Source organism: Lactuca sativa, chromosome 4, assembly GCF_002870075.4.
Source record: "Lactuca sativa cultivar Salinas chromosome 4, Lsat_Salinas_v11, whole genome shotgun sequence".
NCBI lineage: Eukaryota > Viridiplantae > Streptophyta > Magnoliopsida > Asterales > Asteraceae > Lactuca > Lactuca sativa.
In genome coordinates, this window is record NC_056626.2 from 250,727,252 (window position 1) to 250,799,340 (window position 72,089).

General features: G+C 37.6%; 1 protein-coding gene and 1 long non-coding RNA gene across 3 annotated transcripts; both read left to right on the top strand.

Annotated features, from left to right (window-relative positions):
- The first annotated feature begins 30,848 nt into the window (after window positions 1–30,848).
- On the top strand, window positions 30,849–38,643 carry LOC128133610 (uncharacterized). Its single transcript, XM_052771114.1, has 3 exons — window positions 30,849–30,961; window positions 36,651–37,642; window positions 38,156–38,643. Exons 1-3 carry the CDS (start codon window positions 30,849–30,851, stop codon window positions 38,641–38,643), a joined length of 1,593 nt encoding a protein of 530 aa, XP_052627074.1.
- A 764-nt stretch (window positions 38,644–39,407) lies between these two features.
- On the top strand, window positions 39,408–42,996 carry LOC128133315 (uncharacterized). Of its 2 annotated transcripts, XR_008231796.1 has the most exons (8): window positions 39,409–39,588; window positions 39,691–39,751; window positions 39,998–40,388; window positions 40,484–40,700; window positions 40,795–40,887; window positions 42,187–42,292; window positions 42,364–42,621; window positions 42,724–42,996. It is a non-coding gene; the product is annotated as an uncharacterized LOC128133315 (long non-coding RNA). The 2 variants fall into 2 exon arrangements; XR_008231795.1 differs by having other exon boundaries at window positions 39,408–39,588; window positions 40,484–40,887.
- Window positions 42,997–72,089: the final 29,093 nt, after the last annotated feature.

Genomic DNA, 72,089 nt, shown 5'->3' on the forward strand with positions numbered 1-72,089 from the left:
TGTTTGGAGGTTTGGAGTCGTATAGTCGATCAAAACTCGGATATCAAGTTTGCAACCCATCAAATTTTTACATCTTATTAGAAGCTTATGGTTAGTTTTTTTCTCATTATATAACTAATGCTACGAATGTAAGAAAAAAAAGCACCTTGTATTTAAATAAAAATGTGGTTTTTAAACGAAAAAAATATGTTTATACAGTTTAAAATATAATTAAGAAAATATATTTATACGGTTTCAAATGGAAAATAGACAAAGTTGAACAAAATTTGATAAATGATGTTCGATTGGAACAAAAAAAAAGATAGTGTCAAAATTGAAATAAAAAATTAAACTTAGTGTCAAAATCGAAAAAAGTGAAAACTTAGTGTTTTTTGTGGAAAAAAAATCAATTTTGACACGTCAGCATATAATGTCAGCATGCCACGTCATCAAAACTGACACATCATCATGCCCCGTCAGCATGTAACCTGGTTAACCGGTCAAGTAGTCAGAATTGTAACAAATTGGAAAACACAGTGTCAAAATTGACAAAAAAAAACACGGTGTCAAAATCGAATTTCTGTGTAAAAAGAATGTTTTTTGTGTCAAAATTGAAATAAAAAATGGGATCTTTGATTTGGATAAAATTTGTCTAGAACTTTGAAATTTTCGTGAAGAACATGTGAAGAATAGATGGTTTATCAAGTTTTTGATCCAAAATTTGGTGTTTCATTCATCAATTTGGTGTTTGACTTCGAAAACTCAAACTGTGAAAAAGTCAAAGTTGGAATTCAAGAGATGAATTGGTGAATTGTATGAAGAAATCAATAGATATATGTTGATTTTAGGCTTTGGACGTCGAAATCAAGTCTAATTTGGATTTAATTTTGAAGTTGGATGGAAATGTATTCTTGATGAAGAATTCTATTGGAGTCGATGGTTCGTTACTAAAACAAAAGCTTGATGGTTGACAATTCATAGCGAACATATGACAAACTTTGATTCTTGATTTCAAAAGATGTTTGGAGTCTGGATTTGTTATTGGGCAATCAATATCAAGGGTCGAAAAATTTGATGTCGATGATTATTGATTGGGATGGATTATTGATCGAAGGTCGATAGATGGGTTTAATGAGAATGAAATTTGGATTCGACTGGGATATTTTGGTGCTAAAGAATAAAGGTTTGGATTTTGGTGTGTTGATTTCGAAGGCTTCAAAGTTGGAATAAATGTTGATGCGTATTGACTGAACAATGAAGGTTTTGAGATCGGATGGGTTTAGCTATTACTTGAGTACCTGATTTTGAAGGTCGAGAGTACTTGACTTGGAAGATTTGGGTTACCCTCGACACTCAACACTCGACGGGTTGAGTGGAGTCGAGAATTGATGTTCGGTGGTAGAAGGTTTGAAATGAGGTGTGACCGAGTATTGGAGTGAAAGTCGATAGTCGAAGATTTTTGTTTGATCGCGAAGGTCGAAGATTTTGAGTCGATGGTCGACTGGTAATGAATTTAATAAGAAAAGGCATAGTTTTGAAGTTGGTCCTTAAACTTTCAAAGATTTGACAGTTCACACCCATATTTGAAACTTACAATTTATACCCATATTCGACATTGGGGTAGAATTTCGACATTTTGAAGAATTGTGTAGAAGTTTCGAAATTGGTCCCTAAAGTTTTTAAGATATGGCAACATTGATCCAATTTTGAAACTGTGACAAAAATAATGAAGAATGGAGATGTTTCAGTTCGAATCCCTGAAGTTTGTGCAAAATGGTAGAATTTACCCAAAGTGGGCTAAAAGTTATAATAAATGGGATAATTTTTTAAACAGGCCCCTACAGTTAATGCGAATTTACGCTTTCTACCTAGTTTTGCAAACTGGGGAGTGTTTCACATTTTTGGTTGTTTTGGGCACACCGGTTCACTGCAGAATTTTGAAATTGACAATTTCTACCCAAATTTGTGAAATTTTGTCAAATGCGGTCCCGTGAGCGAAGCTGAAAATTGAAAAGTTTTTAGATTTTCCGGATTGAAGCAAAATGTTTATGCCATGTGTTAAGAGGGAGTTTTGGATATAAAAAATTCTGAATTGAGCGTTTTCTCATTCCCTTTTTGGTTTTATAATCATTTTCCGATTATAAAAAGGGGAGAGATTTAGTTATGGAAATTCGAAAGTTGAATTTTGAATATTATTTGAACTTGAAAACCGAAGTGACCTCGAGTATTTGAAATTTATGAAATCATTAGATTGGAGATTCGGAAGTGATTTCGGTTCATGATGGGTTTTGGTTTATTGAAGATTTTTAGGATGTGCGTAGATGCTCAAAATTTGGGTAATTTTTTGGAGATTTGGATACTCCAAATTATCCTTTGATGCTCGGTTTGTATGGTCTCACATTCTAGAACCCGGATTGAAAAGTCATTGAAGAATTGAAGATTTGAAGTTCATCTCTACATGTGTCACGCTTGAGGGTTGGTTCATGAAGTTGCTCGATTTTGGAAGTTTTGAAGTGGGTCATCCATTCCTAACTTTGAGGGGGAGAATGTTGGGTACAAATTTATCCATGTATGACTTTATAAATGGTTTAACTTTTATAGGCCCACTTACATGTGGTAAAGTATCCTTGTGACATGAGAGATAGAGAGAGAGAGATGTAAACACCTCTATATAAGGTGGGTTCATACCACTTGTAGAGGTGTGCTTGAGAGATGTAACATTAAGAGTGTTAGTGTGTGTTAATTATGTAGATTTAGAACTAGATTCCTTTTTGTAACACCTTTCATAATCGAATTCAACTCTTAAACACCCAAATCACCGTGTTCTTTGTGTGTTCTTTAATTCTGCATGCCAAATCAATGCTTATATTCACATCAAGTTCCTTCTTGTATTCTTGAGTGTCTAAAGCCTTTAAGTGCTTAAATCAATTAAGCACTAAAGGGAACAACTCTAGAGGTCTTCTAAACCACCAAACTAACTTCAAGAGAGAGAGAGAGAGAGAGAGAGAGGGAGAGGGGAGAGGAGTAGAAAACCCACAGTATTAGAGAGAAAGAAGGGAAGAAGAAGAGATTCACTCTTGCAAAAACGCAAGCCTCATGCATCTCTTATATAGCCCATGAAAAGTAAAGCGTAATAATTAAAATAATCTAAAGTAATGGTAGCCTTTAGAAGCATGGGAGACAAAAGGTGGAAGGTTGAAAAAGAAACCTCCTACACAATCATTATGCCTTTTAAAAAGTAAGATTCTTTATTTTTTATAAACTCCAAGTTTATAAAATATAAACTTTGTCTTTAGGTAAAAGACAAAAGAATCCAACTAGTCCAAAGTGTTGTGCATGACTTATTAATTCATAAAATATAAAATAATAACTACTAATACTCTCTTATAAGTATTATTTTCACTAAACAATAATTATTCCCTAACTAAAATACAAAAATCGATATTATTTATTAACAATCATATTAACAATAAATATACAAAATATGCCAACTTGATAAAGGTGTGACCCTATAGGATCATATATTATTAGAAATATCACTTCGTAATGATTCTTGGGCATATAGACCAATTAATCTCCCACTTGCACAAGATTCATTATAGACTGACATAGACAGTACTTGACGTCTAGCAACGGGCTACTGCCCCTAACAACATATGAAGGGTGCCATCTCATCAACAACCAATTCCAGGAGATCTAAGCTGAAATTGTTTCTAAAGGTGTGGTATATGTTATTCGTTTGTCTCACTCATCATGTTGAACATGAGATATGGATCACAATTAATCTCATTTATTGTTCAACTTTAACTAAGGCCTTAGATGTCATGATCTCAACGAATAAGAGGGACAAATCCCATCTTGACTACATACGCCCATCAATGTAGTTCATGTCATACCCAACGATAGCCCTTATGACTGCCTTTTACGAAACAACGGTAAACCATGTCAAAGCACAACAAATCCTACACCTTAATTCCTAAATTTGTATCTTATGTCTAAGAATACAAAGATCATATTGACTACATACACCTATTAATGTAGTTCATGTCATACCCAACGATGGCCCTTATGACTGCTTTTTACGAAACAATGTTAAACCATGTCTAAGCATAATAATCCCTACACTTCAAGTCCCAAATATGTATCTCAGGTCTAAAATTAAAAAGATAAAACCTTGATCAAAACATCACTCTTGAATACGCTTCATAAAATGGTTTTGACGCGGGTCAAGTCCAATACTCATTCTCCTAATCAAGTACCTATTAAGTTGGTAGCAGCTCTTTGCCATTCTCATCTCTGTGAGAATCCACCAATCCACTCATATTAGTCTTACCTCATAGATTCTCCCACAACTATGAGCGACTATGGACATTTAGAATAACCTAGTTATTCAAGGATTTAAACATGCTAATATAGAACACAACAATTATTCAACGAAAGAATTATATCCAATATATCATTCATTACAATATATGTTGCTTTATTGTTCCAATATCCAAATACTAAATTTCAATCAAATACATATACTTGTATCAACAATGCTCTATAGCACCAGCTTGACTTTCATGCTTTAGCAAATGAAGCGGCTTTGTTAAGTAGATTTGAGAAACTTGATTTGTCTAAACTTTGTGAATACAATCATTTTCAGTTTTATATATAACTCATGTATAAAGAAAACTATTGAGAATGAATTAGATGCTTGAATATGACTTAGATACCAATACTTGCGTAATGGGATTACTTATAGTCATAATGAACTATACATTAAGCATCTTTGTGCGTGGTTCTCCAAACCATGTGGTACTATAACTCTGATGTGTAACTATAATTAAAGTCTACATGGAAGCACTATCCATGTAACTATCTCTTCATTCATAATGAGGACATACCGGATTGTGACTGAGAGTCATCTCAATCTATTTGAAAATTTAGCACATGTGTAACAACTTTAAACATAGCTTTCTTTCAAATACTCCGTATAATAGAAATAATTCTCTACTTCTCGCAAGTACTTTGGAATATTCCTATAAGTCACAGAATGACTTGTTCTCGGATTATACTGGTATCATTCGTCATGCTCTAAGCATACGACTTATTTGGCCTTTATACATAATCATGACATATATGATTAATCCCATTGCATCAACATATAGAATACAATCATATTATCTAGTTCGAAAAAATTTACACTAGGATTTTGCTCAAAATCATGTCATATGGTATTTGACAAGATAACTCTCTCAGAGTCCTTTATCTTAAGCTCCTTTAAGATCTTTAACAGTTAATGCAATTTTACTTAATCCTTTACGTTGGCATGATCTATCTATATAGATCCTTATTCCATGAATTAATATATTGACTACATATAACATTAGGAATGTTACTGTGCTCCCACTAGCTTTGTGGAAAAACACAAGAGTCATCTTGATTTTTAATGGAATCACACTATGTAATTATCCTATAAGAAAGAAGATTCTTACTTTGAGATGTTAGATTAAATCTTCGAAGATTTTCAATCATGTATGTTCTCTCCCTTGAAAACTCACTTACTCTTTATAGTCAAACTATATCAAGGAAGATTAATCAAGCCCATACTTGATGATCATACATGAATGCATCTATATGTGTATTATTAGTTTCTGGTCAACCATTGAGCAGATTCAACAACAATTGAAATTTGCGACTTCCAAACTATGATGAATTTAGTTTATGGTTCTTAAGCTCTTAAGGTTCCGTATAGCTCCCACTTAGAAAAAGAACTTTCTAATCACTTGTCTTATGGGATCACAATTAGTGGTATTAGTATAAAATTCATCCTAAACAACCATTCAGGATATTCTACATAAATGCAATTAGTAGATACCAGAGTGGATGGGCTTCTTGTGTAACATAATCTCTATAACTCTATTCCTTTTAGATAAGGATAAATCATTTCATCCTTAGCCTAATATAAGCATCTAATCCACTTGTTTGGTTGGAAAATATATATGTTCAATATATATTAGTTGTAGTTATCATAATTCCAAAAATTTATAAAGTAAATAGTTCTTTTAAAACATCATATAATAGACTGCAAGGTGTATTTTTATCCTCTTCAAAAACTTGTACTATCGACATTCAGCTAGTGGCCAGGTGACCCAATCCCACTAGAGAATACGAAGGCTACCTCGAATATAAAAAGATAGATTCAAGTGACCAGGTGATCTTGTGCAACAAGAAACATAACAATGACAAGTGAGTGTCTTTGTCAGAATGAGGTGTGAATCAATTCCACAACTCTTAAGATGTTACAAGAAGACTTGGTTTACAAAGGTCATTTTCTTTATCACAATGAAAGGTTAATGATGATCTCATTAAGTCGTATTTCAATCTTCACTTTGAAAAATTTGATCAATCCAAAAGGTTTCATCAACGACGAATAATAGTTGTCAGTGAAATTGATTACGTATCTATCAACAAATCTATTCATGGAATCAAAAATATTACATACTTTCACACCCCGAAAACCAAAGGCGGAAACATTTCCGGGGTTGACTCCACGTTGAGTATCAAATCCAATGCACATAGTAATAAAAGTAAACAACCATTACATTACATATATTTGAAAGTTTACATTTGTTTCAAAAGTAAATTGTACAAGTGTGATACATAATATAGATCGGAACAAAATGAGACAAGTCTTCTACACACACCGTCTTCACCAAAAGAGATCACCGGGTACCTGTCTAATGCGGACCTGAGAATACAAGCAGTTTGAAAATCAGCATAAAGCTGGTGAGTTCATAAGATGTTTGTTTTATGAAAAATGTACCAGTTTCCTTTAGTTTTTTGAAAAGGTTTTTTATCCAAGAAAATCCCATATTTTCTTATGTAAAACAGTTTAGTTATCCTTCATTACTAGTTCAATTACGCGTTATATGTTACCCTAGGAAAATCCCATAAGATGTTTGGAGCTTAAATTTGATGATTTTGAACCCTTAAACTTGGTTTGAGGAGAGAGGTTAGAGAGAGAGAGAGAGTAGAGAGAGGAAGCAAAAGCTTCAAATGAAAGTTTGAACACGTTTAAATAGGTCTCAAAACTTGGACATGGTGGAATTCTACCCAATACCGACATTAAACGGGGCTTTTGGTCGCACCCGATTAAGTTTCCGTAACCCGGCGGGGACGTTTCTAAAATTTTTGAAATAAACATTTTGGGCTAATATCATGAGTTCCTAACGGGTTTGAACACTCATTAGATTATAATAAACATAATTTTAAATAATTTAACCCAAAACGAAATCAGAACGAATTGATAAACGACACATTTTTTATGGGTAGAACGGGTTTTCAGCGATGGACAATTTCGGGTTGTTACACATACATCACTTATGTATAATTCTTTTCCAAGCCTTTTGTTCTTTAACTACTAATAGATAAAGACACTTGTGAATTATCTTCCAATATAAATATGATTCACATATATCAAATGAATCAAGCTCATTTGCCTTCAAAAATTCCGTCATTTTGAAGTTGGTATATGTATATCTTATTTATATTGTCATGATGATTATAACATAGATAAGTTCCAATCAAATATCATTTGATTATATATGTGTTATGATAAGAACTATTAATTTTATGAAAGATTATAGATTTACTTCATAAATAACATTATGAGAAAATATTCTTTAACACAAAGTATATCGTTTCAGAAGATGAATTTGAACATCCATTAAACGATAAGTAAATCTAGATTTGTTCATAAATTACCACTGTTATATGTCCCTATAAGGATAGGTAAAATACATTTATTGTTTAAATAAAATACTATGTTGTTATATCTTCAACATAAAATAGCATCCGTTTGTAATCAGTTGATTATTTCTTCAAATCATCAACACATAATATCAATTATTAGTGTCACATGAAGTATTACATAATCAAGTGAATGATGGAAAAATAAATAACTCTATCATATAGATATCTGAAGTCTTGTCCAAGTCAGACTTCTTTAGTTCAATGAGATTAGAGGAGCAATTCCTATTTTAGTGTTTAATTAGTTTATTCCACAATAGAAATAACACTTATCATTTGGTCCTTTCTTGATTTCTGAGTTTATGATGTATTTCCCTTAACTGGACTATAAGTCTATATGAGTGCACAATCTCTTAGACTTCCTTTTATTCAATGCTTGAACAAACTTGAAGCTATTTCTAGTGTTCTGATTGAATATCTGCTTTACTTGATGAGACATCTAATATGTTCCATAATTACCCAAGACTTTCAGCAAGTCATGGTTAATCACTCCAGTAAGATGTGAGACACATCAACATCATCACAATAATACTTCTATCAAAGTATCATGATCAGACTAACTAGTCGTAGAGGTTACTCAGGTATGGGATCTTTCAGTATATATAATTTCTATTTATCTTAAAGGTAGAACCTCAAGATATCATACCAGTTATAGAAATTATAACCATCAAATGTTACTATCTCTTGAAACTCAACAAAAGAGAGGTTTTGTAGGGCGTAAAATTATTAACAGTTATCAACAAAATTTAACGAAGTTTCATTTAGTATTTTCAATATTTAGTTTTTAAAAATTAATACGTTATATTTTTTCTTAAAATACTAATTTTTTAAAGTCTAGGATCCAAGTAACGAAACAAGTAAATGGTTAGGTGACCTTTATCCCATTAACTTAATGAAACTCGGTAGGTAGCGATTACCAATTGCATACAATATGTAAATCGTAGATTATGGGGTCCTAAACAACTTTTGTTTAGTTTGGCACGTTTATCCCATCTATGCCTCAAAACTCTTATGATTAGGCGACCTTTATCACATAAGAAATTGATCAAATCATCCATTTAAAAAACATGTGAGTTCTGTTTCACAAATGGTTAGGTGACCTTTATCCCATAAGCAAATACAAAAACACATTGACAATTTTTGACAACTCAAATGAATAATGTGAACCTAAAATCCATATGAATTGTAAAAAAAATCCCAAGTGAATTTTAAATGGATTGCATAGATTTGAAGTTTTGTGAATAAGGGTTTATATATGTTTTATAATTATAGTTTATAAAAACATGGTCTCACGAATATTGCATGAATCCAACAATTCATGTACCCTTTTGTAAAATTCATATCACTTGTGATCAAGTTCTTTTGGTGGCAAATAAAACTTCATTTTATTTGCCATTAACCGTGACCAATTATAAACTAAAATCGGGTATTTAAAGTTTAATCGTAGATCAGTTTTAAGAACTGGTAATAGTCTTAATAAAAAATTTATTTTATACTTAAGACTTGGAGTTTTGGATGAGTTATGTAATCACTATTTTAAATCTCCTTTTAACAATAAAAAACTTATGACTTCATGAATTTGTAGAATAAACTTATTTTATTTTATAAATTCAATTTTATGCATCTTATGATAAAACTCATATATTGATAAACCAAAACCTGGGTGATGATACTTATATTTTAAATCTCGTTTAGCATTCATAAAACATAATATCAACATGTTGCATTATGTTTAAAACACCAATATCATATATTAAGTTTCGACGTAAAAAATAATCGCTAGTTTTATTATTTGCCGTTATAACGCTATAAACCAGTTTTAGTCTTTTTAATAAAAACACTTTATTTATTATAAAGACATGAAGTTTATATAACGTTTAAACAACTTTTAAACCATTTCAAATATTTTAAAATTGGGTATTTATAAGTTTTACAATAAAATTATTTTTAACAAAAAATTGAGTTTTAACCGGTAAACCGGTAACCGTTAAAACGTTTTTATAAATATCCATTTATATACATCTATATTATCTTTTAAATATTTTTTACTCAAACTCTAAGTGATATTATCTTATGAAAAAGTGTTATTTGAGATGTAAAAACCATTTTCATACATAAAACATAACATACATTTAATATAAAATAAACATCACAAGCATGCATTATAATGTGTATAAACCAAGCAATGTCTAGTAGTAATTTTTGTGAGCCATCACAAGAATTATTAAGTCTTTCCTAAAGGACTTAATGGACACTTCAAAAGGTCTTCAAGGTGGTAATATCTTCATCTTGTTACGTTTAAAGTAAACACAACTAGTCTAACTAATTTATTACATCAAATAAACAAATGAAAAAAAACATATTTATCTATTACATCTTATGAATAAATAAATATCAACCAAACACAAATGTACAAATGGCTTGTTTATACACAAAAACATATCAAACATTATAACAAACAACTCTTTGTTTTTTCTAAGACAACTTTTATATAACCAAAATGCATGAAAAATGGTTATATATAAAAATAAAAAATTTTAACCAAGAAGTTGCCAAAGAGGACAAATATGGATTTTTCTTAACAAAAAGAAACCCATGATTGTTTTCTAAAAACAAAAGATTATCAAAAATAAAAAATCATTCTAACATATAAAAGATCGCTCGGATACCACTGTTGGATTTTGATACAAAATAAAAGTTTGTTTTTCACAAAAACCGGTAACGGAAGACTTTAAAATAACAAGTTTATTTTTAGTTCATGCCAAAAGCGAACCATAATGGATCCATTTATAGAGGTTAGAATAAAATAAAAGCAACCATAAGATGCTTTAGAGATAATCTTTGAAGCCTTTGAACCCACTTGGTTTTGGGGTGTTGATGAAGATCACAAAAGATCAAAGTGTATGATCTTCTATACAAGTATCCATCAAGAGTAAGGCACTTGGAATGCTAGTTCCTTCTTGTATTCTTGAGTGTCTAAAGCCTTTAAGTGCTTAACTCAATTAAGCACTAAAGGAAACAACTCAAGAGGTCTTCTAAACCACCAAACTAACTTCAAAAGAAAGAGAGGGAGGGGAGTAGAAAACCCACAGTTTTAGAGAGAAAGAAAGGAAGAAGAAGACAAAAGGTGGAAGGTTGGAAAAGCAACCTCCTACACCATCATTATGCCTTTTAAAAAGTAAGATTCTTTGTTTTTTATAAACTCTAAGTTTATAAAAATATAAAGTTTGTCTTCAGGTAAAAGACAAAAGAATCTAACTAATGTAAAATGTTGTGCATGACTTATTAATTCATACCATATGAAATAATAACTAGTAATACTTTCTTATAATTAAGAATTTCACAAAACAATAATTATTCCCTAATTAAAATACAAGAATCAATATTATTTATTAATAATCATATTAATAATAAATATACAAAATGAGCCAACTTGATAAAGGTGTCACCCTATAGGATCATATATATTATTAGCAATATCACTCCATAATGATTCTTGGGCATATAGATCCACACCTAGAACTCTAGATCTGATCGACGCTTGTTGGCAAAGCTCTTCTGCTGACTTTGAGTTGTCTGGAGTCTACTTCGAACCTACTGAGTCAATTTGGTAGTCTTGAGTACCACTTCAGTACTTCCCATGACTAGTTGACCGACCTCACCCTAAGAAACTAGGGCCCTGCATTTCCTCCCATATAACATCTCATAATGAGGTCAATCAATGCTGGCGTGATAACTGTTGTTATATGAAAATTTCGCTAACGACAGTTATGTATCCCAAATCCTACTGAAATCCAATACAGACGCTCGAAGCATAATCTTCCAAGGTCTGAATAGTCTACTCACTCTGCCCATCAGTTTGCTGGTGGAAAGTCGTGCTGAAATGTAGGAGAGTACCCAAATCGTCGTGGAACCACTTCCAAAATCTGGAAGTAAACCCGACATCCTTGTCTAAAACCACAGAAACTTGTACCCCATGTCGTGCCACGATCTCCCTGATTTTTATCTCAACCAGCTTCTCCACATAGATACTCTCCTGAATCGGAATAAAATGTGCGCTCTTTGTTAATTGATCCAAGATGACCCAAATTGAATCTACTCCGCGCACTGTCCAAGGCAACTTTGTAATGAAATACATGGTAATGTCCTCCTATTTCCAAATGGGGATGTTTAACGGCTACATCTTGTAGTGAGGCCACTGATGCTCGGCCTTGACTTTCCTACAAGTCAAGCACCTCTCCATGTACCAAGCTACATCCTGCTTCATACATGGTCACCAATAATCAAGACAAATATTTCTATACATCTTCGTCACCCCAGGATAAATGGAGAATCTTGATTTGTACGCCTCCTTTATCAAAACCTGACGCACACCACCCTAATACGGAACCCATACTCTTCGATGGATAGTCAATAACCCACATCTATCATAATCAAAGGAATCCAGAAGACCCACTATGCGCTCACTCTTCCGGAGATGCTCCTTAATAGCCTCAACCCGAGCCTCTCGAATCTGCTCCAAAAGTGGAGTAATCACGGTCATCCTCAAACAAATATCCCTGATCAGAGCCGTGACTGCCTTGCGGTTAAGAGCATCGGCCACCACATTGACCTTCCCCCGATGGTAAAGGATCTCACAATCATAATCCTTCACCACATCCAAGCACCAGCGCTGCCTCATGTTCAGATTCGGCTGATCGATCAAATACCTCATGCTCCTGTGATTCGTGTAAATAGTACAGCGGACCCCATATAGGTAATGTCGCCAAATATTGAGGGCTAAAACCATAGACCCCAGCTCTAAATCACACGTCGGATAATTCGCCTCATGAGGCTTCAACCGCCTCGAAGCGTAAGCGATCACGCGACCCCTCTACATTAGAACTAAATCTAGAACCGTGATCAATGCATCATAATAAACCATGAAATCCTCGACACCCTCTGGCAGGGTCAAAATCGGCACCCCAAACAATCTCTATCTCAGGGTCTCAAAAGTTGCCTGTTGTTCAGGCCCCCGGTGAAAAGTGGCTGTCTTCTTTGCTAATCAAGTCAGAGGAACCGCTATCTTGGAGAAATCCTGAATGAACCTATGATAATAACCTTCCAACCCAGGGAAAATCCGAATCTCAGATGGAGACCTCGAAACCTCCCACCACATCATGGCCTCGACCTTGGCCTGATCAACCAGAATACCATTCTGGTTGACAAAGTACCCTAAAAACTGCACCTCGTGCAACCAGAACACACACACTTCGAGAACTTTGCATAAAGTCTCTCCCTCCTTAGAGCCTCCAAAACCTCCCTTAAGTGCTCCTCATTCTGCTTATGGGTCTTGGAATAGAACTGGATATTATCAATGAACATCATCATAGACTGGTCCAACATCGGCCTGCATATGCAGTTCATGAGGTCCATGAAACGTGACTGGAGCATTGGTGAACCCGAAGGGCATCAACACGAACTCGTAATGACCATAACGAGTCTGAAGTGACATCTTCTGCACATTCTCCTCTTTGACCCTCATCTGATGATAACCCGAACACAGATCAATCTTGGAAAACCAAGATTCACCCTGAAGCTGGTTAAGAAATCATCAATACTTGGTAGTGGATAACAGTTTTTCACCATTACCTTTATTCAGCTCCCGGTAGTCAATAGACATCCGATGAGACCCATCCTTCTTCTTCACAAACAGGATCGGTGCTCCCCATGGTGAACTACTTAGTCGAATGAACCCCTTGTTTACCAGCTCTTGCAGCTGTGTAGAAAACTCCTGCGTCTCTAGAGGAGCAAACTGATACAGTGCTTTGGCTATCGTAGCCGCACCTGGAACCAAGTCAATCCTAAATTCACCTGTCTCTCCGTAGGGACTTCGGGAAAATCTTCCAGAAACACATTCGGGTACTCCCGTACAACCGACACATCATCCACAGTCGCCTTACCCTTATCCTAGATACCCATAACATAGGCGAAATATCCAGAACAACCCTGATGAAGATAGTGTATGAACCTAGCTACTGAACATAGAGTCGGCCTACGCTGAGCTCTCTCTACCTGAAACATTAACTCCCCCTACTTGGGGTCCGAATATGTACCAACTAATTCTCACAATCAATCACCGCCCCATTGGGGCTCAACCAGTCCATCTCTACAATAACCTTGTTCCCGTGCAAAGGAATGGGAACCAAATCAATCAGATACTGGTTGATGAATACCCTAAGAACACAACCCTGATGAACCCTCGATACCCAGAAATATTGATCATTAACAATATCAACATCTATGGGGAAATCTAGCTACCATGGATCTCCAATAAAGTTGTTGCTCAGCGCAAGCAATACAAAAGATTAGGTAGCTCCCGAATCAAACAATATCAATGTAGAGATAGCATTCACGAGGAATGATCCTTAAATAAAACACACAAATATATGCAAGAAATTCAATATAAATAAAGAGATAAGGAGAAGATACATACCCATCACCACATCAGGTGCTGCACGAGGCTCCTCGACTGTCAGCTGAAAGGCCTTACTCCTCACCACAGGCGCATCCGCCTTGCGATGGCGGCCATCAGTAATCCGAAGAGTCATTGGAGCGAGTGCTACCAACGGTCCTGCTGCTGAAAAACTCGGAAAATTGGCCTTCTTGCAGCCCTTTGATTGCAATGGAAACAAATCAGATCAGATACTGGGGTAGTCGTGGCGGCAATAGCAGTGTAATCCCTGCACGCCCCATCGTGCGTCTTGCCGCACTTGCCACAACAGCTCTGGCCTTATCATCCTATCGATCTCGAATCAAATACATTGGGCCTCTTTCCCGAACCCCCTGAAACCTAAGCCTGATACGGATTCCTCTTCCTATCCATCTCTATATTAATCTCCCTATCTCTGTCTTTCGCAATCATATCCTCCAATGTCTTGCAACTGGATCGACTCACAAACTTATGAATATCACTCCTCAGTATCTCATGGTATCTCGTCTTCTTCATCTCCTCATCCGTCACATACAACGGAACCAACAACGCCCCCTCACAGAACATAGTAGTGATCTCAGCCACCGTCTTAGTATTCTGGCGAAGGTCCTAGAACTCACTCGCCAACTGTTGCACCTCAATCACCGTTGCAAACTTAACTCAAAATCTACTCATAAATTCATCCCATGTCATCAAATCAACCGCCTCATCACCCACGAAATGCCTAACCTCCTCCCACTAATCTTGAGCTCTGTCTTTAAGAAGATAGGAAGCAAGTATGATCTTTTCCTCGTCGGGGCAATTACTTGTGTTGAAGGATTTAGCGATGACCACTAACCATCATCTACTCGTGATTGGGTCCATCTCCCCGAAGTACTCTGGAGCCCAATATGCTCGAAACTCCCGGAAGGTCAACGTGTGAGTTCCCATCAATGCCACCATCTCAGACCAAAAAGTGCTCAAACACTCATCCAAAATCTCCATAATTACCTCCTTGACTGTACCAAAGATCACAAGAGTCTGCTCAAGTAAGTTGCGAGTAATCTCAGATGAAATGAACTCCCATGTCTGATCATCTAAACGCCTGGCTCCAGAACACGAGCCTAAACCCTCACCAACACCAGAACCACTAACCAGTCTACCTTGACAAGTCACCATATTGAAAATAGACCATACAAACCATCAGAACATGCTGATATATATATATATATATATATATATATATATATATATATATATATATATATATATATATATTTGTGTGTGTGTGTGTGTATCAAGGAGTCTCACACTCTACAAGATTCTTGGTTTCATCGCAACTCTCCTTGGCTCGAGTACGGATCCTATGCTTCCAGTACTACGGGCCCATACTACCTTCCACATCTATCCATACTTTTCTCAAGGATCACTTTGAATCCTCCATGTCACTCCTTATCCACACATACAATCCTCAACAAGACACGACTCCCAACACTAAATCTCTTCCTATGTTTTCCTAGGGAAACCACTACACTACTCCCCGCCCTCAGCTTTAGAAGTAACTTCCTTTAACATCCTCTAACTAGCTCATGAATACAATTACATATCGTTGATACCAGATAATTCTTCGAATGAAAGGTCTCACACTACAATGGTTGGACTCAAACAAGAGCTGCGCATAGAGTTAAAACCTAACCTTCTAAAATTATTTAGTCTTAACAATATGTAACTTAGTATATTCGCTTACTAGTTAGTTAAAGCTAATGGGAACTTCGAAAAGCAAAAAGCAGGTATCATTCAAGCATCGAGTAACTAGGACAAGAATAACCTAAACACACCATCCTATCACTGACTGATCAGTACTAGTATGCAAGTCCAAAAGCTCATATAGTAGGCACATAAAGGCATCTCTCCTAGCATTTTATCATGCAAAACCTGAGCATATGCTTAGCCCTAACTAGCATGCAATTCACAAATTCACAAATGAAAGCATATCATAAAACATGTATGGGTATTTTGGGAAAACTTACTTGAGATCGGACGATTTCATGCACTACACCCATTTTCTTTTAATAGAAAACCCTTTTTATAAGACATTTCTTTTTGAGAATTCTAACAAACCCTTAGTTTGAGTTCAGACACACCCGAGAGTAAGTCTGAATCCCTCAAAATAAGGCTCTGATACCAACTTGTATCGTCCCTAAAATTAAGACAAAATTTTTTTAGTTTTAAATTAATAAAATCATTATCCAAAAAAACATCATAAAAACAATAGTGAATCAAAGTGTATCAATAATGTCCAAGTACATCAAACTAATATATAAATGCGGAACGATGTGGTGTGTGCACTATAATCATCCTGAACTCTTCCCCTTCAAACACGAAGTACCTGAAACATAAACTGAAAACTGTAAGCACAAAGCTTAGTGAGTTCCCTAAAATACCACATACCATACATATCAGACATATAATGGGCCCCGCCCAGAGCAGATCTGTCAGTCATCAGGACTTTCCTGGCATCGGGCCACACTCGGTATACATATAAGCATATAAACCTATGATCACATAAACATATGGAATATTCATAAAGATAAATAGCATACAGGATAGTCATCGCGCCCTGCCCAATATACATATCAATATCAAACATTCAGGAGTCAAACAGACAACTATCATCCTAATCATAATAAACCATGGGCCGAAATTGGTGCGTTTGACCCGATAAACACATTGAGGAAACTCACCTCTAGCTGCTGAATCTCTCAACTAAATCTCGGTCTGCTGGTCTGAAAAATCCCCATGCTAACATCATCAAATAATATCCAATTAATAAATAGATCTTGACCCATTTTAAGAATCTAAGCTACTTTTCTAATATCCAGGGTAAAAGACTATTTTACCCTTTTCCTTACATGGCCCAAAACCAAGGCCCAACCCATCTACTTAAAAGGCTTAAATTCCTTAAATGGCATCACAAGCGCGAATTTCCAAATTGGTCCCAAAAATCACCGTGGACCTAATCCCAAGAAAGTCCATAGTGTATCCATGACCCAAAGTATGAAGTCCAATGTCCCAACAAGGCCAGAATAAATGCCCAAAATACAACCACCCAAGGAAGTGAAACTAAAGCTCAATATGCTGGGTACGTAAGGCATATTCAACTCATACACTTAGCGTATTCCTTTTGGGGCCAGTACGCACAACGTACCAGCTAGGTACACCCCACTTACTCCCCAGATTACCAACCCAATCCATTAAGCACTTAATCGATTAAGTCAATAAGCCAAACTCCCAAATCTGATCCTAAATGGTGACTTAATACGTAAAGTTGGAAACTTTACACCCATGCATAACTTAATGGGATCCAACACTAAAAAGGAAGCTTAATAAGAATCTTAACACTTTCATGAGCCAAAATCTCTCATAAAGATTACATTTTTATGAACAAAGGACCGCAATAGAGCTAAGATCTAACATTAATGGCTTCTGGAGTAGATAAAAAGCTCAACTTTAGCTCAAAAGACCCAAAAATGCATGAGCAACGCCCTAAACTAGATCTTGCATAATGAATTATCAAGTAGGGAACTTTATATTACAAGTAGTTTGTAAAGATGATGATGAATTCAGATCTTCAAACCCATGCTACTCCCAAGCAACCACCAAGAGTTCTTCTTCTTCTTCAATAAAAACACCACCAAATCTCACTTTCAAGCTCAAAAATCGCCAAAAGCACTTAGGGTTTTATTTTCAGGGTAGAGAGTGATGGAGGCTGATCAATAGAATTTCCAAAGGTGGTAAAAGTTGCGTAAACAGGATGCAAACCCTAAAAAGGTGGGTTTTCCCCTACACCACGTACTTCCATCGTACGTGGGTGATTCCCGCATGCAGAATCGAGCTAGTACACTAAGTGTACTCATAGAGTACGCCCCACGTACTAGCTAGGGACCAAACGATAAATATTTTGCATTAAGGGTCTAAAAGGTAAACATACCAAATTACGAATGTTACACTAAGGATCTTCGAGAATACGTGTTAGAATTACATGATCTTTATGATGCCTTATTGCATGTTGGTTTTGCTTCTCGAATGTTGCTTGCTTTGTGCTATGTGAAACCTATATTAATGTTAACTAGCTATTAAGCAAATACATTAAGTTGCATGCCACAAAGATAACATAGTTTTAGAATGCTTGATTTGGCTTTATTGCACAACTCTTGTTTGAGTCCAACCGTTGTATTGCAAGATCTTTTAGTCTAAAGATTGTTTAATTTTTGTTGCATGTGATTGTGTTCGTAAGATAAATAGTTGACCTTGGTGCAAGTTTCATCCACACCTGATAGCAATGTGGGGTGAGAATTATTCACGCCTTAGTAAAATGTTAGAACGTTCTAGTGGGGGAACTTGCGTAAGAGAGATCCTAAAAGGAGTATATAGGAAGATTAGTGGTATGTACTTGTTCGGGTACAAGTATATGTGATTAGAATGGTTGAAAATGAGAGTTCTATTGATATTTAGAGTTTTTCGGATATGTGACACATTTTTGAGAAGATCGGGTGTATCCGAGGAAGATCGAGATGTTCCTGATTTGGAAAGGAGAGTTCTATTGAAATATTGACTTTGTCAGAGATATTCTTTGAGCATCTATAAGAGATTCTTGAAGCTTCAAAGGAGAATAAGGATGTGGATTAATTCTTCTAATGTAAGATTTGGTTGCACAAAGTTCAGTTCATAAGGTGCTTCATCAGTCCAATGGTATTATGATCGATTCTGCTAAGACTGAGGCGATGATGCTAGGGAAATTTCTGAGGTCTCCATCTGAGATTCAGAGTTCCTTATGATTGGCTAATTATTATTTGAACGATCATGTTGTGTTGTGTTGTGCATTATGAAAGTCAAGGCTGGTATGTATCTGGTTGAGTTGGTCTGAGGCTTTGATGTTGTAGGCGTCAGTCGATGACGGTTCGAAACCTAAGTGGGGGAACTGAGTAATCTGCTTGGACGATCCTCGATGGATTTGATTGTATGGTTTTAACATATTAGGTTAAAGAAACATGTTGTTCATGTGTGCTAGATTTTGGTTCGGGTTTATTGTTGCACAAGAGAAGGAAAGTGGGCTACCATCAAAGTTTGTGTGGTTAGGATGTTTCTCATTGAGTTTCCCAAGGATCCATCGAACTCCTCCATGGTCATAAAGAATTTAAGGATTGGTCAGATTGTGGCTCCAAAGCAAGTTGCTGTTAGGTTTTTGTCTTCAAGGACACATGCGTTTTCCTCGCTGTAGAAAGCTAATGGGTAACGGACTTGTTATCGCCAGTAGTTCTTTCCAAAAGCACCAGAGATCTTGATAGAGGAGCATTGAGCCGCTCAAGTTGTGGATCGGATATAGAGAACACGGTTAAATCACGATATAGGCTAGTTATCTTTGGTTGAGATGAGCGATTGTTGATCTTTCAATCAACCTTAAAGTTCAGATAGAGTATTTTCCCGTGGGTTGTTTTTAGTATGTGTGGAATCATTGTTTTTAGTTTTGGATCCATTTCTGATTCATTGGTCATTTCATTCCTCATAAGGATTTGGGAGATTTTCAAGGGTCTCCGAGCAGTACTAGTTGAAGGTGTAACTGATGTGTCAACCCTTTGTCTAGTTTTGTAAGACATATATTTTGGTCTCTATGTACGTGTACTCTCGACTACTTGGCTATGGAAATGTTGTTCCTAGTAGGGTGGAGTTGCATTTGTCATTGGTTATTAGAAGTTCAATTGTATTAGCGATGATGTTTAGATTTTCAAGTGTGTCCATGGCCTACGTAGAGTCTAGTATTGTCATGTCATGTCGGCTGGGTTGGTTTTTGACTTTATTCAACTAGAGTGTTGGCAACATTTCTGGATAATTTTGGAATTCTTCTCTGAATTTGGAAGTTTTATTGGTCTATTTTCACATTGGTGGGATCTTTTCAACACCATTTAAGGTGTGGGATCTTGTTTGGTTGTTAGATGGGTGTTTCTATTAACAATTGAGGTTTTTCATTTCGTTTAATCCACTAGTTCACCCTTGGGTGAGGTCATGTTAAAGAAGGAACACAACTGGCCTGAGGAGCATCGTGTTTTCTCCTGGTGAGTGTGAAATGTTTTTAGTTCAACAAATATTTCCGATAGTGGTGTATGAAGAGTGTAAAATTTTGTGTTTTCAATTTGGATCAAGTGTTCAATTATCTATCTTAATTTACGGTTACGTGCGGCCAAGTTTTTGTCTAGTGATGCATCGGTAACATCCTAGACTATAAAAGAGCTCCATGTTATAGAATGATATGGCTCCTATGGTTTTTCATAGGTGTTGAGTGGGATGTTAACTAGGTTCCTATAGATTGGTGGGATGATGGACGTGTGCGTATAGTCTTACTAGGTGATGGTCAAGAGTCTTCATGTCTATGGTTGGGTGATGGCAAAAACAGCTAGGAACCGTGATCTTCTCATTCCAATGGTTAGATGGTGTCATAGTGTATTGTACAGATCATGGATTTCACTTATTTGAGATGGAACCGACGGTTGTATAGTGGAGACCTGTGTGTTGGTTTTTTACCCGTTTGGCATAGTTGGGTGTTTGAGTGTTTGGTGTTATCATTGGTGGCTCAGTGATCGGCGGGTTGGCTCGGGAATATGTAGGATTTTAACTTATTGGAAAAGTCACGATTATTTGTCGGCAGTTCCTCATGGAGTTTTCTTAGTGGATCGTTGTTTGTTGTTGTGAGAACGGTTACAAGTTAGTTGAGTTGCAAGTGATGGAGTTCGTTGTAGGAATCTTGGATGATTTTTTTTATGCCATGTGTTAAGGGGGAGTTTTGGATATAAAAATTCCGAATTGAGCATTTTCTCATTCCCTTTTTGGTTTTATAATCATTTTTCGTTTATAAAAAGGGGGTGAGATTTATATGGAAATTCGAAAGTTGAATTTTTCATATTATGAGGACTTGAAGACCGAAGTGATCTCGAGTATTTGAAGTGTATGAAATGATTCGATTGGAATTTCGGAAGTGATTTCGATTCATGATGGGTTTGGACTTATTGAAGATTTTTGGGATGTGCTTTTATGCTCAACTTTATGGTGATTATTTGGAGATTGAAGAACTCCTAATTATCCTTTGATGCTCGGTTCGTATGGTCTTACATTCTAGAACCCAAATTGAAGAATCATGGAAGAATTAAAGATTCGATGTTCATCTCTACATGTGTCACGCTTGCGGCTCGATTCACGTAGTTACCTAATTTTGGAAGATTTGAAGCGGGTCATCTATTCCTAACTTCGAGGGGAGAATGTTGGGTACAAAGTTATCCATGTATGACTTTGTAAATGGTTTGACTTTTGTAGACCCACTTGCACGTGGTACATTATTCTTGTGACATGACAGATATATATATATATATATATATATATATATATATATATATATATATATAGACATGTAAACACCTCTATATAAGGTGGGTTCATACCACTTATAGAGGTGTGCTTGAGAGATGTAACATTGAGAGTGTTAGTGTGTGTTAATTATGTAGATTTAGATCTAGATCCTTTTTTGTAACACCTTTCATAATTCACATCAAATAACCCCCATCTTTAATAATTCATTACAATTCAAGTCCCAATAGTTACCATTTAACCCTCAACATTCCAAAATCCTTTCAATTTAAGTCCAATAATTACCAAACACCCCCAGACTTCTGAAAATCTTTACAAAATAAATCCCAGAATTACACTTTAACCCCCGAAAATCCAAATTATATCATTTGGCTCCCCGATACCAATGCCCCGCTAAATATTATGGATTTTAGGGCTATTATAAAATATAAATTTACATTTTGGGGTTCCGAGTTTACTATTTAATTACTTAATTTTAAAAGGAATGTTACAATCAAACCGAAGATCGTAGGAGTCTTCTCCAAAATACCTTGAGAGATCTCCGACGAGATGAATTCCCACATCTGCTCATCAATCGGCTCAGCACATGCACCTGATCCTAATCCAAAACCCAAACATGAACCTCCTCCACGTGTGATCATCACTATTCTGAAAAGTAAGCATACAAATGATCCAAACATATCCAAAGAATCCTCATCCTATAGGCTTCCTAGATTCTTTGTGACCCTTCTCGATTCGAGTATCGATCACACGCTCTCAGTAGTACGGGCCCAGTACTACCTTCCACACCTATCCATACTATCCTCAAGAATTATTCTAAATCCTCCAAGTCATCCTCTCAAACTCATACTCCAAGTACTCGCTAAAAAACACATCCATACACACTAAAACACTACATAGGCTTTCTTTGGTTCCCAACCTTACCCTGTCATCAACTGCTGCAGAACTCCCACTAATGTCAGATAACTACTTCATGAATAAAATCACATATAGCTAGCACTGCTTAGATAATCCTTCAAGTAAATAAATCAATCCTACAACGATTAGACTCAAACGAGAGTTTCATAATAGAGTCAAATCCATCACTCTAAGATTAATTAAGATTTATAGCATGTGACTTAGCATATTCACTTAATAGTTAACTCACATTACTAAGGGTCCCACAAAGAAGAAAGCAAGTACCATTCGTGCAGTAACACTCCATGCCACAAAGCAAATAAAGGACATCCCAAGCTTACTTACTACTACCATGCTAGGAACTTCTACTCTCACTATAGTTTCCTTATGTATGAAAATTATACACAATACAGGAGAAAATAGATTATTAAATAAATGACTCTACCCTTGGACCACAACAAGACAAGCACTAGGAAATAAGGTCAAATCCGTCATTCTATGGCTATATGATCCTACCCGTATACAATTTTTAAAGCATACACTTAGCAATTACTTCTAACAATATAGATTCCACATCTAGTATATCATCCAATTCCTCCTAGGCTACAAGGCTTCACATATCAGGAAAATCTATCATGCAATTCCTGAAAGTATCCTTAGCCTTATCCTTGCACGCAATCATTTATATCATCTAACATATCAACATGTATGGATATTATGAGAATCACTTACTTGAGCTCGGATGATTGCACACATCACACTCCCTTTTTCTTTATAAAACTTTTTTGAGAAATTTGTTTTCTTTCTAAAGATTACCAATTCCTCAGTTTGAGTTTTGTCACACCCGAGAGTATTTCCGAATCCCTCAAACCTATGCTTTGATACCAATTTGTAACGTCCCGAAAATCCAAGGTAAAATTTTCATTTTTAAAACAATAATACATATAACAATTTGTTCTCAACACCATTCAAGATGAGAAAATTATTTAAACATCAGAGTAAAAATCATCCATGTGGAATAAAATGTGGGGGATGTTGTGCAGTCATGCCAGGCCCTTCCATTTCAAACCGGAAGTACCCAAAACCATAAATAAGAAAACGTAAGCACAAATCTTAGTGAGTTCCCCAAATGGGCCTAGCCTGACATATAATGGGCCCAACCCTCTCATGTAATTTGGTCTAGCCCTAAATGCATGCCCTTGGGCCCAACCCATCATACAATGCAAGAGTCACAAAGACATCTAGCATCCTACATAACATATCCTAATGGGCCGACATTGGTGCCATCAACCCACGGGTACAATGAGAAGACTCACCTCTATCTGAGAAAACAAAAACACAAATGTGTTGATGCTACCAGGATCCTCACACTGAACATATCCAAAAATCTTACCTAATTAAAAAATAAGACAATCATCCATAATCCAAGGCCCAAATCATATATTATCATATCATGGGGTAAAATACTATTTTACCATACCCATACCTGACCCAACAAAACAAGGCCGAAAAGTAAAACGACTAAAGTCCTAAAATGGCCGAAAAACCCATCTATAGAGTACACCTAATGTACATTCCTCGTATGCCAGGCGTACTTCACTAAAGCCTACTACGTGCAAGGTACCAGGAGGGTATGCCTAGCATACTACTCTAATGCTCAAACTCAACCTAAAGATTCTTAATTCCTTAATACAAAATGACTAACCCTTACATTTGATTCATTTGGGACGTCCTAAGTCATAAAGTTGTTGACTTTATCCCTTTTCATGGCATAATGGTGTCCAAACCAAATCCCTAAATCTATAATATTATCAAGTGGTTTCTAGCCCATACATGGAAGGATAATATTCATCAAGATCTAATTTTTATGACTTAATGACCTCAACCAAGACCGGAAATGAAGCTCAAAGGTTATATACTAACTTCTACTCACAAGAACCACAACCAAAGGACCGAAATATGAAAAATCATAACCTAAACTAGATCTACATCAAAGAACCATCAAGATTAGAACTTTATACCACCAGAAGCTGGCAAAGGGGATAAGAGTTATGGATCTTCAATCTTCTAGCTAACGAAAACTCGTCTAATGAGTTCTTCTTCTTTAAAAAGCACCAAAAACACACTAAAATCACTCAAAGGCTCAAAAATTTACCAAATGTGGCTAGGGTTTCGAATTTAGGGTTATAGAGGATGGAGGTTGAATATAGGAAGGGTTTGGAATGAGTTAAGGCCCTTAAATTGGGTCCAAGACCCAAATATTAGGGTTACATCTGACTGACTTATTCCAACCGTACTCCTGGTACGCCCATCGTACTGGGAATAAGCTTCTCTAACAACCTTGCCTAGTACACCCAACGTACTCCCTGTACGCCCAACGTACTAGGCCAAAGCGCCAACCAACCTAATTTCTAATGATCATAACTTCCATGTCCCAAATCTGTTTTTTGGCTTTCTTTATATGCTTGGAAAGGTAATGAAAATCCCTACAATCTTATCAACTCTCCTTTGGATTAAAACCTTCTGACATTATATCATTAATTCATGAAACGTCTAAAGAATCACTTTTACCATTATACCCTTGGGCTTGAAAGCACAAACCGAGCTCTTGGATCACATAGTCTACATCACCCACTTCCAATGGGTCTAGACCTCTCTTTTCTCAAAGTCTGAAGCCTTAAGAAAATTGATTCTCGGGTTACATCCATGAATTAAGAAACGACTCGAACCAGGGTGTTACATTCCATTAAGTTAGGGCTTCAACTTCTTAGATCTGATTCTTAATAGCATCTTAATGAATAAATTTTCGAACTTTATCCATTAGGATGGTCAAAATAATCAAGATTTAAACCTTAAGTCAATAAAATGACTAAATGGACCATAATTGTTGCATGACTTGATGGGAATGCACAAGATCCCATTTTTCCAAGTCCAGAGAGTAATCCAATATGCTCAAAATGTGTTAGAGTTCTCTTAACTATAAGAACACGGGCAAATTTACAAGAAAAAAAATGCCAAAAACTGTGTATAACAAGATCTTACGAACTAAAGATCAAGGTATGAACTTTATACTCATGAAGGTCTGGAAATGGGGTGACTTTGCTAGATCTACAATTAGAACCACCCTTCTTGCAACAAAGAAAACCTTCTTGATCTTCAAGATTCAACAAAACACCTAAATTAACACCAAAAGTGGTTCAATGAGACAGGATAAGCTCATAACACTCAAATAAGGCTAGGCTTTCTCTCAAGGGATGTTCTATTGTTGATATAGGTTGAGAATGACAAACCCTAGGGGTTAATGTGCGTTAAATAGTCCGCAAAACCCTAAAAAATTGGTTAGCCAATGAACCTAGGCACCATACAACCCATAAACGGCTCCCCAACGCCCTCAGTATAAATCTAAAGTTTTTTTAGATTTTTGCGAATAATTCCTTCAAGTTTTGATCTTCACTCATACCTTGCTTTGCACTTTAAAATCACTAGACATAGTTTGAGAAGAGCATAGCCAGGACTTGGGTGTTACAATTAAAAACATCCAATAGATGGAATCCTCTGATATACAATCTGGTAAGCGCATCAGCCATATACTACAATTAGGAACCGAGTGTTGCACATTGTTTATGATCTTTCAAGCTATATTTTTTACTCTACATCATGATTTCATCAATTTATCATGGTTTGAATTTTCATCATTTTAATTGTTTCTTATCTATAACTTGGAACACAAGATTAAATCATAAATTTTACTTGTGTATAACATGTTCAATGTTTAACCAAGTTACATGAACTAATTGAATCTTCAAGCACTAATAGAAAAACAGTCTTTTACAACGTGCAAGGCGTGTCATAAAACACTCAGACGACGCGAAAATGCATGTTAAGGAAGGCCCTGTCATAACGAGAGACGACACGCTTTTGCGCGTCGTCTATTTACGACGCGCATTTACGACGCGCATTTATGACACGCATTTACGACGCACAGTTATGACACACAATGTATATCAAGGAAGGCCCTGTCATAAAGGAAGACGACATGCATTTGCTTGTCGTAACATTATGACGCACGTGTTTATGACACACAATGCATATCAAGAAAGCCCGTGTCATAAGGAAGACGACACGCGTTTTTGCGTGTCATAATTTTAAATTTTTTAAAATTATATATATTTGATAGATTTACTAATTTTCAAATTAAATAACACATTAAAAGTCTCATAATACAAAATAAATTACCGTAAACAATAAAGATAATTCATTACACTAAGAGCAATGTTAACAAAAGAATAGAACAGTATATACCATAAGTACCCTCAAGTAATCAATCTCTTACAATGGTACTAAAATATCCTCAAGTAATAAATGTCTTACAAGGTTACTAAGAGACTTAGATACTCAGTTGGTATGTAATATGGCACTAAGAAGCCCAAGAATTGTTTGTGTTCTTCCTGTTCCTAGTAGATCCTACATGGACAAAAGGTAAGAATTAACATTTTCAAATATATCAGTATCAGTGTATTACAACACTTGCTTGTATATATGTATACAGGACAAGGTCATACACATTTTGTTAGGCAGTATTGAGGGTTTCTTTCAGTCAAACTTCATTCTTTGGTGATTTGTCAAGTATCTAATATGTGGGAACTTTAGATTGATTCACATATCCCAACTCTTATCTCCATTACCAAGCCCTTAAAAAGGAAACAATTTGCACCGATTAACAATCCAAAAAAAATCATTTTGATGTAAAAAAATACTCAATTTCAAGTTATGCTCAACCTTGAGGTGAAGGCCAGTGGCTGATTCTTTAAGATGCAAATAAGCTGCTTCCAAAAGGAACTTTCTCCATATCATCTCCTATTCTTCATCCAACTTTACTGTCTCTTTGTTATCTTATTTATTAACCGTGTCAACCTCCTCTGTTTTTCCGTTTTTATCCTCGGATTTTTTCTTGATTCCTTTCAACAATCCCTTTCCTAATCCCTTCACATCCGGTTCCACCTTAGCTTCTTCAACTCTCTTGGAATCAGATTTCTCCTGATATGATGACTTGGAGTTGGTGTTGGAGATAAGTTTTATTCCTTTTGAAATTCATCGAGTAACGGGCCCTCACTCTGTCCTCCTGGTTTTCCTTTAATGTGAACAAAATTTAAAAGCAATATCAGACATACATATTAAAAGTTTTAATTACAAATATCTTGGTAACATTGACTTAAAATTAGGATAAATAATCCTTACCATTAGGTTCATGATCACTTTTTAGACGCTTTTTCTTCTACATACATTAACAAACAAGTTAACTTTCAAGAAAAATATTTATTTTTTAGGCTCATAGTGGTATGCATACAGCTGAGGTGAGAGAAAGGTATACATACAGCTAGTAAGACATCCAGACCATCCATAACAGGTGGTTTCAGATTTTCATAATCAACTGCATTGTAAGATAACATGAACACAAGAAAGGTAATCAAAGGTTAAAATATTACATATTTACATGTTAAAAGTGTAAAGAAAAGAAGATGTGGTTACACAACTTACCATCAGAATTTAAGAGGTCGCTACTTAATGTGTGTCCTACTTGTGCAATAGAAATCAACTACAATCACCACACACACCAAAAAGGGTCATGTATATAGAAATGGGGGATAGAAGAGAAAGAAGATAAAGCTAAAAAACTACCTGCATTGCAGTAATAAACTCTTTGAAGCCAAGAAAGCCTTGTCGTCTAAAATCTGCAATTGCCCATACCTTAAGAAGTAGTATGAACAGACGTAGACAAATAGTTAGGACAGATTGGGATTAAAAGAATAGAAAAGCAGAAAGAGAACTATAAGCTAACTTCTGTGCCCTTATGAGCACACTTAGCAATCAAATTAATGATCAAAACTTGAGGATGTAAAACCCTATCTAAAAAATAAATATTCATTTATTTAGAGAGTTGAATGCAAAAAATAGTAATATACTCTTCTTGATTTGTTCTAAAATCAAGAAATTCCTATGGTTTTGGTCCTAAGAAAGTTGAAATGACTATTTTTCTCTTTTACTTTTAATTAATAAACTATTAAAACAAATATAAAATAATATAAAAAACGAAATTAAAAGGGAAAAACAGTCATTTCAAATCTTTCAGGGACCAAAACCAATTTTGTAGTTTTGTCAACAAAAAATAGTATTTTTGGTGAGAACAAAAAGCTCACTCTTGCAGTTCCAAATTTTTGAACCAAAAACAGAAGAACAAGAATTAATGCAGAAAGAGCTTCCACCAGAGCTGAAAAGTAAAAAAAACATAAAAAAAGATGACAACATCTTTATAAATGTAGTTGAATAAACAAAAATCATAGGAATGATGCACAACATCACACTATAATTCCATTATTTATATAAACCAAAGTCAGTCTAAGGCTTTTCAAAGCAAAATTAATGTTGCACTTATCAACATGAAGCACTCAATACTTGGTTTAGTGATGATATTATTGGAAAAAGAAGTACCTGAGCCTCCACTTGTTTGACCGGCATCCTATCTGTATGCAAAATTCCAAATTTTATATTCAACACAAACTATAATTCCATGTAAAAAGAATTCATTTAATTATGTAACAATTTGGCTTCAAGATGTTTTTGAGCAACAAAACTTTGACCTAATTTACCTGGTGATTGGTTCCTCACCAAGTAGGCAGGAAAGAGATTGATGCAATTTCTTGAGTATGACCAAAGTAAACCCTAACATCTCAACAGCAAGTCTCGCAGTATCTACCTGGTAGGGGAAGGAAGGGCATGAATTTAGACAATGGAGGGACATGAGTGGGACACGGTCATCTTGTTTCGGTTGTTGATCGCCTAGTGGATATATTGGAGGACAGAAATTTTTTCCTAGTGAAAAAAACAAAAAAAAAAAAGAAATTGCAAAATCTTAATTTTTACATTAATGAGAAACACATCAGTGACAATCAATCCATACCAAAATCTGGAATGTATAGAGGTTCATCTGCAGCATCTTGTATGGATGGTTGCACTAGTGGGCATGGTGGATGAGAGAACGTATCCCTGAATTCAATCATATAAATTTTGTTTAAGTTTAATGCTTGGAATCACATTTCACTGAGGAGCCGTTTCTATAAAGTAGCTAAATCAATAATGATGTGTGTTTGTGTAGTGTGTACATAAGGTTTGTTTCATAAATTATAACATGAGAGGAGTTGGAGAAAAAAAGTGAAAGGGAAAATAACGAAGGTCACTCTATCCGGATTAACTTAAAAAGAAACAACCAATTATAGTTGGCTATATTAAGTGCGTCACCCATTAAGCTCATTATATAAAAAATAAAAAACCCCTAATTATAGTTAGTAACTATCAATATTAAACACAATGCAGATGCATATATAAATTTTGGATGTGAAGATTTTATGTTAAGAGAGTGTACCGTAAAATTAGTCCACTAAGCATGACCCGAGTTAAGCATTTGGCAATTGCTCCATCAGATACAGTTGCCTGCAAAATAAAATAAAACTAATGTGTGTTTTTAACATATCATCGTGCATAAATAATTACATCCTACTGGGAAGAACATAAACATATAGCTATTTAGGAGTGTCGCATCGCATGGAAATCTACCCAAGAATAGTAAAGTGACTGCATCAGAAGTTCTAACTGGAACCCTAGAAGTATAATGGGATTTTTTAGTGAGTGCCATTTTTCTATTGTATACATCTTATCTTAAATTCTTAATTGAGAATATAATTGTAAGAAATAGGAAAACAAAAAGAAGAAAGATGGGATTTTAGACAAGTATAAAAAGTCACAAACTAGCATCTTTGATGCCAAGAAATATATGATCCACCATAAAGGAGACTATTATACGCCCTGCAACTTCTATTGATTGCTGTCAGAAAAAAGTTGGTTTTTACAAAACTTACGCAGTTTCTAGAGTGATTCAAGAACAACTAACTTTTTACTAACCTTTTGAGCATTTGGAGTCACATCTCCTCTGTTAAGACAAACATATAATCCTGCAAAGAAACGAAGAACAACAAATAAATGAAAATTTGGTTTCATTCGTTAAGGCTTCAAAGAGAAAAAGAAACAACAATGTATAGTAGCAACAGGACAATTCAACAACAAATAAATGATACTTTGGTGGATTTTAAGATGTGATCTTCTAAATATAGTCAAGTAAAGTAATAATGTCGAGAACCCCTAATAAAACAATTAAATAACAAAAATTGAACAGAAAATTAGCAAACTGACTAACGGAAACAGCATAGAATCGAAATTAAAGAGTGATTAAAGACCCTTACCAAAGAATTTATGCATGAGTACAGTTGAAGAAGGCCTAAAAGAAATCCGAGACCTGAAGGCTCAAAAAACCCTCCATCGAGAGCAAAAAAGAGGAGATCCACCAACAGAAAGAGAATTGAGAGATTTGTAAGTGATGAATACATCAAAATCTTGGAGAAATGATATGAGTAAACAGAAACCCATATATGATTTTAGGGAAAAAAAGGGTAATGGAGAAAAGAAACGTATGATGGCATCATTGATTGACTGAATTGATTTATACAAACGAGGAAAAAGAGAGAAAGGTTAGAGTTTCTTGATTGAGAGAAAGGTTAGGATTTATAGAATTTACAAGAAAGATCTTGCGGAAGGAGTTGATAAAGCCCGAGGCTGTGACGATGACCATATGGGATAACAAACGGCTGACTCCGGTGCAGGTGCAATATGTCTGCATTGATGCTTTTTCTGAGTTATAAAATGGGGAGGTTCTTGATTGAGAGAACCTGAACTAATTCAAGTTGAATTCACAGTTTTTGATCTAAGGCACCGTTTCTCAAGAACAAATTAGGGTTCTTAATATTTAGGCATTTATGATTTAGGGTGATTTGGGGAGTCGTAGTAGGCGGGATGTTTATTTTTTTTGGGAATGGAAAATGATTATGAATGATTTAGGGTTCTTAGCAGAGGATTTTAGAAGGAGAAGAAGGAGTATCAGGCGGGGTGTTTAATTTTTTTTGGATTTCATTTCCCAAAAAATACGGAGAACGCGCCTTCTTAAAAAAATATAAAGCAACACCTTTACACAACACGAGTTTTATGATAGATGCCCTCCGTATTTCTTTTTTATCTTTTTCGACACTAATTTCAAGGCACACATAAATGCGTGTCCTCTATCCTTTAAATTTTAGAAGAGATGACATTATTTTTAGGGCGCACGCTTTTGTGTATCGTAAATCACTGTGTGTCATTGTTTGCACATCATTAAAGGGTTGTTTTCTAGTAGTTAAGCGATTAGAGATTTTATGATACTAATTTATAATTATAAATCATTAGATATGTTAGTTCAAAAGTACACATAAAGTTGTATGTACAACGAGTATCCATAAATGTAAACAAAATATATAAATTTTAAAACACTAGATAAAAATTGCACTTAAAGTATAGTATTACATGTTACCTAGAATACATTTAGATTAAAAAATCGGAATCGGACTGTGTAGAATGGGACACATTTGTTGATAGATTGTGTAAATTGGAATCAGAAATAGGTTTGTAGTATAATGAAATCTGTAGAAATATCTTCAATTTCTTTATAAGGGAAATCACTAATGAATTCGAGCAAGAAACCAGAATAGCGAGCTTGAATTTTCAATGTCGATTTATCGTTAACAATGTTCTAATCATAGCATAAATAGATTTGTGATAGAGAAGGGTTTTCTATATGAAAGCGTTTTAGATAAAAGGGTTTTGTCGAATGAAAATTTTATTTTAAGAGAGGAATGTGTTTAAATAGGCTAAATTATATTTCTACAGCTTCGTTTATTCGAATTAATTACAAGGTTTGGGTTCTTTACACAACTACCATAGCCTCCCTCATTTTTTTTGATTAAATCTGAACCTTCAATCAATTTAGAAGATTTTTTTAGATATTTTCCCCATGTCTATGGTCTCATATGAACTTCACATTAACGACCCATAAATTTCAGAATCGATTTACTCTATGCAGGAGTAATATTTCAAAAGTTGTATTTTAGTCTCAGAAAATTTTGTGGATATAACGTTTGTCAAAAAACGGAGTTCATATGAGAAATCTGTGACTGTTTGATGTTAAGATAAAAGTACATTGCTATTCTGAGAAATTCAACGAAAGTTAAAGTCAAACAGTCGAAGTTTGTTGTTGTGTGCGCGATCACTTGGTTGTTACGATGTGGAGATGAAATGAGTCACAAGAACACGTGTAAACTTGAGAGTGACACATGAGGAGCAGTAGGACACGTGGCATATGTGGAGTTCAACACGCGACCGAGGCACAGCCACATGATTGCCGCAACGCTATATATATATATATATACACACACACACACACACACACACATATATATATATATATATATATATATATATATATATATATATGTGTGTGTGTGTGTGTGTGTGTATGTGTGTGTGTTTTCGTCATTCATTGTGCGGTTTTTTGGGAGAGCTCAAAATGGTTACACAATGTCTTGTAGCCTTTGAAAGTACATTTTAACATTGATATATAGGAATTAAGATGAAATTAGGGGAGAGGAAATTACGACATAGAGATAGAGGTTGTGAGGCCGGTCAGTGAGGGTATGTTGAAAGTGATAATGTATTCTCCTAATCCAATAGTATGTAATTGTGTTTACGTGGCACTAATAGTGCAAGGTTGTTAGAACCTGATGCAATTACTAGAGTCATGATATGGTGCGATTATGAACACAATGGTAATGTTGACAGATGCATTTCGTTATAGTATTCTTGATTTGGATGACCAGGCCAGGTTGCGAGCCATAGTCTTTAGATAAATGAGACTGAACTAAAGGCTTATGGTGTTAGGTCATTTAGCAGTTGTAATATGGATTTTAATTAGGCTAGTGACAAATAGTTTCTAAGGTTAACTCCTTGTATATTGTGACAACTCATGAGGATCTTGGTATATTCTTCAAAGAAGTTTGCCCAAGCGGTTGAGTTTCTAGATAACATAAGTAGATGATAGTTAGTTTTCATAGTTGGCGAGGTAAGTTCATGTAGATGTTTATGGCTTCATAGCAAATGAGTTTTCCTATGTATTATTGTTTGATATTAAGAATTTTATCACATAAATGATTATGTTCTCTAGTTGAGATTAAAAAAGGTATTGTGAGTAGTTTTGTACATTATTTTTTTTCTTTACAAGGCATTTCTACTAGGTCTATTAAGAAAGTTTTATCATGCCATATGCTTGATACCAATTGTTGGCACTATTGATGTTATTATGTGTAAAATTATGAATGAGCTTATTGGCGATAAACGAATGGGTATTACAATGAATTATATATGCTGTTGGTGTGATATACTCCAAAGTGAGTATTAGAGATCACAGTTTGGTATAAATAAAAATTATCGATGTAACACCATAAATTTTCAAAATAATTTTTCATTTTTAAAATCACATAATGTATCACATCACAAATCAAAATCCATAATCAATTCTGTTTTCAAAAACAGATCCCAAGATCTCTACATATAATAATCTCCATCAGTGTGTGTGTACGTGTGAAGCCGTCGCCTTCCCACGGTCCTCGCTGGTACCTGAGACATCAAACATAACAACTATAAGCACTAGTACAAAAATGACCTATGGTCACACTTTTGCCAAAACCGCCCAGCCACACTTTTGACTAAAACTGTGTCTAAAGTTTATTGGTAAAATTTGGCCATTGTTTTAGTGACATTTTAAGTTGTATTTCATGACCATTAGTAATATAGTTGAAACCTTTAGACACGTTTAAACATAACAAATGTGACAATTATTAGTCATAGTGGAACAATGAGGCCAAATGTCACCATCCGCCACATGTTTGTTAGATATATGGAAAAACTTTGTGATGGTTTTTATAAGAGACAATAGATTCTTATATGGTCACATAAAGCAAATGTTTATGTGGCTATATCATGGAGCAGATATTGACATTTGAATGAAACCTAACTAAAAGGCAATATATGGCCACATTAATTATTTGTGTGTCCATACGATAGCATTTATTGCACAATGATTAAGAGCAACCAAACAAGTAACTATAAGTATTTTATGATCATGTTTAGTGTATTATGTGTGTCTAAAAATGAACATTTTTCATGATAAAAGAAAAAAATGTATAACTATAAGTATGTTATAGTCACAGTTAAACATGTTATTTGTGACTAAAAGGTAAATCATGTTCATGAAAAAAGGAAATACTTGTAACTATGAGTAATTTATTGTTACTTTTTACAATTTGGTGTATGTATAAAAATAAAAGATAGTCATCATTAAAGAAAAAAATGACTGGAAGTATTTAATGGTCAAAGTCCTGCGTGGTGAAATTATGCGTGGGTCAAATGTCAAAGTGTTAATTAGTATATTAAGTTGATTTTTTGATGAAGTGGTGTATATTGGTAAATCCCAATAAAAACGTAATGAATTTCATATATGTAAATTATGATAAACAATAGTAATCGGTTTTCTTAGTTATGGGCCTTAATCGCCTAGTTCCAATTTTTACGTTTCAATATTTCATTTTGCCTTTGACGTTATCTACTTACCTTGCCGGCAAGTTATTGATCTCAAACGAACAGCCTACCCCTTAGAGTTGGTCAAAGAAACTAGGCCCGTCTCGAACATATTTGGGGTCCGGAACAAAAAATTAAGAAAATGCCTTATAAATATGAGTTAAATTATATATATATATATATATATATATATATATATATATATATATATATATATATATATATATATATATATATATATAAAGGTTAATTTGAAACATAAATAATTTTATAAGACCGTAAAACCAATTTTTTCTAATGAACTGTTCTAATATTATAATCTTCGTAAAAATCTAATATCTATAATATTTTAACATTATATGTTTTTAGAATATCAAAATATTACATATATTATATTTTTATGAAGATTAGAATATTAAAATATTTTATTAGAAAAAAATGATCTCACGGTCTCACAAAATTAGACTCGTCTCTAATGAACCTAAACACACACACACACACACACACACACACACACACACACACATATATATATATATATATATATATATATATATATATATATATATATATATATATATATATGATTACATTATTTTGTTTTCACTATCTATTATGTGCATGTATGATTGATTCTGGACCAATCATTTTAGTTATTTTAAGAAAACAATTAATGCATATTACGTGTTGAAGATATAATGGATATTAATTACATATTCATCATTTAATATTCATTAATTACTTTCTTAAAATAATTAAAATGATTGGTCCAGAATTAATCATACACACAATAGATAGTGAAAATATTTGAACCTAAGTCTATATATATATATATATATATATATATATATATATATATATATATATATATATATATATTAAAGAAAGGAAAATAAATAAATATATATATTAAAGAAAGGAAAATAAATAAAATAACCGTTAAATCGTTAATTCTTAGAATTGAACTCCTGGCATTTTTTGAGAAAGCAAAGGAACAAAAATAGTAAGACTAAATTTACGTTTGTGGGCCATGTCAAAAGTAAATTGTTAAATAAAGTAAACAAAGCTAATTTAATTGAAAAAAAGTGTAAAGCAAGAATCAAACACGGGCAGTAGGTAAATGATGGCAGGCGCTTAGCCAGTTTTAACTCAAAGACATTCGATGTCTTATTCCAGCCACATCTTATATATATATACACACCGTATATATAATCTAACATGCCAAAAATTTGGGGCCTCAATTGGGCTGTCGCCCAGCCTCCTGCTCCACCCATTGGGCTGGTCTTGCAAGAAACATTTAAGAAGCGATGAGTTTTCAGGTATTTGAATTCTTTCCTATGATCTTACTTTACTGAAATCAAATTTTAATTAGAAACATGTCACACGATTCCTTTCATTTATATAAATGTTAGTCTATGATTTTAAAAGGATTTTATTATTTTCACAAATAGTTTTTGTATTTATGGTTATTAACAACACCAGTGCATTAGGCCAAAGGAGAGTAATGAATATATAGCTATTAAATAATACCACCACCACCTACAACCACTGCCACTGCCAGCACCCACCACCCACCACCACTGCCGCTCACCGCTACCATCATCACCACCACCACCGCTACCACTACTGCCACTATCACAACTACAATCTCCACCACCTACCACTGCCACCGCCACCGCCACCACCACCACCTACGACCGCCACCATCACTACCTAGCGCCACCACAAACACCTACCACTACCTCCACCACCACCACCACCCGCCACCACCATCTGCCACCTCCACCCGCCACCACCACTACCCATCACTAGTCACCACCACCATTTACCACTTCTACCTTTACCACCACCACCACCAACTACCACCGCCATCGCCACCACCTAATGCTACCGCCACCACCACCCAAAACCTATCATCTCAACTACTAACTATCGCTACTACCACCACCACTACCATCCACTTACCACCATCGCCACCACTACCACCACCACCTGCCACCGCTCTGACCACTTTCACCACTGCCATAACTACCACCGCCACCACTTACAACCGGCACCACCTACCGCCACCACTTAACGTTATCGTCACCGTCATCGCCACCGCCACCACCAACTACCACCTACCACCACCACCTGCCACTGCTACCACTACCGCCATTGCCACCACCACCACCACAACTACCTACTGTCACCACCATCTACAACCGCCAAACACCCATCACCTCAACTACCACCTACCGCTACTACTACCACCCATTTACCGCCACCGTCACCACTACCACCTACCACCACCTGCCACCGCTACCACTACCGCCACTGCCACAACTACCGCCACCACCACCTATATCCGCCACCAACTACCGCCACCACCACCTATATCCGCCACCAACTACCGCCACCACCACTACCAACATCAGCCACTGACCCAGCCACTATCACTCACCACCACCACCTATTATTTCCATCACAACCACTACCACCTATCGCCACCGCCAACCCCACCCGCCACCACTGTCATTACCACCACCACCACCACCACCTACCACCGTTACTGTTTCCATCACCACCACCAACGCCGTCACCACCACTACCATCACCACCTGCCACCGCTATCGCCCACCACCACCACCACCACCACCATCCACACCGTCACCACCCACCACCACCACTACCACCATCGCCACCACCACCGCTACCAGTACCGCCACTATCACAACTACAACCTCCACCACCGCCACCACCACCATCACCACCTACCACCACCACAAACACCTACCACTACCTCGACCACCACCACCATCCGCCACCACCACCCGCTACCTCCACCCGCCTTCACCACTACGCATCATCAATCACCAACTCCACCTACCACTGCTACCGTTACCACCACCACCACTAACTACCACCGCCATCGCCACTAACTAACGCTACCGCCACCACCACCCAACACCTATCATCTCAACTACCAACTACGGCTACTACCACCGCCACTACCATCCACTTACCACCATCGCCACCACTACCTACCACCACCACCTGTCATCGCCTTGAGCACTATCACCATAGCCATAACTACCGCCACCACCACTTACAACCGTCACCACCTACTCCCACCACCATCTACAACTGCGACCATCTACCGTCACCGCCACCACCTAAAGTTATCGTCACCACCAACGCCATCGCCATCGCCAACTACCACCTACCACCACCACCACCTGCCACTGCTACCACTAATGCCACTGCCACCACCACTGCCACCATTACCTACTATCACCGCCAAACACCCATCACCTCAACTACCACCTACCGCTACTACCACCCATTTACCGGCACCTGCCACAACTACCACCTACCACCACCTACCACCACCACAACTTGCCACCGCTACCACTACTGTCACTGCCACAACTACCACCGCCACCACCTACAACCGCCACCAACTACCGTCACCGCCACCAATAGCACCACAACCACCGCCACTATCACTACCATCATCAGACACTGACCCCGCTACTATCACTCACCACCACCACCTACTATCACCATCATAAGCTGAGATCAAATAAAGCATACTGCAAATAACCATAGGGGATTATGGATATTTGATAATAAACATTCACCAAATGTTAATGACTAATGCCTTTAGGGTATAGGGAATTATGGCTATAAGATTATGAGTAAGACTTAAGGCTAATCACTTATTATTTATGGGCAATTTGGGATTATGGTGATTGAATTACTACAGATAATCAAGATATTTACTAAAAGCTAATGGCATGACTTTAGGGCATATGGGATTAGGACCACAACTTAATGCTAATGACTTATTATTTATCGACCATTTGGGATTATGGTTTTATGATTATACTTTTGCAAAAGCCAAAAGTTTTTGATGCAATGCGGTTTTAATATATACACCAACCGCTAAAACCGAAACAAATTGTACTATTATATTATATATCTAATAAATTATATATTTATATTTTATATATAATAATAGCTATATATACTTAGACTAATTAAATAATGAGTATAATATTTATCTTTAGCACCTAATTTAGCTAAAAGAAAAAAAAAGTAATAGTGAATAATTTTCTATTAATGCGTTAAAAAAATGTTACAAACAAAAATGTAAACTAAAAAATAGTAGTTTTGATAGAATTTTTAAAGAGTGTAAAAAAACCGCTACGAGTTATGTGGTTTAAAACCGAATCACAACTAAAAATGTAAACTAATTATCCACAAGGACCAAAATGTATTTTTTATTAACTTGTGGTAAATGCTAGTGTTGATACTCAAATCGTTTGAAGGAAGACAGGTTAAATTCTAGGAACAATCAGAAACTAATATCAAATACTCTTTTTCGGCTCCAAAATCGTTTTAGGGTCCAGAAAGGATCGCAATCAAATTTCAAGAATGTGTTTACTCTCCAAAATCAAGGCGGGAAGTCTTCATGTTTCTCACCGCCAAAACCATATCAAATCGATTCGAGAAAGGTAATTTCGAGATATTAGGTATCATCCTTGAAATTAGGAACCGATTTTCTTCATATCTATAAAGAAGATTGATTATTTAATCACTTTTATGGTCTTCTCCAGTGTGAAAGCGAATCAGCTGTACTACAGGGGTTCTTCTACCAAAATCGTTCTTTATTCAATTGTAAGTCTCCGTGAATGGTAACATTACTTTTCTCTTTTATTCAATTAAAAATGTTACTGATAGCATATTATTCCAACTTATGCCATAATGAAATTTATTTTTTTGAACACCAAGTGTGCTTGTTGCACACCAACTGTTCGATGAAAAGCCTAGATCAAGAATTTATGTTAACTATTATTGTATGGTATCATATTGTTTAGTGAAATACTAATCTAACTTGTATGTTACTTTTCATTTTTAATTAAGCATTATGGAAGGAGAAAACACATTGATTGAAGATGTGCCTATATTGGAAATGGAGGAGGAGGACCAATATGATGGATCTGATCTAGATGATTCAGAACATGAAGACAGATATGATTACACTTCTAGTGATTCCGATAGCAACAACGAGACTAGAAAGAAAACAAGGAAGAGGGGATTGACTCGATTGCCAAAGTTACGAACCGAACATACCAATTCTGGTGGAAGAAAAAAACGTGTAAAATTTGATGAATTTGGAAGGTTTGCAGGGAAGTATAGATCACAACTACCTAGTTATCTGGGAGACTTAGTACGGGAGAGGGTAGGAGTTAGTGTTTTCAACTGGAAGAAGGTAACAAAAGAAGTCAAGGAAAAACTATGGGAAGAAATAACGGTAAATAATGTTTTTTTATATGCAACTCATATGTTATTGTTATTCTCCAATGCAATTTCATTGAATGCCTAACATACTAGTTATTCGTATTTTAGCGTTTTTATGAAATTGAAGATAGTCGAAGAAAATATATAATGAATCAGCTTGGTATCCTTCTACGGAATTTTAGAAGAAAATTGTACGCAAAGTACATAAAGCCCTACTTAGGGAATACCACCAAGCTTAAAAGAATTCCTAAACGATATCGTACAATAATCCTTAGCCAAGATCATTGGGACAAGTTCGTTGAACACACAGTCTAAACAATTCAAGGTTAAATTCCTTCTTTTTTTCATTATCACTTTTATTTTATAGTTTCTCAAGGTATAAAATACTTATAAGATCCGTGAAATTTATATTTTGGAAGGATATTTCGACAAAGATGATAGTAGCACGTTCGAAGTCGAATTATAATCACCGGATGGGACGAGGAGGATATACGGCCCTAAGAGAGAAATTGGTAAGTTCTACATCTTTTCAATTATGTATGACTCTATGTGTTTGTTTTTATAAATTTACATACTACACCTATTTGTTTATATTAGAGCATTGAACTAGCATACACCCTTTGTTTGGTTTTCTATTTGCACAAAGTTAACCCTTTGTTTAGTCAAAACGGTGAAAGTGGGACTGCCAATTAAAGCATTATACTTTCAAGTTTTGAAGTACAATGCTTTACTAAAAAGTGGATTTTATATGCCACAACTGTTAGAGTAATTAAAAACTGGGACGGTTTTAATGCTAGGGGTATTTTGGGAAAAGTTTGAAAGTTATTGCACTTGTTTGATTTATTGGACGTTTATAGTTATCTTCTTTTGTTTCATGTTCCCGAACATCAGGAGAAGACAAATATACCATACAATTTCAAATCTTTTAAATAAAACTATTTTACCAACCATCAAGAATGGTTAAATTCATATAATAAAAATACTTTGACCGTTTGTTTCACCTAATTTATTGAAATTTTCTATGTATTTTGAAAGTTATTGCGCTTGTAACATTTCAATCATTTTTTTCCTTAAGATTTTTTATTTTTAGTTTATGTTTTTTATTTTTTTATCGATTTTACCTCTATTTTTTTACAAATATCTCATCAACTGTGAATGTAATTTGCTTTATTACCTAGCTTTGACTGATATGTCAAAGTAATTGAACCAGTCTAAAATCATCTAATTTAATTGTTTTAGACTTTACCAACTGTTACCATTCATATCTTTTCCACTTTGGTCATGTAATATGCATAATAACTATTATTTTTATGTCTCTCTTTTGATTTTGATTCCTTATGAGTAAATTCAAATGTTTTTAGCGATATTATGTCCAACAAAATGTGAGTAGTCCAGCAGGTGATCAGAAAGTGAAAGAAAGATAAATTATTATGACCCAACACACACAATTTTTAAAGAAAGAGAAATCAAATGTTTTCCTATCTTTTATTTTATTCATATTTATTGTAGATCAAGACAACTTTTCAAATTAAAAAAAAATATAAAGATTAATAGATTTTATATTTTATTATTTTATATAAATAGAAATATACAATTTCAAACTTTCTTTCCTATGTCAGATTATTACCATTTTCAAACTAGCTTTAGTGTTTTATATTGTATTAGATTTCTTTCATTTTATGTTTAGTACTAGGTTTCTTTCATGTTTAGTGTGTGTGTGTGTGTGTATATATATATATATATATATATATATATATATATATATATATATATTATCGTGACTTTTACGAGTTGACAACTATGATTACTAGGTAAATAATAAAGTACTTGCCAAAGATGAAATGCCACCCCGGTCATTAATGTGCGACTACAAATTCATATCTAAAAACAAATACTCATTCACCAAAACTCCCAGAGGTATGTATTTTAAAATGCAAATATAAATTTATGTTTATTATTTTTTATCTAAATATTTGCAATCATTGTAGACAATGAAGACAATGAAGTGCATTCTACAATATCCAAATAACAGAAGTAATGTTGCTTTTGGTACCGTTTACATATCTTCGGAAAGACAAACCATTCATGGAGTTCCACTTCAAGACGACTGTTATAAAGTATCAATTGATGAAGTGATAAAGGGAGCTGCATTTTTACCATATCAAAACGGTGATATCAAAACAGTTGAGGAGGCATATAAAACTTTTGTTGCATGGCCAAAATACCTTGTCAAATGTGATGAAAAGGTTTGTTTCTTCTATTAACTACTTTATGCATTAAACTTTTTTCCTTTGGAAATTAGTCTTTTAAATTATTAGTTATTCAAATCTGGTTCAATGTTGCTATAGGTACCACGTATGAGATCAACTCATGATGATGCATGTAAAAGCTCCAAGAAGCAAAAAAAAAGTTTTATAATGAGAGATAGCATTGGCAAGCATACAAGGAGCACTTTCAACAAGACCGAACAAATGTAGTTTTTGGTTTATGCCTTTTTTCCTATCTTTAGAAAATTTAAGTAAACTTGTTTTCACTAAAAGGATTTTTACCTTTTAACTAGGGAAATTATATATGGGAATTTTCAATTGAATTATTATTAATCTTGATATTTTTTTGTCGTTTCACATTGTCCATTTATGGCTACATTTATTTACATTGCTTTTTATTCCATGTGTATACATGTTTTATTATATTTTGTCACTAAAATGTATATAATAGTTATTTTACAAAAATATGTCGTGTGACTAAAGAGTTAACAATAGTTATGATAGAAACTCGATATGTGTCTACAAGTGTTTTACGAGCATTTTTAATTAAACATATGTGACTAAAAGTAAAACAAATACAACAATAAAAAATTTTGTGTCTCTGAAAAGATACACATGTCACTTTATTTAATAATCATGTGACTAATAGTTTATGTATTGTCATCTTAAAACAATTATCGTGAGTCAAAATCTTAAAAAACGACATGATAAGATAAAAGTAATATCACAATATGGTAAATGGAGTCACGGTGAATGAAATTTTGTGTCAATACAACACTAAAGGTTACGATTGCATTGATTCACGATATCTAAATTATGATCAATAGCCACATTGAAAACTATAAATGTGTCTAAAGGATAACAAATGTTATGGTTATGAAAAATTTGTGTGGCTAAATACTAAACAATAGGGACAATAAACATTAGTTTTGTTTCTACAATGATTTTATAGTCATGCTTTAAATTAATATACGTGACTGAAAAATAAATAATATTGTCAGTGTAGATAAACGTGTGTCAAAATCTTAACATTCGTCACTTATTCCTACATTCATGTGACTTTATGTTTTACAATAGTCATAGTTAGAAAAACATTATGTAACTATACGCCATTTACAACTATGGTTTAAGTATGTATCTGTGACTATAATAAAAACAATAGTCACATTCTGTAATTTTTTAATGTCTAAACGATAAAACCGGTCATACTTAAAACACATTGTTATGTTCATAAGATGAATATTAGCCACTGTTATATATACTTTTGTGTCTATAAATCAATTATAGTCATGTTTAATTGATTTTCTATGTTGAAAAGATATAAAATAGCCACGCTTACAACTTTTTATGTGTTTGAATGATAGTAACGGTCATGATAAATTATACCTATGTGGCTGTAATCTATAAGATAACCACAGTTAAAAAATAGGATGTGTCTTTAAAATGCTTTTGGTCATTGAAATTACAAATTCATGTGACCATTTTAGGAACATCGTCATTATTTACTTAATTATGTGTGCCTAAAAGATTGTTAATAGTCATACTGAACAATTTTTTGTGTGACAAATCATTAGCAAAATGTCATAGTGAAAGTAAATTCATGTGGCCATTTGATGAACATGGTTATGTTTCGCTTAATTTTGTGTCTCTAAACGATAGTCGATAGTCATAGTGAACTTTTTTGTGTGACCAATTATTAGCAATAACGCCACAGCAAAAATAACTTTATATGAACATTCCATGAAAGATAGTCACTAAAATAAGTAAAATGTGTGTCTACAAATGGTTTACGGCCACAATATTGGACAAAATGATAAAGTACAACAGCAAAAATCCCTACCCTATAGCCACACTTTTATGCTATGGTCACAGTTTTTCATATGATACAACCACTAAATTTAAAAGTGGCCGTATGGTGCCTAAAATGGCACGACCTTCGGTGACACTTCCGTTGAAAAAAAAGTGTGTGACTATAGGCATATGGTCACGGTTTTTTGGTGTGACCATAGCCCATTTTTGTACTAGTGAAGCATAAATGCTTAGTGAGTTCCCCAAAATACCACATACCACAAATACGCCACTCGAGGCTAACCCGACCCTCTGGTCAAGATGTCTCAGCGGGACCTTCCAGTCCCGCAGCTCGTCGGACCCTCTGGTCCAGTCATAGCTCATCGGGCCCTCTGGCCCGTTCTGAATCGTTGGACCCTCCGGTCCAGTCTATATAGTCATACAACATACAAATAACACATAGCATACAATCTCATAAATAGCACATAATCTCATACATAGCACATAAGACCCTCTGGTCAACTCATAATACCACTCAAGGCAACGTATAGTGAGAAGACTCACCTCACGTGTCTCGGTAACTCGTAAAGCTCTCAACCACTAGTGCTCGATCTCCCGAGCTATCATCCTCCTACAACACAAGTGTATTTTTACTTAATACTACCTGACTCTGGCTGACTAATACCACGAAGTCAAACCAGTCAACATTGGTCAACGGTCAACGGTCAACCCGACTCGCCGAGTCTGGCGTGGACTCACCGAGTTCCTACGGGAACCCGATCCCTATGAATCTATCGCGACTCAGCGAGTCACTCACCCGACTCGGTTATTCAACCCCTGGTTCGTAATCGACGAACAACTCGCACCAACTCGCCGAGTCTGGGAAATGGACTCGGCGAGTGCATTCCATTCATATCCCCAAACGACCTTCTGAGGTCAGATCCGCTTCACTAACTCCTAGATCCAGCCTCCTTAAGCTTATTGACCACGTAAAGTCCAAGTCTTGATGCTCAACAAGCATTGAATAGTTCATGAATGGTGTTTTAGCCTCAAATACATTGATCCCAAGCCAAAACCTCCATGGATGCATATAAAGCTTTGGCAATGAGGTGCTCTGGACCTCTATGGGTCCAGATCCAGGACCTTAACTCGCTAAGGGACCATGAGGACACTAGATCTAGCCACAAATGGGTTCAAAATCCCTAAATCTACATGAACATCTCAATAACAGAGAATGATTCAGGATTGTACCTCAGATGTGATGTTCTGGACCTCAAATCTTCAAGAATCGACCCCTCTCTTGCTTCCTCTTGGCTAGATCTCCTCTTTCCTTGCGAGACAACAACTCCAAGATCAATAATGGCTCCTTCCCTCACTTGAATCACTCAAACGCTCTAGGGTCTCACTCTGGGGACTGATGAGTGCAAATGACGGCCATAAGGCCCTTTAAATACGCCTCAAACCCGAGAAATTAGGGTTTCATTAACAGCGTGGACTCGCCGAGTCCACTCTTGGACTCGTCGAGTCCGGACGCAAACCCGCGTCCAAATCCGCGATCATACTCGGCGAGTCTAGGCTCCAACTCATCGAGTCCCCTCACCAAATACCAAAATAAATAAATAAATAATACCTGGGAATCCGGGTTGTTACAATTCTCCCCCACTAGAACTAGACTTCGCCCTCGAAGTCTCGCTCTGCAAATAACTCCGGATGCTGCTCACGCATCTCACGCTCTGGTTCCCAAGTCATCTCGGACCCCTTCCGATGTTGCCACTGAACCAAAACCAAGGGCACCTCCTTGTTCCGTAGAACCTTGATCTTTCGATCCACAATCGCAACTGGTCTCTCTACGTAGTTCAAGCTCGCATCCACCTGAATGTCCTCTAACGGCACTACCGCCGACTCGTCGGCTATACACTTCCTCAACTGAGACACATGGAAGGTATTATGAATCCGCTCCAATTCCACGGGTAGCTCCAAGCGATATGCTACCTTGCCCACCCTCTCGATCACCCGAAACGGTCTAATATATCGGGGTCCCAGCTTGCCCCTCTTCCTGAATCGGACCACTCCTTTCCAAGGAGATACCTTCAGGAGAACATAATCACTGACCTAGAACTCGAGCTCGGTTCGACATCTATCTGCATAACTCTTCTGGCGACTCTGAGCGGTCAACAATCTCTGCCTGACCTGCTGGATCTGCTCAGTCGTCTGAAGCACTATCTCCGTACTACCCATCACGCATTGCTCTACCTCACCCCAGCAAATAGGGGTACGACATCTCCTCCCATACAACAACTCAAAAGATGGCATATCGATGCTCGAATGATGGCTTTTGTTGTACGAAAACTCTGCCAAGGGTAGATAGGTGTCCCAACTCCCTCCAAAATCCAAAACGCATGCTTGGAGCATATCCTCAAGCGTCTGAATCGTCCGCTCACTCTGTCCGTCCGTCTGCGGGTGGTATGCGGTACTGAAATGCAGCCTCGTACCTAACTCCTTGTGGAACTTCTTCCAAAATCTGGAAGTAAATCGCACGTCTCGATCCGAAACAATCGACAACGGAACCCCATGCTGCGATACCACCTCCCTCACATACAACTCTGCGAACCTCTCAGCAGAAGAGCTCTCACTGATAGCAAGAAAATGAGCGCTCTTCGTTAACCTGTCCACAATCACCCAAATTGCATCGACTCCTCTCGCAGTCCTTGGCAATTTGGTGATGAAATCCATGGTAATCTGTTCCCACTTCCACTCGGGAATCTCCAACGGCTGTAGCTTACCATGCGGACGATGGTGCTCGGCCTTAACTTGGCGACAAGTTAGGCATCTCTCGACGAACCAAGCAACATCCCTCTTCATACAGGGCCACCAATACTCCTTCTTTAGGTCTAAATACATCTTGGTAGCCCCGGGATGGATCGAGAACTTCGATCGATGCGCCTCCTCCATCAAAATGGTACGCGTCCCTCCCACAAACGGTACCCAAATCCGTCCCTGGAAGGTCATAAGCCCACGACTATCGGTAACAAACTCCAACACCTGCCCGGTAACTCGCTCTCTCTTACGGTTCTCCGGTCTCACCGCCTCGGCCTGGGCCCCTCGGATTGTATCCAATACTGGAGTCATCACCGTCAACCTCATACAGATATCTCGCATCAGGGCACCCTCTGCCCTACGACTCAGGGCGTCAGCTACCACATTAGCCTTGCCCGGGTGGTACAGGATCTCGCAATCATAATCCTTTACCACGTCCAGCCATCTCCTCTGCCGCATGTTCAGGTTGGGCTGATCCATCAAGTACTTCAAACTCTTGTGGTCCGTGTATATCGTACACCGAACCCCATACAGATAGTGACGCCAAATCTTGAGGGCGAACACCACAGCCCCCAACTCCAGATCGTGGGTGGGATATCTCGTCTCATGAGGTTTCAACTGCCTCGATGCATACGCGATCACATGCCCTCTCTGCATCAACACCGCTCCTAACCTCGATATCGATGCGTCACAGTACACCACGAAATCCTCCATCCCTTCCGGTAGTGCGAGCACAGGGGCTTTGCACAACCTCTGGCGAAGGGTCTCAAACGAGGTCTGCTGCTCTGGACCCCATGAGAAAGTAACACCCTTCCGGGTCAACTTGGTAAGTGGCACGGCGATCTTAGAGAAATCTCTGATAAATCTCCGATAGTAGCCTGCCAACCCTAAGAAGCTCCTGATCTCCGTAGGTGACCTCGGCACCTCCCAACTCATCACAGCCTCGATCTTGGCCGGGTCAACCAAAATCCCATCCTGGTTAACGAGATGCCCTAAGAACTGGACCTCCCGTAACCAAAAATCGCACTTGGAGAATTTGGCAAAAAGCCTCTCTGCTCTCAGAACTCCGAGGAGCTCCCTCAAATGCTCCTCATGCTGCTCTCTGGTCCTTGAATACACCAGAATGTCATCAATGAATACAATGACTGAACGATCCAACATCGGCCTACAAAACCTGTTCATGAGATCCATGAATGCCGTTGGTGCATTGGTGAGCCCGAATAGCATCACCACGAACTCGTAATGCCCGTAACGAGTCCTAAACGCCATCTTTGGGATATCCTCATCCCGAACTCTCATTTGGTGATATCCCGATCTCAAGTCAATCTTGGAGAACCAAGACGCCCCCTGCAACTGATCTAATAGATCGTCGATCCTCGACAACGGATAACGGTTCTTGACCGTCAACTTGTTCAACTCCCGGTAATCAATGCACATCCGGTGTGAACCATCCTTTTTCTTGACAAAAAGGATCGGCGCTCCCCAGGGAGAGCTACTGGGACAGATGAACCCTTTCCCTAACAGCTCTTGCAGCTGTGAGGATAACTCTTGCATCTCTGGCGGTGCTAGCCGATACGGCGCCTTGGCGATAGGCGCAGCCCTGGGAACCAAATCGATATGAAACTCCACCTGCCTCTCGGGAGGCACACCCGGCAACTCCTTGGGAAACACGTCTGGGAACTCACGCACTACCGGCACCTCATCCACTGAACTTGGCCTCCCAGCGGCCTCTCGCACATCTGTCACATAGGCTATGAACCCCTTGCAGCCCTGCTGCAAACTCCACCTCGCTCTAGCGGCCGAACAGAAAACCGAACCACCACCAGTCCCCTCGCCGTAAACCGTCAACGCTCCCCCACTAGGATCTCGTATCGTCACCAATTGACGCTCGCAAACTATGACAACCCCAAAACGGCTCAACCAATCCATTCCTACTATGACACAAACATCCCCCATAGCGATCGGAATCAAATCGATCGGGAACTCCACCCCGAAGATCTCCAGCATGCATCCATGCAACACTTCCGTAGCACATACCTCACGCTCATCTGCTATAGAAACCCACAGAGGTCGACTCAACGCCTCCCTCAGAATACTAATGTGTCGACTAAAAGCCAAAGATATGAAAGACCGACTCGCACCCGAGTCGAATAAAACCAATGCAGGTACAGAACTCACAAGAAAAGTACCTACGCATAATATATAGAAATTACAATAGAATAAACTCAACATAAAATAGATAAATATTACATACCCGCCACGACGTCAGGTGCTGCGCGGACCTCCTCCGCAGTCAGCTGGAAGGCTCTCCCCCTAGCCTTCGGTGCTTCGGCCTTCACTGGCCGGGTCTCGGTAGCTTGAACCACAGGTGTAGATCCCTGCGCTGATCTCTGAAGCTGGGGGCACTCGGCCTTCCGATGGCCGGTCTGGTTGCAATGGAAGCAAACCGAGAACCCCTTCGGACAGTCCCTCGCAAAATGTCCTTCCTTCCCGCATTTGTAGCATACCCCAGTCTTGCACGGCCCTTCATGGCTCTTGCCGCACTTCCCACAAGTGAGGCCCCTCGAACTACCTGTCCTCGAATCAGCGGGCTTTACCCGTTTTATGGCCGGCTGCGACTGTGCCGGTCGCCGATCACCCCTCTACAACCCAGTCTCCTCCCTCGCCTGTGTCTCAAGCTCGATCTCCCTCTTCATGGCATTTACCTAGAGCTCGGCAAATGTCTGATAAGTCAAGTTCACCACGAACTCACGGATGTACCTCCTCAAGATGCTCAGATAACGGCTCACGCGAGCCTGCTCAGTGGACACCAACTCCGAGCAAAACAGCGCCCGCTCATGAAACATCCTCATAACCACTGTCACCGACTCGGTCCCCTACTTGAGGGTCAAAAACTCATGAGCTAAACGTTCCCTCTCCACCTGGGGAACATACTCGTCACGAAACATCGCAGTAAACCTCTCCCAGGTCACTACAGGCAGCTCAGCTGTAGAATAGCTCGCAGTCACGAATTTCCACCAGTCCTTCGCCCCCAAGTGAAGCTAGTTGAGTGCGAATCGCACCCTCAAGTGCTCCGGACACGAGCACATATACAAAAACCCCTCCATGTCTGAGATCCACCTCATAGCGGCGATCGGATCCTGTGTACCATCGAACTCCAGTGGTTTCGTGTTGCTAAACTCTCGGTACAGCAACGAATCACCACCCTGGGGTCTCGCAGCAGCAACAACAGCATCAGTCAAAGCAGTGTAACGCTCATCAAACGTCTCGATCAGTGTGATCTTAATAGACCCAAACATCTCCGGAATCTTGGCTCTGATGGCAGCAGCCACCTCCTCATGGATGATCCGACGGATCTCCTCATCGCTCACCCCACTACTCTCGGGGTTATGGCGTGTCCCGACCATGATCAACCTCTGAAATACAACATAAGAAATATCAGGAATACTCTCGAGTATACTCACACTCGATAACTCAAACATCCTCTCTCCTGGTACCCCCATGGATTTATACTTGGACTGTGCACCAATCCGGTGTCTTCGATAGTACGGGCCCAATACTATCGTCTACACCGAATTGTTATACAACCCAAGTCCTCCTCCTTAGGATCCCAAATCGCAAACACTCTACTCTCGCTATGCACTGGCTACCCTCAATAGCCCTCTCTTGAGCTCCTCACTGCTACCTACTCACTCTCTCAAAGTATCTCCTAGCAGATGCGATCTCCTAAGATAAGGCATCACAAATCAGGCCCACTCTAGTCCTAATAGGAATACCTAGCCTCTCTAACATGCACCACATAATATCTCATAACTCATAACATATAATGTAAGGGTATTTTGAGGATTCACCGTTCGGGTGCTTGCTGACTGTACACATCTTCCACTCTGCTCGTTTCCCAAAACCTCTTTTTCTTTTTAGAAAATTTTAGTTTTATTTGAAAATTTCTCAAATCCTCGGTTTGAGTTCAAATACGCCCGAAGGTGCATCCGAATCCCTTAAACCTAGGCTCTGATACCAACTTGTAACACCGTAAATTTTCAAAATAATTTTTCATTTTCAAAATCACATAATGTATCACATCGCAAATCAAAATCCATAATCAATTCTGTTTTCAAAAATAGATCCCAAGATCTCTACATATAATAATCTCCATTAGTGTGTGTGTACGTGTCAAGCCATCGCCTTCCCACGGTCCTCGCTGGTACCTGAGACATCAAACATAACAACTGTAAGCATAAATGCTTAGTGAGTTCCCCAAAATACCCCAAAATTCCAGTCCCGCAGCTCGTCGGACCCTCTGGTCCAGTCATAACTCATTGGGCCCTGTGGCCCATTCTGAATCGTTGGACCCTCTGGTCCGGTCTATATTGTCATACAGCATACAAATAACACATAGCATACAATCTCATAAATAGCACATAATCTCATACATAGCACATAAGACCCTCTGGTCAACTCATAATACCACTCAAGGCAACGTATAGTGAGAAGACTCACCTCGCGTGTCTCGGTAACTCGTAAAGCTCTCAACCACTAGTGCCCGATCTCCCGAGCTATCGTCCTCCTACATCACAAGTGTATTTTTACTTAATACTACTTGACTCTGGCTGACTAATACCACGAAGTCAAACCAGTCAACACTTGTCAACGGTCAACGCGACTCGCCGAGTCTGGCGTGGACTCGCCGAGTTCCTACGGGAACCCGATCCCTCTGAATCTCTCCCGACTCACCGAGTCACTCACTCGACTCGATTACTCAACCACTGGTTCGTAATCGACGAACAACTCGCACCAACTCGCCGAGTCTGGGAAATGGACTCGGCAAGTGCATTCCATGCATATCCCCAAATGACCTTCTGAGGTCAGATCCGCTTCACTAACTCCTAGATCCAGCCTCCTTAAGCTTATTGACCACGTAAAGTCCAAGTCTTGATGCTCAAAAAGCATTGAATAGTTCATGAATGGTGTTTTAGCCTCAAATACATTGATCCCAAGCCAAAACCTCCATGGATGCATATAAAGCTTTGGCAATGAGGTGCTCTGGACCTCTATGGGTCCAGATCCAGGTCCTTAACTCGCTAAGGGACCATGAGGACACTAGATCTAGCCACAAATGGGTTCAAAAGCCCTAAATCTACATGAACATCACAATAACAGAGAATGATTCGAGATTGTACCTCAGATGTGATGTTCTGGACCTCAAATCTTCAAGAATCCACCCCTCTCTTGCTTCCTCTTGGCTAGATCTCCTCTTTCCTTGCTAGACAACAACTCCAAGATCAATAATGGCTCCTTCCCTCACTTGAATCACTCAAACGCTCTAGGGTCTCACTCTGGGGAATGATGAGTGCAAATGACGGCAATAAGGCCCTTTAAATACGCCTCAAACCCGAGAAATTAGGGTTTCATTAAACAGCGTGGACTCGCCGAGTCCACTCTTGGAGTCGTCGAGTCCGGACGCGAACCCGCGTCCAAATCCGCGATCATACTCGGCGAGTCTAGGCTCCAACTCGCCGAGTCCCCTCACCAAATACCAAAATAAATAAATAAATAATACCTGGGAATCCGGGCTGTTAAAATCGAAATTTTAGTTTTCGTTAGTAGTATTTTTGAATAAATGTATTCATGTTATACAACTTAGTGACAAGTTACGGTTACGAGTTACTCGGTGACAGGTTACAGTCACAAGTTACCTACTAATAGGTTATGGTTATAGTTCTCATAGAGAAAACTAGTTTATTGTTCCTCATAGCAGGACAAAGTGAAGGGAGGTAATTATTCCTTATTGGATTTAGGATAATTTGTGTTCCCTTGGATAGTAAAGATTTCACTATGGACTAATTAGGGGTTTTGATTCATGTATATCCAAGTTTTTGTATTGCAAGTTTATATCCGTGAGTGTAGTTTTATCTACAAGGTTATATCCGTGAGTGTAGTATATCTAAAAGGTTATATCCGTGAGTGCAATTTTATCTTCAAGGTTATATCTGATGGGTTTTATGCATAAGAAACAATCCTATGTGCTCCTACAAACCCTAATGTTTGGATCTAGGTTTCTCTATTGTACATGCTTTGAATCCAAAGCCATAAACCCTAGATCTAACACATAATAAACTGAATTAGGGTTTAGAGAATTACCTTTGATAGTTATATTGCAATAACAATCAATTCCTTGCTTTGATTCGCTTTAGAAAGCTTAGTGCCTCAAGTGCTGCACCTCTAATGGAGTCACAAACACCTTATGCAACTTGGATGAAGAAGAGAAGAAAGGAGGCTGCCCAAAACGACTAGAAATCCTAGAGAATCAGTTACACACGTTTTTGGGGCCACAGGGGCCCTTTATATACTTGTGTAGGCTGGTAGGGTTTCATTCAAAACCCCAATGGACAACTTAAACTCTAAGCAGCCTGTGGAACCTTCTGGATAAGGCCATGGACGAAAATATGATGGGCTCCCATCATATTTTCTTTCACCCCTTGTTCCTTTAGCATTCCTTAGCCCAGTAACTCAATTATCCAATAATTGCAGTCCAGTCCCCTAAATTTAATTAATCTCTTTTAGCCACAAAAATTAATTCTTAATTAATTCTTGACTAATATTAATTAAACAATATGATTTCTCCTTTAATATATTATTCTCATAATATATCAATAAATCATATTTAAACCTTTCTCTCCTTAATTCATCCTACATATTGCTATGGTGAAGGCAACCCAAAAGGACCATGCTCATAATCGGGTCAAGTACATACCAAAATAGTTATGGACTTAGACACTAATCCAACAGTCTCCCACTTGGATAAGTCTAATAATTATTTTTCGTATAACTTCAGAACTTGATCAACAATCGTAGCTTTCAAAAGCTAGTGTCAACTCTGATCTTATCAGATAGCGTGTCCTTTAGATAGGGGATCATATATTCCTCCATTCTCAATATATCGTATAAATATAAGACATGAATTTCAATCATTCTCTCTATACTGTTTCCCGACTTCCGATTTATGACGACTGACAACAGACTACAATCGAAGACATCAACTTAGTCCCAGCTTGGCCAAGCGCTTAGGTGTCATCACTAAATCATCGAGAGGCCCACATATATCGCTTTTATCCCAATTTGGGTAAAAGGAATGGATAAAATTTGACTCATATGCTTGCTTGCATTCACTGATCGAATCACACACAACAGTAAGTTTTATATCACCAAGTTACTGGTGCGTTTACTTATCATCAATGTGCAACCGTCCAATAAATAACAACTCACAAGTCTCGGTTTCAAGAATATACAATATTATCGTCTCACTAATCACTCGTGATAAATCCATGAAGTGATCCAAGTGAGCGTGGGTTTAATCCAATACTCTAATCTTATCAAAGCACTCATGAACTCTGCAGCAAACTTGTGCTATGTCTAAACCTTTCAGACAATCTACAGACTCTTCATGACAGTCTTCCTTCATACTTACTTCCAACGTATGACCGACTGTGGAGGTTCGAATAGCCTAGTTATTCTGGAAGTCAAAACATGCAAACTGAAACATAACAATAATACTTAATCCTATATGGCCCCAAACTTGTGAGAGTAAATAAAACACTTCTATTTATCCACCATATTGATTACTCATTATTTATCATTTAATGCTTCGGATAATCAACTCATTGCTTGAATTACAACAACAATTGTCCCATGCTCCAAGCATGCACACTTTGTTTCCTATGGTCCAAGCTTTGTGAAATAGATCAATTGAAAAACTTTTCCAATGATACTCATTTCACAATTCCCAATCCTTTTCATTAGTGTAAGAACACAAGGTTCTTTGCTACTATTAGAGTATGCTAGATTCTAACATTTTATGCAACGATCCTTTCGTAAAGTCATAGCACAAAAGTCACCAAGACTTGGCTAATGAAATTACAAAGTACTCTATCGGAAATTGTTACAAGACAATTCCATACACCTGAAGTCTCACATTCAAAGTACATTCTTTTGAACATCCTTCTTGCATAAAAGTTTGTAATCTAGGCATAATATCCAACTCCCAATATGGAGACATTTCCACATTTTCCATATGACAACTCATTCTTAATAGAATCTTATCTATTCATAATAATGTCGATATGGTCCATCCAATACCATACTTCCAACTACTCACATGCGACCAATCCTCAGCGAACTTTGGATCGTCCTTTGATAGTTGTTTAATTATTTTAGTCAAAACCAATTCTAGTCCTTTTTCCCTCTTAATGCGTTATACATTTGTAAAATTTTAGAATGGTAAAATATTATAGCATTTGCAATCGATCCTATACCCAAAGCGTATGGGACACGATGCATAATGTCTTACATAAAGATATGATTCTTTACCAATCTTTTGCCATAATATTTTATGTGTCATATTCTCACAATTCGAACTATGAAGAGGGATGTCGTAATCATAATCGAAATTTGAGAACACACAATGTATCTTTTGACTAAAAATATCAAAATTTCTCAATCTAAGCTTAAGATTTTGAAACGAAGTATAATATTCTCTCCATTAATTATAGCAAAACAACTTTTCAACCCATGCAATTTTGCAAATTGAATCTTTGTTTTTCTATAATTAATATTTCTAACTTGCAATACTCGCCAAAATAATCATACAAGTGTAACACTTATGCTCCCACTATCATGATTATCGTATAAGCAAAACACTTATGCTCCCACTAGCTTTGACATGTATTCAGAAAACAAATGAACTTCCAGAAAACAATGCCTATTGAATTTATGAAATTCATATTTCTAATACTAGATGCTTCGATAAGCCTTTGTCTAAGCTTCTTAAACTTATACACCTTTGTCTTAGATAGCTCATATGTGTGCTTAAACAATTTAGAACTTATGTTACTAAGTTCCAAATGTTCAAACTAATTGCCAAATCTCACAATTCGAACTATGGAAAGGGATGTCGTAACCATAATCGAATTTGAGAATACAATTTTCACAATTGCTATCTTCTTAAGATCTCTCTTAGTGATAGCATTTCCTCACAGTCATTTTCATGAAGGAGGGAATCTTATGACACTTAGATTTTATGGTGTATGAGTTCCTATCCATGTGAATTTGCTAAAACCAAGGTTTGCGACAAATCCAAACTCATATGGACTGAACTTTCTTAATCTTGATTTCTTGCCTTATGGTAACACGAGTGCCCACCATTTCTGCCAAGTAGTTTAGTAACTTGTCCTTACATATCAATGTACTTTCCATCGACTAAGGTGCTACTATGTATTCAAATGAGGACTCATAGAACTCACATACACAATTAACTCAATTGGAATGGCACAGAAACAAAATAATGTCAACACGATAGGTTGTAAATCTCAAGTCGTGTGCTAGTGACAATCGATAAGGTTTATTCTTGATTTGTTCTTGAAAACTTTCAAGACCATTAAGACTCCCACTGACTCCTTGAAATATAACATTCTCTTGTCAAGAAACATTTCTTGACAAAGCAAATATTCAAGAGTTAGTGTAGTTCTTATCCAGACAAAACATTTCACATAATTGGTCCTAGTTGGTCTTTGTCTTATCCAAGATAGCACAACTTACCCATTTCAAAGGTGCAAGAATGAGAAACCTTTTCCAAATTCCACATTCGATGAATGTTATAAACCTACTTAATACTTTTCACTCAATGTCACAATCTTGGAGTATGACTCTAAGACTTGATATTAGAACGAAGTATGATTGACTCTTTCATTTAACCATTTCTACAATTCTCGATTCCTCTTCTTAGACATAAAAATGCACTAAGACTCACTTAGAGGATCAATTGAGATATGGCTCTTAATCATTAAGACTTCATCATAAAACACAATAAAAGGTACTCTCCCTTCTTCTTAGAATGGAGAAACTTTTATCTTTCTGCCTTCTTGATTCTTCTTATTCAATCTGCTATTGATTGAAACTCTTTCAATTAACTCAAAATTATACTCAATCTTATAAGTATAACAATATTTACTAAACTTTAGTAAATCATGACGAATATCTTTGTCACTCTTGTGGTAGACTTGATCAACGTACGGCCTAGTGTACTTGATCTCTTAGTCCTTCAATCAACACTTTGTAAAAGAATTAGTCTAAGTTTCCCAAATGTGAAAGTTTTTCATTCATCATACAGTACACATTGTATGATTCCAAGTTTCTGTCCAATTGAAACTTTGGGCGATGAGAAACTCTCTCTATTTGGAAATTTTGACATTTCCACAAATAACATAATTAAGAATCAAATCCATTAGTGCTAATAATAGAAACATTCAAACATCAATTTTTCATACATGCCATTGCAAGAATAAATAAATAAGATAAAATCAAAATTCATTTTATTGCGGAAACAATTTGTCCTTACAATGCAATTCAATTGAAAAACTATGTTATTACATATTTCTTAACAATCTATTCTAACTCCAAGCAGTAGCTCAAGAATCCAATCTTCAAGTAATGCGATCAAAATCCATTTCTTCACGATTAGATTCAGCTCATTTCTTCCCTTAAGCTTCCTCTCTTTTCTTCGATCCTACAAAACATCAAAATGTTATCTTATCTCATCATGTATTAAGAATCTAGAATAGGAACTTAAAAGAGTTAGATAATGGATTTTACCTAAAGTAGAGCCATACGTCTTGACTCTCCCATCTCTTAGATCTCTCAAGTAAATAGGGCAGCTTCGTTTCCAATGCCCCTTCTCTTGGAAATAAAAGCAAACGGACTCCTTTGGCACAGCACATTGGACAATCACAGACTTAGTTCTTTCTAGACTTCCAATGTTGCCAGTGTCTATTGAAGTTTGGGAGTTTGATTCACAAGACAAATTTGCTTGTTTAGCACGCCAAATCATTGCTGATTCAGCAGCTATAAGCAAATAGGTGAGATCAATAAGGGTCACGTCATGGTCCATCATATAGTACTCTCTAACGAACTCACTATATGATTCAGGAAGTGACTGAAGAACCCAGTCAACAGCCAACTCACTTGAAATCTCGACACCCAACATGTTTAACCTATCAATGTGTGACTTCATCTCTAAGACGTGTGCACACACAGGTTTCCCATCTACGTGTTTAATTGCCAAAAGGGTTTGAGTGAGCTTGAACTTTTCAAGCCTTTGAACTTGTGGGTTTAGGAGAACAATTAGAGGAGGTGGAGGATGTGAAGCATGACTTTCATTTCCTTGATCGTATCTCGGAACATCATCTTCATTTGGAGAACTTGTTCCATGGGATTTGGGAAGACCATGATTGTCAGAACTAGACATCTACAAAACGGGAGAAAGTTCAAGTTAAGTTGATTGAGTCCTTAATAAAACACTCAAATGACTTACTAAGGCTAGGATCCAACACAATATTCTACAACCTAGAAGAGGGATGCCGTAATCTAGTTGCAGAATATTTGAAGGTAGGTAAATGACGATTTACCAATTTCCACCATGAAAAACGAAAAGGAAGTTTAAGTTTTAAATGAATTGAAACTCCTAGATCTTTTGAGATTCATTGAAGTTTTCAATGGCATGTTTAATTTCGATTATGCCCTTCTATTTGTGATTGGGATGCCGAGGATCACAAATAAGGTGTGAATAACCATACGAATCACGTGGTGCACCCAATGCTACTATCACCTAATCAATGTGCCGGTTAGCCACAGACACTCCATTGATCTATGACAAACTTCGAGTCACCCTTCTCTACCAATGTCATCCCCAAATTAGTGTGCCGGTTAACCACACACGCTCTATTAACGTTTGATAAGGGTACGAAGTGTAATTCTATGGATTAGCATACAATTTCACATTTTTCCTAAAGTAAATATGATTTGGGAATTTGAAAAAGCATTTAGTTACTTTGTACTTCATTATACTTATAATGGAAGGTTTCTGTCCTATCCTACCCGTTCGGCTAACGACCCTCCACTAGTCAAGAGTGCGGTGGGTAAGAGTGGATACCCATTTAATCGCCATTTTTTAGGCAATTTCCTTAAACATCCCTTATAGACTAGCTTCGTGAACGAGGCCTACTAACGGTAAGACTGACTGTTTAGTCGTACATATATAATACTAGACTTTTAATGTTATATATAGTATAGGGTGTATTTTACACTTTTAAAATACTAGGTGGTTTAACTTAGTAAATTATACTTTTAATTTAATTAAATGTAAACCAAAACTTTATGGATTTATTAAATCACTTTTAATGATACACTTTAATTAATTAATAAAACCATAAGTGTGTGATTTGAACTTTTTCAAATTATTAGGGTTTTAGAATTTAACATTTCAAAATTAAACATTTAATCAACTTTTAAATTCCAAAACTTGAGGGCAAGTTTTGAAATATTTCAAAACATTAGGGTTTTAACTTATTTAAATTTCATAAACAAAACTTTTAAGTTCAAATTTAAACTATAAAAACTAAAGGGTGCAATTGAAACTTTTTCACATCGCAAAGGATCAAATAACAAATAATATAAGTTAAACAATTAATTTAGTCATTATCTATATTTGACCTAATCTTATTTTAGTCACTAGATAATTACCAAATAATTTAAAATAATCGATATTTATCATATAAACAACCAACATTCAAAAGATTTTAAATTATCTATTGTTTTGGCAAGGATAATCATTAATTTAAGATAAAAATCGGATTTTAACTTCAAAAAACAAATTAGGCATTAAATCAAAGTCAAAACAGCAGTTAAATCCCAAAATACCCTCTGTCTGACGCTCGAACTCGCCGAGTTAGCTCTGAACTCGCCGACTAGGGGCCAACTCGCCGAGTCCAGATTCTGACTCGTCGAGTTGAGTCGGGCAGAGGCCAAAAACTTGATTTTTAGCAAACGAAACAATTAAGCATCACATACAACTTAAACCAATCAAGTCTCTGATACCACTGATGGGTTTTATGCATAGGAAACAATCCTATGTGCTCATACAAACCCTAATGCTTGGATCTAGGTTTCTCTATTGTACATGCTTTGAATCCAAAGCCATAAACCCTAGATCTAACACATAATAAACTGAATTAGGGTTTAGAGAATTACCTTCGATAGTTATATTGCAATAACAATCAATTCCTTGCTTTGATTGGCTTTAGAAAGCTTAGTGCCTCAAGTGCTGCACCTCTAATGAAGTCGCAAACACCTTATGCAACTTGGATGAAGAAGAGAAGAAAGGAGGCTGCCCAAAACAACTAGAAATCCTAGAGAATCAGTTACACACGTTTTTGGGGCGAAAGGGGCCCTTTATATACTTGTGTGAGCTGCTAGGGTTTCATTCAAAACCCCAATGGACAACTTAAACTCTAAGCAACCAGTGGAACCTTTTGGATAAGGCCATGGACGAAAATATGATGGGCTCCCATCATATTTTCGTTCACCCCTTGTTCCTTTAGCATTCCTTAGCCCAATAACTCAATTATCCAATAATTACAGTCCAATCCCCTAAATTTAATTAATCTCTTTTAGCCACAAAAATTAATTCTTAATTAATTCTTGACTAATATTAATTAAACAATATGATTTCTCCTTTAATATATTATTCTCATAATATATCAATAAATCATATTTAAACCTTTCTCTCCTTAATTCATCCTACATATTGCTATGGTGAAGGCAACCCAAAAGGACCATGCTCATAATCGGGTCAAGTACATACCAAAATAGTTATGGACTTAGACACTAATCCAACAATATTTGTGATTGCAATATTATCTGCAAATTTATATTTAAAGGTGTAGTCTTATATGTAGGATTATGTTTTAGAGGGTAGTTTTATGTGCAAGTCTACGTTTTGGGATATGAAATCCTAGTATGTACACTTTTATCTGTAATTCTAGCTTTTTGTGATGTGGGATTCCCATATTTTTTTATTATGACAAGTTAAATGGTAAAAGGTTGACAATATGTTTTAATTTTAATATTAAAAGCATGCTTGGATTGTTTTGTTGGGTTAAAACCCATTTCCACACAAGTATTTTCAGCTTAGGTGTTATGGTTAAACATGTTATGTACTTAGGTATCAAAGTAAAGCCTAGAGATTTATTGATAAAGAAGGTTTATAAAAGGCTTACCGATGTCTTCATGTGGTTTTATCCCTTCTATTTTACTATGGTTGTTGATATTATTTTTGTAACACTACAAAGTGTAAACTCTAATAAAGAAATGGACAGTTTTTTTTTAAACCGTATTTCACTACTATCTATTTTCGCAATAATTGGGCTACCATGGTTAATTTTGAAAAGATAAAATTTTAGGTGTTACATTTTGGTATCAGGGCCATAATTTAAGCGAATTAGGTGGGATTATCCTTGTTGGGCTTAAACTATGTGAATTAGGGTGCATATTTCATTAAGAATGATAGAATTTCTTTTAGACTGTTGATCTAAAGAAATCTGATGTATATTAGGAAGATATTTTCTTATAAGCATTGAATGAATTATGCACCCTTGTATAGGTGTGTTGAGGTCATGTTATATAACTCAGATTATAATTTCACCATGATAAGGTGCTTGAAGTTGAGTTGTTCATAATTAACCACCAGCTAGATTCTTTATCAAATAGTTAAGATTCTGTGTATAGAATTAGACTTTTGAAATTCCTAAGAGATACGCGATTTCAAAGCATAACATTAGGAATGAGTGGTACATGTATAATGAGTGAATAAACGCTCGAGCTTTTGGGTGGAAGCTAGAGGAATAATTGGCATTGGAGAAGAATGATGAGTCGATCCATGAGCGAGTTGGCTTTGGTGGCTAATGATGCACGAACCTCATTGGCTTTGGTGGTTTTGGTGGGTTACTGAGAAAGGAAATGTCTAGTGTTATACGAAAGGCCTTCCCTCGGAATGTTCCTTTCGTGTTAGGAGAAACGTCATTCCGCTACCAATGTGGAGCAGAAGAGCATAAAGAGAGAGAACAAGAATCAAAGCCTCCAATGGGTGCAGGATGTAGTATATGCCATGGAAGAAGACACATTCACAAGTTATGCCTGGAATACTACACGAATTTCATTGAAGATCATGATCATGCATAAAGGAAAGAGAAAAATGAGTAGAAGTGGAGATATAACTCCTAAAATGAGATAATACAAAGGACTGATATTTCATAGTAAACGAAATGATGATATGTGTATGTGATAAGAAAATGATCGATTTATCCTAGTAAATAGATTATATCCTGCATGGATGCAGGTAAATGTTAGAAATTCATATATGACAGTAATTACCCATGAAAATGTAGAGACTATCGGTGTGAGAGGCTCATTGAGAAATTGAATGAAGCTATATATTGGTAAAGTGTAAAAAGGGCAATATACTTTGAGATCGTGGTGCAATCGTAAAGGGTACGCCACACATAAGATAAGTAGATTGCTATATGTAGATATTAACTATGGATGTGGCGCGATGTAACGCCTATTCCAGGTTTCATTTAATTTTCTAAGTTTTTAGGGTTTTCTTCTAGGAATCGACAAGTTGGGGAGCCCGAGTCGACGAGTAGAGATCGATTTTGGAAGACGAGGATATTCAGTTTCATCTGATCCTCGTGTTCCCAAGTGAATTCCGGTCCTCGCTTGGCGTTCCAGCGAACCTTCACGACAGGGATACGACTTTGCTTCGTCTGCTTGACCTCACGGTCCATGATCTCTACTGGTTCTTCCACGAAGGTGAGGCTATCGTTGATCTCGATCTCGTCGAGTGGGATTACAAGAGTCTCGTCGGACAGACACGTTTTCAAGTTAGATATGTGGAATGTAGAATGTACGTTACGAAGTGTGTCGGGTAGGTCGAGTTTGTAAGCTACGGGGCCGACTCTTGCAAGAATCTCGAAAAGCCCTATGTACCTCGGATTAAGCTTCCCACACTTTCTGAAGCGTATCAAGCCCTTCCAGGGTGAGACTTTGAGAAGGACTCGGCCTCCCACCTGAAATTCCAAAGGTTTTCTTCGTTTATCAGCATAGCTCTTCTATCCGTCTCTAGAGGCTTTTAATCGTTCACGGATCTGAACGATTTTTTCTGTCGTTTCCCGAATGATCTCTGGACCGGTGAGAGTACTGTCGGAAGCTTGCCCCCTGGCTAATTGGGTATCACCCACCTCAGCCCAGCACAGAGGGGATCTGCACTTTCGGCCGTAGAGAGCTTCAAATGGAGCAGCCTTGATGCTCGTGTGATAACTGTTATTATAGGAAAACTCGACAAGGGGTAAATGAGTATCCCATGCCTTCCCAAAGTCAATCACGCAGGCTTGCAACATATCTTCCAGTGTTTGGATGGTCCTCTCACTCTGTCCGTCGGTTTGTGGATGGTAGGCTGTGCTTATGTCCAGCCTTGTTCCTGAGGAATGTTGTAGTGATTGCCAGAATCTTGAGGTGAACCTACTATCTCTATCGGAGATAATGGACATAGGTACACCATGTAGCCGTACGATTTCCCTAATGTATGTTCTCGTAAGTTTCTCCATCTTGTCAGTTTCTTTGATAGGCAGGAAGTGTGCAGACTTGGTCAATCTATCGATGATGACCCATATGGTGTCAAGTCCACCCGTTGTCTTGGGCAACTTGGTTATGAAATCCATAGTGATCCGCTCCCACTTCCATTCTGGAATCTCTGGTTGTTGCAATAAACCAGAGGGCTTCTGGTACTCGACCTTCACCTTTGCGCAAGCAAGGCATTTACTTACGAAGGTAGCAATCTCTGCTTTCATATTAGGCCACCAGTATAGCTTTTTAAGATCCAGATACATATTATCTGAACCTGGGTGGACGGAATACCGAGTGTTGTGCGCCTCGGTCATGACCGAGTCTCGGAAACCACCGTGTTTCGGTGTCCAGATCCGGTTCATGAAATATAAGGCTCCGTCACCCTTGGCTTCTAAATTCTTGTCCATTCCTCTAAGGGATTCACTCGTCACATTTTCAGGTTTCATGGCTTCAAGTTGAGCCGCCTGAATTTGCTTAGACAAGTGCAAATGGATGGTTATTGATAATGACTTGACTTTGCGACCAGAGTATTCCTTCCGACTTAGGGCGTCTGCTACTATGTTGGCTTTACCCGGATGATAACGAATATCGCATTCGTAGTCACTGAGTAGCTCGACCCACCGTCGTTGTCTCATGTTGAACTCCTTCTGATCGAAAGTGTGTTGTAAACTCTTGTGGTCGGTAAAGATAGTGCTTTTCGTTCCGTACAAGTAATGTCTCCAGATCTTCAGAGCAAACACCACTGCTCCTAGTTCAAGATCGTGGGTCGTGTAGTTAACTTCGTGTGTCTTCAACTGTCTCGAGGCGTAGGCGATGACCTTACCTCGCTGCATCAGAACACACCCGAGCCGTTGATTTGATGCATCGCAATAGACTACGAAGTCTTCTATCCCTTCGGGAAGGGATAGTATTGGCGCGGTGCACAAGGCTCGTTTGAGCGTTTGGAAAGCTCTGTCTTGTTTCTCTTCCCAGTCGAAGACCACGCCTTTCTGGGTCAAGGTTATAAGGGGTTTCGCTATTCGGGAGAAGTTCTGAATGAATCTGCGGTAGTAGCCAGCGAGGCCTAGAAATTGACGAATTTCAGTAGGCGTCTTGGGTGCTGACCAGTTCTCAATGGCTTTAATTTTGGATGGGTCCACGTGGATTCCCTCTTCGCCTACCACGTGTCCTAAGAATCCGACTCTTCAGATCCAAAATTCACATTTCGAGAACTTCGCATAAAGTTTCTCCTTACGTAATGTCCCTAGAACTTGTCGAAGGTGATCGCCATGCTCTTCCTTACTTCGGGAGTAGATCAGGATGTCGTCAATGAAAATGATGACGAACTGATCTAAGTAAGGTCGGCATACTCTATTCATAAGATCCATGAAGACTGCAGGTGCATTGGTCAATCCACATGGCATCACCACGAACTCGTAATATCCGTAACGAGTTCGGAAGGCTATCTTCGGCACATCCTCCTCTAGTACTCGTAACTGGTGATATACGGATCTCAGATCAATTTTGAAAAAGTAGTTCGCCCCTTGCAGTTGGTCAAATGGATCGTCTATGCGAGGCAGAGGGTAACGATTCTTGACCGTCAGTTTGTTGCGTTCTCTGTAGTCTATACACATACGCAATGATCCGTCTTTCTTCTTAACGAACAAGACCAATGCTCCCCAAGGTGAGAAACTCGGTCTTATAAAGCCCTTGCTGAGCAGTTCGTTAAGTTGGCCAGAGAGTTCCTGCATCTCAGTTGGTGCTAAATGGTAGGGCGACTTGGCTACTGGGGTAGCTCCTGGGACTAAGTCGATTCTGAACTCGACCTGTCGTTGCGGAGGTAATCCAGGTAGCTCTTCTGGGATAATGTCGGGGAAGTCGCTCACTACTGGGATATTCTTTAGTTCTTTCGTTTTGAGGCTTGCGTCGACGACGTGAGCAAGTAATGCATGGTATTATTTGCGCAGATACTTCTGTGCTTGAATACTGGATATTATATGAAGACTTGCACTGGGTTTGTCGCCGTAGACTATACGAGTTTCGTTAGACGAAAGGTTTAGACGGACTGCTTTCTCGTAGCACATGATGTCGCGCGATGAAGACTTAACCAATCCATGTCGATGATAATGTCAAAGCTTTTTATTGAGGCCGGCATGAGGTCGATTGGGAATGAATGGTTATCTAGAGTTAGGGTACAACCTAAGTATATGCTATTCGTACTTTCAGTTTTCCCATTAGCCCTTTCTACTGTGAATCGTTCCTTAAGTGTGTGCGGTTGTTGTTTAAGCATGCGAGCAAATTTATGGTTTACGAAGCTTCACTCCGCTCCACTATCAAACAGAATGCATGCATAGGAGTTATCGAGGAGGAAAGTACCAGTCACCACTGTCGGGTCAGCAACTACTTCCCCGTGGCCTATAGCTAGTACCCTCCCTGCTCCTCCAGCATTCTTCTCGTTGGGGCAGTCCCTCTTAAAGTGGCCTGCTTCGCCACATCCATAGCAGATCGGGCTCGCGCCAGAGCCAGGGACTTGGTTGATCGGTTGTGCCGGGAACTTACAGAAACGGACGGTGTGTCCTTTCCTGTTGCAGTTAGAGCATTGCATTTCACGGCAGGGGCCGTTGTGGTGGAAGTTGCATTTTTTGCACTTAGGCAAACTTCCAGCATACTGCTTTATTGGAGCAGTAGCAGCAGCAGGGGTTACCGCGACATGCACTGCGACAATTAGCTGCTTTTTTGGCAGCTCGCTGCTTCTTCTTTTCGTCCCAAAACTTCTGCTTGGTGTCAGCGGGTTTGGAGGGTTCCGGGATGGCTAGGGTTGTTGTGGTTGCAGGGGTTTTGACTCCGTGGTCAATGAGTGGTTGTGCCAATCGCTTGGCACTGTCGAAGGTAGCGGGGTTTGATGCTAGGACATTCCCCTGATACGGAGGCACTAGCCCCCATATGTACCTCTCGATCTTTTTCCCCTCAGTGGGAACCATATTGGGGCAGAGGGCCACCAGTTCGCTGAATCGGGCAGTATAAGCGACCACGTTGGTGCCCTTCATAGTCAGGTTCCAAAGTTCCTGCTCCAGTTTCTGGACTTCGCCCCTCGGGCAGTATTCCTCCATCATGAGGTCTTTCATCGTTTCCCAGCCCATTTCGTTGGCTACAACGAGGGTTAGAGCTTTAACATGGCTGTTCCACCACGTCAGGGCCTTTCCCTTAAAGGTGCATGCGGCATATTTGACTTTGCTCGTAGTAAGGCATGAACAGATTTTGAAGACTGATTCAGTCTTCTCGAACCATTGCGAGAGAGCAACAACTCCGCCGGTGCCATAGAAAGGCTTCGGCTTGCAATTGGTGAAATCCTTGTAGGAGCACTCTCTCGAGCGCACAGGGGTTTCAACCGGAATTGATTCAACAGGGGTTCCACCTCTGTTGGCATCAAATGAGTGATACTGAGCCATCGCAGGTACCACTGCTGCAGCTACGGCAGCATTCAGGGCTGCAGTATCGATGACCGGAGGCGGAGGAGGTGGTGGAGGTGTAGGGTTATTCCGGGGAGACTTGCGAGGAGGCATCTTTCATCTATAAGTTTATAAAGATAAGAAAAACGGTAAGAATCAATTTGTAAGCAACGTGAGAGTGACACATGGACTAACTAACCATAGCCCAACAGTTGAATGAGTGTTTGAAATCACAACAAGGAATATTAGTAGGAAAACACAAGTGTACAGATTTTTCCCACAGATTAGATAGATTTCAATAATACTGGTATTACTGATGTAATAAGTTCAGGGAAAATCGACCTAACAGTAGGTCTTACATCATACCATACAGATAAGTTTGACAGTTCTTAGATTCCTAATTAGAGTACTGAAAGTTAGGAAAATTTTATAGACAAGTGCTACTTAGAGCACAGATATAAAAGGCTATTCCTTAACCAAAAGATAGAGATGTACTAGACATCATCTAACGGCGATGGGAATTCCTCGGGCGAGCCCTGAGGTCGGACACTTGACGAAACACCTCTTGAAGGTGTCGATCCTGAGCCCTTTGGCGGGCTCGAAGTTCCAAGACTTCAGCTCGGGAGGCAGCCAACTGTTGCTGCAGGGTTTCATTGGTTCTCCGGGTCCGTTCCATGTCTTCTTCAAGACGGCGGATGCGGACTGTGTTGACACCTGAGTTGGCATCAATCTCCATGACCCGGTCGATGGCTGCTCGACCTTGCTCAACATTACGAGCTATCCTGCGGATAATGACGGGCAGAGCTCGGTCAGCAGAGCCACCTTAACTGACGTTGTACAAGCTTCGGTCCCTAAAGTATGGTAAGGGTTGACCCTGTTCATCACTCCAACGATTCAAATTGGTTGCCCACAAGGGAGTAGGACCTGGAAAAGCTGGTCGGGGGTTGTTGTTCGGGGCTTGACCTACTAGCGGTAGGTTGTTGACTTCAGGCTCGGAGTTGGATCCATCAGAAAAGCCTTCTACGAGGTGATCATCCAAAGGGATTTGATGCTCATCTTCGGTCTCTTCTTCGATCCACCCGGCATTGCCTTCATTTGGAAAGTATGGGTCGCCGTGATCGAATCCAGCCATTTAAATCTACGCGAGAAGAGAGGTATAAGAATGTAGTATACATGTAACTAGTAGTACAAAATACACATATAGTATTTTAAGTTTAAGTTCTATTGATCTTCTTGTGGTATTGTTGGTAAGTTTTTAGACTTGTTAACACATCACAGCCATTCTAGGGCATATGCTAATCACTCCTCGGACCAGCATAGTTGATCAGACTATGCCATTCCCAGGACTGACCATACATCCCCGAGCTCACTTGTGATATTTAACAATCGTAATACTTTTGTTCTTGTCATTATGACACTGATTTTAGTATGAATGCAGACTAGTATACTTAATTAAATATTTTAATATTTAAAGTATAGACTCTTGGTCAGAGTGCTTTAATCCCTAATGGGTTTATAGTTTAGTATATCTTTTATGGGTTGATATACTTGATTCACTATAAACAATGCTCTGATACCAATCTATCACACCCCAAAACCAAGAACGGCGGAAACGTTCTGGGGCGGAGGACGTCATGTAAAGTATCACAACACAGTAAATGTAAATAAGCAAACAACATCATCCATTGCATTAAATATATAATTTTAATACAAGCGTGTTCTGTACAGTTTTAGACACCAAAAATATAATGTGAATCAAAATAATATGATAAGTCTTGAATGCGCTCCATCTTCTCAAAAGCTGGCCTCTGTACCTGTCTACTGATGACCTGAGAATACAAGTTATTTTGAAAGAGTTTATCAGCATTAAGCTGGTGAGTTCATAAGTATTTTAGTGTCGGTGTTTGTTATTAAAAATGTTTGAACCTGTCTCAAGTATAAGTTGTAAAATGTAAGCAATTGTTTGTAAGTGTTTGTAAAAGTTTGAATTTCTCAGAAAAACCTATATTTTCTATTAAAGTAGCCTTCTACCAAGGCTTAACTATTTTGTATGCTCGTTTGTTGTAAAAGTGTGTAATTTCCCAAATGTAACTATCATTTAACAAAATATAGTTTGTACATTAATGTTTAAGTGAAATAATCACTAAAAATATGTAATGGGTAAATCATTGTAGTACTGTAGTTTTGTATTATAGGAACTACTGCTGTACTAACTACCTTAAACCGGATTTATATTAAGGTATAATGTGATAAATTGCACCATACTATCGACTGGTAACAACGACATACGAATGGTCGTAATAACGGAATGACGTTTGGCACCCGCAGACCTGCAGGTCCGGCTGTAGCTAGCAACAAGGTGTAGGATAGTCAATCCAGTATAGATCTATACGCAAACTCACGCTCTCCTTCCAAGAGAATTCTGGCTACAACTCGGGCCATGACATTTAAGGCATGCTCCGATACAGTGGACCACAATTGTTAACATATTCTTGTACATGTAATGAAATGTTTCTCGTTCTAGTATAGTTGTATATGTTCTCCTCCTAGTATAGTTGTATATGTTCTCTTCCTAATATAGTTGTATATGTTCTCTTCCTAGTATAGTTGTATATGTTCTCTTTCTAGTATAGTTGTATATGTTCTCTTTCTAGTAATGTAATGTATATGTTCTCATAGTAATGTAATGTATAGACTCATGAATGAACTGACTCATTGATCTAGAAATTGTAGTAGTATGATCCTGTGTTACCCCGATGGTAACTTACTAATGATGTGTCTAGTACGTATGAATATGGAAGTACTTTTATGTCTATATATGTATATTTGATATATAATTAATATTGAAACGACCTTCAGTTGGTTACCCGAAATCCCACCAGACCACATCCAAATCAAGAAAAAGGAAATAGGGCGGATGGCCTTCCTAAGCCCTTTAAACATTATTTATATATCTATACATATATGGGCATACAATTTATATGAAGTAAAGCAAAGTTTAAATAATAGCATTTAATAAGTAAAAGAGTTTGTAAAACATTTTGAAGTAAAACAGTTTGATAAACAGTTTGAACAGTGATAAAATCATTGGTTTCCTAGTTAATAATCACATGTGATTAATGCAATCACATGTGATTGAAGCAATAACTATAAGTATTTAACTTGTATTCCCCCCATAAAGTATTTAAAACATTTAAAATCATTACAAAGGTTAATTAAAGGGGTATGAACTCACTTGTGGTGAGCGGTTTGGATTGTAGTGTCGGATACCGTGCTAGGTGGCAAACGGAGACTTGTTCACACGCACGAGCATAGTTATCATATAATGAGCATATATATAACTAATTAGCCAAATAATAACTTAATGAAATAAGTTGGGACACTCAGGAACATGTAAACACTTGGTATAAGTGTTATAGGTCCTAATGGTTGCATCTAAGTTGCTACGGGACAAGGCTAAAGGGGTTTAATGTACCAAATGACCTTGTATATGAGTTTACCACCCAACAAAACCCACCCTTGGAGTTTACGGTCATAAACTCTTGAGTTTACGGCCGTGAACTCCATTCTTGGTGGTTTTGGGTGTTTTAAGGTGCTACATGAATTCTAGAATAAGCCTAGCTTGGTGGTTTAATCATTTGGGTAGTTTAGGGCCTTAGAATGCTCCTTTGAGGAGTTTACGGCCTAGAGTCCATATCCCCTAGAGTTTACGGCCGTAAAATCCTATGGGTTGGGTGTTTTAATTCATTTAGGCCTCTTGCACACAATGGATAATTTCTAGACTTTTGATTAAGGCTAAAGGGGACTTTAGGCACACTTTGGTGCCTTTACTTCGAGTTTACGGTCCAAGAGCATTTCTTGGCCTAAACTCCCTTTTAGGGATGATTTTGATGTGTTTTACTCCCGATTCAAGCTACAAGTAATAGAGGGTTAAAGTCTAAAGCCTTAAGGGGGTGTTTAGGGCACTTTTAGCCCTTGAAAAAGGTGTTTACGGTCCAAGAAACTCTTGGGTCGTAAACTCCTAAAAATAGGTGTTCTTGATTGTGTTCTAGCTTTAAAAGATCATACATAATGTCCTTAACTAGCTACCTAACAAGGAAATGGGACTAGATAGCTCTTAGGCTTCGTTTTGGAGTTTACTCCCCAAGAACGTTCTTGGGCGGTAAACTCCCGGATCTTACATATTTGACATGTAAACTATGTTATTAAGCATATAACAAGCATTAAAACACAACTAGGAAAGTAGACTCACGATTTGGGATGAAAACCCGAAGATCCGTGAGAGAGAATATGGCTTTTCTCTAGTTGGAAATGTGAATAATGAATAATTTGGTTCAAAATTCTATTTATAGTCTTGAAATATTTTTGGCAAAAATATTTTTTTTCCGGAAATGGACTATAACATTATGAAGTTTTGAAATGCTCAAGTTTCACAAACCCAGGAGTATCCACTCTCTTGATATCTCCTTAAACGTAAGCCCTAATATACACAAACTTATTCGGAAAAGTCTAAAAATCACTAAAACTGGATTAGCTTCTATTGAATAGATATTGTCCGTACAAAATGGAAATTTTGGGTTGTCACAGATGGTGTTTCATCATATGAGGCCGATGAGCCTTCAGTTATTGGAGTCGATGCGTGTACTTGAGCGGGCTGAGGATGGTGTCTTACGGGTACGACCAGATGACGTGGCCGATGAGGAGGGTGCAGTCGAGCCACAGCCGCGACGAGCCCATCGGCGTATACCTGCTCCTCGAGGAGCACAGCAGGGACCTGAGCCAGAGATTGATATACGTTACCTGGCTCAGTGCATTGACAAAGGATTTTACCGCATTGACGAGGGAGTTCAGAGCCTGGGTGAGCGCGTTGCACACGTAGAGAGACGGCAACAGTGGAATGGG

What these genes read in the sequence shown, in the direction of transcription:
- LOC128133610 (XM_052771114.1), top strand. Translation starts at nt 30,849, where the DNA reads ATGAGTACAGTTGAAGAAGGCCTAAAAGAAATCCGAGACCTGAAGGCT. An exon ending in GAAAGAGAATTGAGAGATTT is followed by an intron (nt 30,962 to 36,650) that starts GTAAGTGATGAA and finishes TGCCACTGCCAG; the next exon opens with CACCCACCACCCACCACCAC. An exon ending in CACCACCTACCACCGTTACT is followed by an intron (nt 37,643 to 38,155) that starts GTTTCCATCACC and finishes CTATCACCATAG; the next exon opens with CCATAACTACCGCCACCACC.